General features: G+C 40.1%; 1 protein-coding gene and 1 long non-coding RNA gene across 2 annotated transcripts in view; one reads left to right on the top strand and one right to left on the bottom strand.

Annotated features, from left to right (window-relative positions):
* The window catches only part of hoxb9a (homeobox B9a), an 8,779-nt gene extending 5,278 nt beyond the window's left edge, over positions 1-3,501 (bottom strand). Inside the window, exon 1 of the mRNA XM_041970990.1 lies at positions 2,889-3,501. Within this exon, the coding sequence (XP_041826924.1) occupies positions 2,889-3,501 (613 nt within the window). The remainder of the gene's footprint in view (positions 1-2,888) is intronic.
* A 42,165-nt stretch (positions 3,502-45,666) lies between these two features.
* Positions 45,667-61,682, top strand: LOC121630708. Its single transcript, XR_006008580.1, has 4 exons — positions 45,667-45,740; positions 51,106-51,112; positions 53,478-53,484; positions 61,672-61,682. It is a non-coding gene; the product is annotated as an uncharacterized LOC121630708 (long non-coding RNA).
* The last annotated feature ends 10,407 nt before the right edge of the window (positions 61,683-72,089 follow it).

Below are 72,089 nucleotides of genomic sequence, written 5' to 3'. Positions count from 1 at the left end.
GTGTTGTGTAACCAGCCGATTTGTCCCGATGATCCAACCCGAAATGGGTCGTAGTCGACAATCAGGAACATTGAACATGTTCAATATTTCAGAGCCGATTTCTGAGGAACTTCAACGACTCATGCATTCTGACTGCGTGGATGGTGATGTGGTATGGAATGTAGCCAATCAGAGAGCGAGCTGGCTGGGGAACAAGGAAGTAAATAAAGTCTGTGTTCATGCCGTCTCCAGTCTGTTATTTTTTTCAGTTCTGGCTTTTTCTGTTAACAATAGTCCCAAGACCGCCATCATTCCCTCGTCCTATATATCCTCTTCCATGCTGTGTGTTGTGTTTTCCAATTGTTGATGTTTCTTCTTCATTTTTTGCCAGTTGTTGCTATGCTTCTTCTACGTGTCAACATTTGTCTGGCTCGGAGGACTAGATTGTAGATGAGTTGCTGGACAGCATCGTTATGTGTGTGTTATTCTGTGATTACATTTTCGGAGCACTCCACACACATAATGATCAAAAATGATTTTTTTTTCTTCACGTGTGAGGTCTTCACCAGATAAAAAATCTCATATGATTAAAGAAATTGTTATGTGAGTACCAGGCCTTAGGATGGATGGGTGGATGGATGGATGGATGGATGGATGGATGGATGGATGGATGCTACCGACCTGTGGCCAGTTAGCCATCCCTCCAGCTGTTCATTTATTTTTCCAGCCTTTTGTTACCTCATCACAAATGTTACTGAGATGTTTTGATTTTATCAAACTAAATAAAAGTTAATCTTTTCATAAATTAAAAAAAACTTTCTCACTTTAAATATTATTGATTCATGAGAACCGGCTATTATTTTCATGAATTGGATTGTATGAACACTGTTGTTATAAATGGGACTAATGTGCATTTGTTTTAGGTGGATCACAAAAACTGGCTGGAACTGGTTATATCTGCTAAGTATGTTGAGGTGACTTTGTTGTGATTTGTCTCTGTACAAATGAAGCTGAATTGAATTTGATTTGGAAGTCATTGCATTTTGCTCTTTTTTGGAACTGGGGTTGTGGCAGGGACATATAGGCTGTTTTGGAAGAGATTCTTAGTTTTTTCACGTTTGAGCAGACAAACCACCGCGACCAGCAAGTCTCACTGAGACACGCAGTGTTACAGGGAAGTATAATAATTCAGGGTGGAGCTGCTGGAGGTTCCATCCAAACCTTAACCAGCCCCCCTGCTCTGATGAATAGCTCTCTCAGATGTTGTTATAGTGTGTGTGTGTGTGTGTGTGTGTGTGTGTGTGTGTGTGTGTGTGTGTGTGTGTGTGTGTGTGTGTGTGTGTGTGTGTGAGAGAGAGAGAGAGAGAGAGAGAGAGAGAGAGAGAGAGAGAGAGAGAGAGAAAGACAGAGGTAATTTCTTTGTAGTGAAATTTGTATTCCTTTTACTGTAAATATCACTGTGGAAATAGTATTCTGTCTCCCACAAGCACACAGGAGATGGATGGATTAGAGCCTTCCATCAGATTTATGGTGAGGGATTAGAGGAGGGAAAAAAGAGCCTTCTCACAATAAGATTCATTTTAATAATATATAATAAAACATTTTTTGTTTGTTTTTTTAAAGTCATGCGTAAAAGAAATAAAGAAACCTGTAAAGGATTTTATAAATGAACCTCTGCCATCAGCAGAGGAGTCTGAATGTTGTTTCAGTGGAAGTGATGATGGAAAACCGTAGAAATCGTGTTGTTTTTGGCCAGACTGTGGGCGGTTTTCTATCCAGATTATTACAATTTAGGACAAGTGAAATATTATTGTTATTTTTACATTGGATGAAGAAAACTTTATCTCTTCCATAATAACAGTGGCACATTGGAAGAGCTGTGTCTGGTGTGAAGCATTGTATATTTTATTTAATATTCAGAAGTAAATATTCACTTGCATGTCCTCAGCTCTGTGATGGAGCCTCTGAATTATAGCAAAATAGTTAAGTTTGTTTAGTTTTCAGTGAAAAGACTCAAAGTTGGTGGTTTATGTGAGGAGAAAATCGAAAAATGACAAATAAATAAATAAACAAATAAAGAAAATAAACAAATTTCCTTAAGAGTCCAACATTCATGTCGGGACTCTTCAGTTATGACCATCGGTTGGTCCACGCGGCAGATTGGATTAAAAAGTCTACATTTTAATACACGTACAATACATGAATTATTTTACAGAGACCGAAGGATTTCTCACTGTCGAGACATGAAGCTGCTTCCAGCCGCCAGAGTCGGACCGACTCCAGTCCTCAGTTTAGTGATTTCAAGGAAAAGGCAGAAATAAATTCAGCTGGTAGAAAAAAAGATGCAAAGGAAGCTTCTTAACAACATTCATATTATAGCTTAGCAGAAGAGTTAGATTACACATGATCACTTCATTTATTTATTTATTTTTGGTTGGAGAAACACACACGTGTAAACACTAAAATGACTTAATAAAAAAACATCTCGTTCATATGAAACGTGTTTTAAAAATAGTTATAATTTCCCTCTTCTACTTATAAATAATGCTATGAAGACGCTTCCTCTGTATGTTTCTTTTTTTTCCTTAGAAATATATAAATACACACATGCGCGCGCGCTCCGTGAGGTTGGGCAAATACACATTAGTGTATATATATATATATATATATATATATATATATATATATATATATATATATATATATATATGAACAGCTGAAACACTACGGCTAAAGACATGGTGGGTAACGGGGGTAATGTGAGAGTAGAGGTCGGCAGAGGGTGGGGGGTTTGGGAGTCCTGGCTTTCTCCGCTCTTTGTTCTTGTTTTATGGCAGCATTAAAAGCAGTTACAATCTCCCACTCCATTCTCCCCTTCCCACGCGCTATTTCCTGCTTTAACAACTTACTTTGATCCAGTCCGTCTTTGTCTTCGTTCCCTTCACAAACGTTCTTACTCTCCTCGAACCCTCGTCCCGGGATGGCTGCCGGATGGTGGCTCAGCTCGCGCGCTGCAGAAGAAATTGACTCCAGGATGTAAGTGGTGGTCTCGTCCTGGTGTTGGCCGCTGCTTTTGAGTGGGATCTCCCGGCCTTGATGGCCGAGGTGGGGCTCCAGCTTGATCTGGCCTGTTTGGCTCTGGCCCGGGACAGACTCGGAGTGGCTCGGAGGACAGTCTAGCCATGAGCGTATGTAGCGTGTGTCCGCGGCGGGAACGTGCTGGGCTGGGATGTAAGGGTGGTACACAGTGGCGAGGCCACTGGTTCCGTGGTGCGTACTGAAAGGGCTCCATGATGACGAGAAGACCGGAGGTTTGGGCTGGAAACTGCAGGATGGATACGATTCGGAATTTGAATGCACCGCGTGCGCCGCGCCGACGGGCTGCCTTCCTTCCGCGGCTGCGGCGGAGCTGGAACTGGAGTACTGGATGCTGGAGAAGCGGGCTGGACCTGAAAGTTCATCATTGTCGTGACTTATGATGGAGTCCACGTAGTAGTTGGTTAAAGTTCCAGAAATGGACATCCTCTGACATTATCTGGGATACACGTTACTAACCCGAAAACAACAACTGAGACATTATCAGATGTTCCCCACTCGCTTTTTTTCCTCTTTATTTCTGCCCCTTGCTGCCTCGACCCCCTCCTCTCTCTCTCTCTCTCTCTCTCTCTCTCTCTGTCTCTCTCTCTCTTTCTTCTGTCACCCTTTCTTCCAAACAACTTGCTCTCTACAGAGAGAAAAACTGGTACAGCCTACAGCCTCGCACTGCGCGCGGGGGTTTGACGGGTCTGTGCATGAGGCGCAAACTGATTGGCCGGACTTTTGCTTCGGGCCTGAAAAAGCATAAATCCTTTCTGCAACACCACCTCCCGCCCTCCACCCTCTCCCTCATTTTACATTGTCTCGTTACAGAAAAAATGCAAAATGAGAAGTTCATCTAGTTTAACTGTCGATCCAATAAAATCATCCTATCATGTAAACTCGCGCATTTACGCGCAAACAGAGAATATTTCTGACTAATTGAGACAACATATATTGCTTTTTATTTATTTATTTGAATGAAATCCAAACAAATTCGGATTTTCTTCATGGTGAATCTAATTTAATAACTGGGAGGAAATTCGCTGTTGTTGAATTCTACATGAACAAATTCTTAAAATAAATCCAACTTACTTTAAGTCAACGTTTTTTTAATCGTATTAACAGCTCCAACCTGCCTGGAAAACCTCACATTCTGGTTCATTTGCACGCATTCTGTATTTATCTGGAAGGTTTTCTTTGAGCTGCCTGAAACTATTTTTATTGGCAGATTAACAGTCATTTAGTTAACGAGAGTCATTAAATCAGGTCCTGCGTGGCTCTCCCTCTTGTCTTTACAGCGGAGCTACTTCATCTACTTTTTTGGGGGTCTGTTTAATACCATAATAAAAATCCTAGATCAGGGCGGTTGTTCTGGTTTTACAGGGCTTATATACGGCCTGTGGCAGAGCGAACCGAAAAAGAGACGGAGGTTTTTGCAGCCTCCTCACGTCGGCTTGGGTAAAGGATGCTAGATGGTCCCAGGGCTGGATGGATATCCTGCGGTTTCAGCCCAGCTTTGCAGGGAGGTTACCTGGTTCTGCTGCTTTGCGTGGAAGTCGGTACTTCCCACAACTCAATCAGCAACATCTGCGGAATAAAGAAGTTGCACAACTTTAATGATGAAAGTGAAGAGCATCAGTGGACCAGAAGGGCCGAACACCCGAACGTCTGACTTCACTGCGGCTGTAAGTCTGTATTTATTTGTGATCATAACAGGATTATTGGACTCTTTGGAGATGCTGCAGCTACTCAGGCAGCAATATATCCGACCTGCAGGTTACATATGCAGCCAATGCTGTTATTTATGACAAGTAAATATGAACTATCTCGCTTATGAGGGTTAACATTGTTATTTATGAGTAGGATGCTGCGGCGGAGCTCTCAGATCCACTGAGGAAAGAACAATTACTCCAACCGGAGACTGACTGATCAGCTGTTCTAAATTAAGTCTGAAGCAGTAACAAAAACTGAAACTTCTTTCTGCCTTAAGTGTAAATTCTAACATGAAGCTTCATTTCCATTCTTCTGTCCAGGAACCAGACTGAAAAGTGTAAATGATCCATGTAGGTTCTGCTAGAGTACCATAGATGGGTTTTATCCAGTACAGAAAGAACAAATGATGGTGGAAAGTAGAATATTGATTTTGTTTAGAGAAGTAAAAAATGTCAAGAGCCACTTAACCCGAGTATCTTCAACATGCAGGTCACAGCGTCCAGTCTTTTAAAGTAATATTGTTTTTGTTGCACGTTCATAGTTGGTTTAGATTTGAAACCTCTCTAGTTTGACATTCATACATGCCCGGGATATTTCTCAGTTAAACTTGTCTCTTCTCAGACCGCAGGCTGCGGGAATTTTCATTTCCAGAGGGCCTCCACCCTGTGGGCTGAGCTGCTAAACAGTCTGCATGTTAATTGGGAACACTGGCGTGGGTTGGATAAAAATGGCTGTGACATTCTGGGCCTTATTTCATTATCCCACTTAGAATCAGTCACGCGGTATAACAGCCACATTTTATTATAGCCTATACCATGAAGCTTAAACACTTTTCTGTCACCGGACAATTGAGGCTGAAGAAGCTCTGAATCCAGCAGAAAATTCTGCCCGACGTTTGTTCACTTCGGTTCTTTTTCAGTCATATTAAGTTTTTAATGCTCCTGAAACGGAAAACTAAAGTTGTAATTTAAGGAAAATTAGTTTTCAATCCAAACGACAACAAAAACCAGTTTACAGAGCTATAAACCCACATCCGACCACAGTAAAATCTTTTTACATGATTGTCTTCCTGTTTCTAAAAAACACATTCATGTCATTGAAATGAAAGTAACGGGAGATTTCCAGCTCTGTCACAGGATTCGTCTTTTTTATTTAAAGTACCTTTGAAACTCAAAGTAAAAAAACTAAAACAAAAAACTGAAACATTCACGATCATTTCATTTTATTGTTGAGTTGAAACAGACGCGCGCGTTGAAGTGTGTGTTTCCCTGCAGCTAAACTCTCCAACATCTATCATGGAACTGTAGAAAATCTATATTTAGACGTCATCTACAATTCCACAGCGGCAGTTTTCAACCTCTGAAAATATTAAAGAAAAAATCACAACAAAAATATTTAAATCTATTTAAATAAAATAGAAGTGTTGTGTTGCAGAAGCAGAATTAATGAAATGATCAAGCAAAAAAGTATAATGAACGTTTATAGAGCTTATTTTGTTCTTGTTTATTTATTTATTTTAGGGTTCAGTCAATTCACCTTTAAAGACTGAATAAAAACACGTAGCCTCATCTAACCTCATATGACGACTTGTTTCAGATTTTGTTTTAATTATCTTACAGTCATACCAATACAAATATTTCTGGAAGCATATCAATGCTTCTTCATATTTACCTCAAACTGAACAAAGTGGAAATGGTCTTTTGGCCACGTTGTTTCTATCTGAGTCCAAAATGTGTGTGAATACGTGTTTAACATCAGTTTGGATTTTTGTTTTTGTAATCATCAGTAAATATTAGCATGGCGGATAAAAGTTTAAAAGCATCCATTCCCTCCACCTCCTCCTTCTGGAAGAAAAAAAATTATGTAAACTGTCTTCAGATGTTATGACAACCAAATGCGGCATTAAAAAGCGTGAAGTGTGACATCTTGCAGGAAGAAAGCATCTAACACGCAGCGAAGAGTCCATCCCGGTCCATTCCTCAATTAGGCGAAATGCTTTCTGTCCGTGCGGAGGACACACACACGACCCCATGTAGTAATCTAGCGCATATTTGGATTTAGGATTTTACTGTAATACCACCCTCCCCCCGCCCGAACTTCAGGGTGTTTCCAGAAGTCTCTCCGAGCTTGATTGTGTAATTTATTCGCTGCGTTTCAACACAACTCTGTAAAACGAGCTTTTAGGGAGTGTGTGCAAATTAATAGCAGATAGAGGAATTTGTTTCAGAATGGTATCTATACTTCTACTTCATTGTTCTATTATACTATATCAGCCCTTTACTTAATAATTTTGTGGTGAAATTAAAGTAAATATCAGACGCTTTAATCCACATGATGCTGCAGATGTTATCGATTACAGCAATCTGCTTCTGCCGCTCAGGGACAGAACAACGACTCTGCTTCTCTCATCTGGTTACTATTTAGGTATTTAAATTAATTCACAACTCAGTGCTGCAGATTTCACTCTGCTGTCTTTTTTCCCTTTGTATTAGAATTATTGCAGTTTTAACATTTATCGACACTTCAGTGCGTTTTTAAATAAATTATATACGACAAAACCATTTTAATTTAATGAATAACTGAATAAATGGAACACACTCCTTTTGGTTCAGGGTGAAAGTAAAATGTTTCCCACTAATTCAGTGAATCAAAAGTTATTAAGCTTGCTGACTGGTTTTTATGTAAACTTACCGGCGTGTTTTACACTTTAAAATCACTGATATCTATTCAAGTTAAAGGATTTAAAGTTGAAATTTAACGCTGATTATAATCCTGTCCTTCCTCATTTTTATAATTTAAATGACATATATGCATAAAATATTTTTTTTTCTCTTATTTTACATTAAGGAAATTGGGATTGTTAACTGATGTCTCTTAAGTTTCTACCTCAGTAAATCAGATAAATTTATAAAATAATTACAGGCAGTAATTTCCTCTTGGACCTGGATTTAACCCACAGCTGGAATATTATCTCCTCCTTTCTGTTTTCTGCACACTAGGTAAAAGATCTTTCATATTCACCCCCCCCCCCCCCCCCCCCCCTCTCTCTCTCTCTCACACACACACACACACACACACACGTTGCGTAAAAAATTTTAACGTGATCAATTACATGATCACCCTTTGATATACAGCACACCAAACTCTAAAAACAAAGCTTTGATATTCTGTATGTCAAAGTTTATGTTTTCCCCATACACACACACACACACACATATATATATATATATATATATATATATATATATCATAAACTGGTTTTAATTCAATTTTTTTCCTCATTTATGGCATGCCACAAAAACTTTAAAAATAAAGTCTTAACCTGAAGTTGCCATGAAGCTACATAGCAGTGCTACAGGTGAATCAAAAAAATCTAGAACATCGGATAAAACTTAATTTATTTCAGTAATTCAACTAAAAAAGATAAACTAATATATACACTTATTATATGTAAAGTCAGATATTTCAAGTATTTATATGATATAATTTTGATGATCATGGCTAACGGCTGATGAAAATCCAAAAGTCAATGTGTCAGAAAATTAGAATTTTACATCAATTAAAAAAAAAAAAAAAAAAAAAAAAAAAATGATATTGAATCCAGAATGTTGATGTTCTGATACTCTTCAGATGTTGGCCAGAGTCAGCACTTGGTTCAAGCCCCTTTTGCATGAATTACATTGCATTTATTGCTGGGTCTCATGTCTCATCTTTCTCTTGGCGACCCCATAGATTTTCTACAAGGTTCAGGTCAGGAGAGTTTGCTGGCCAATCAAGCACAGTAATCCTTGATCATTGCAGGTTCTGGTTCTTGTGGCAGTGTGGGCAGGTGCCAAGTCCTGCTGGAAAATAAAGTCAGCTTCTCCACAAAACGTTTCTGCGGGAGGAAATATGAAGAGATCTAAAACCTCCTGGTAGACGCTGCGTTGACTCTGGACTTAATAAAGCCCAGTGGACCAGTCACAGAAGACATGGTTCTCACATCACCACCGACTAGAAACTTCACGCTGCACATTAAGGGTCTTGGATTGTTGCCTCTCCAGTCTTCCTCCAGACTCCGGACCTGGATTTCCATATGAGATGCAGAATTAGCTCATCAGAAAAGAGCCCTTTGGACCTCAGCAGACCGAGCCATGTTTTCTTTAGTCCAGGTAAGACGCTTCTGATGTGTTGTGTTCAGGAGCGGCTTGACAAAAGGAATACAACATGTGAAGTCCAGGTCCAGGATCCATCTGTGTGTGGATTTCCGAACAGCCTTTTCCTGACCATCTTCTCTAGCTGCTTCATCCCTCCTGGTTGTTCCACCGTTTTCTACCCACTTTTCCTTCCACTCAGCTTTTTATTGATGTGCTTTGATGCAGCACTTTGAGAGCATCCAGCTTCTTCTGCAATCACCTTTTGAGGCTTTCCCTCCTTGCAGAGGGAGTCAGTGATGGTTTTCTGCACAACCGTCAGGTCAGCAACCTTCCCCATGATGGTGTATTCCACTGAAACAGACTGAGAGACAAATTAATACCTCAGGAGTCCTTTGCAGGTGTTCTGGATTAGCTGATTAGAGGCTAAAACACCATTTCACACTATTCTAATTTTCTGAGATTTTGACTTTGCGGTTTTCATGAGCTGTAAGCCATAATCATCTAAATTATAACAAATAAATGCTTAAAATATCTCTATTGGCATATAATGAGTCTATAATATATTCGTTTAGCTTTTAAAGTTGAATTACTGAAATAAATTAAGTTTTGTGTGATATTCTAATGTTTTAAATTTCACTTGGTAACATTAGTTTAAAGATAATGTGGGAAAACCATGACCGCGGAGCACTTTGGCTGGGGTTGTCCGCTCGCTCGGGTCTTGCTCCGGCTGGGGCCTTCGGGTGGATGCATGGTCGTTTGTGTGTTGAGCTGGGATTCCAGCTCCGGGTCAGTGGCTAATCTCACTGTACCTGGTGGCTGCCTGGTTAGACAATGCTTGTTTTTTGTGAACATGCTATTTAGATGTATGTATTCCATCAGGAGCCTGCTACAGTACAACGGGTGTCTGCTACCGTGATGGTCACCGCTTCTTGTAGAAAGTTGTGGTCAGAGCTCAGATGATGTCTTGCTTCCTTCTCCAGTATTGTTCAGTCAAAGTCCTGGGTGTGTTTATTCTTCTCTTCTTACCTGCTACTGAGAATACATTCTGGATGGTCCAGTGGAGAACATCTAGTTTATTTCACTGGCTTTGGTTTCTATAATGTACCTTCTCAGGTGTGGAGCCAGAATTGTGAGTCTTTGTGGGATAGTTTGTAATGCCTTTTGCATCGGAAGTTAATTCTTTCATTTATTACAAATTATTTCCATTCAGCCATCACTTTTTTGTATGTATATATATATATATATATATATTTATATGTATACAAAGCATCACCCAAAGTAAACACACACCCACATCATAGGCTGCTTTTTTTACTAGTTTTTCTTTACTTTTTTTTTACATTAGATGATCACTTTAGTTGACTAGTTATAAAATTAAGTTCAATATTTCATCAAATCTAGACCTAATAAAAGGTCTCATTTGTGAACCCTTTTCCTGGTAAGTACTCTTGTCTGGCCCCCCATCAGAACTTTTCTAGACCTGCCCCGCATATCTGAAGTATAAACCTTGTCTACCACCAGCAGCTACTGTGTTAGAGAAGATCCTGCCAACAACATCACTTTGGGGTAAATATGTTTCCCTCTTCTCAGCTGATCCATAAACACACGCAACAAAAGAGAAAAGCCGATCAGCTGATCACCGACAACAGTTGCTGCACAAACAGAGACAAGCAAAGATCACCACTAGAGCAGACACTAGATGCAAAGCACAGCTGGACTGGACAAGTTTGCAAAAGGATGGAGGGAACCGCGAAAAGAGTGTGTGTTAAAACATCCCCATTAACGCTGTGTTTATTCTCAAGTCCCTGCATAGAGATGACTGATCCAGCCTGATCTTTTCTATCGTGTTTCTCTACGTCTTGCCGTCAGAACAGAGAAATGACGGATGTATGGGACTTGTCATGTCGTGTATGAGTTACTTGCGTTTAAATTTTTAACACAATTAATTACATAAAGTAGTTGACGTTGTTTACACAAGTGGCTCTCTGGACCTTCCACGATGGCTCTTAATACTTGGCTAAAAATCCTAAAGAACTAACTAATGTTTTTAAATATAGATATAATAAATGCAGATTTTTAGCAACTTGTTGTGGCCTGTACAGTTAGCAGAATGGTAGCAGCAATAAAATCAAAAAGGCAGACTTTCAACTGAACTTCACTCTCTGCTTTGTTTTTCTACTCTTCTTCTCATACAGCACGACAACACATCAGTGATCAACACCGTCCTCTAGCCTTGTGAAATAGTAACTGAATACACAACACTCTCCAGTGTTGTCCATATTCTACACAGATGTTTCTGTACACTATGCTTGGTTATGGTGTTCCTTTGCCTGCCAGTATCTTGCACCCTGCAGTGAGGTGCTGGATTGTTTCAGGGGCCTCTTTGCACAGCCTGCACCTGGGGTCCTGTGTATTGTGGTAGATCTGAGCCTCGATTGGCCTTCTACTCAAGGCTTGCTCTTGTGCTGCCATGTTTAGCACCTCTGTGCTGTCCTTCAGTCAAGCCCTCTCTAGTCATTGGTAGGACTTGTTCATTTCTTCCATTTCATCTGTCGGTGGTAGATAGTCCCATGCAGGGTCTTGTCCTCCCATGATGGTTCCTCCATTTCGTCTCCTCCAGGTTCCATTGTCTGAGACACTCATTCAGTGCTTCATCCCTTGGGGCCATCTTCCTGATGTATTCATGGAGCTTGGATGTTTCATTTTGGATAGTGGCCCCTGATGCTCACTAGTCCTCGGCCTCCCTCTTTGCTCTTAGTGTAAAGTCCAGACACTGGATTTGGGGTGGAACCCTCCATGCATGGTAAACAGCTTCTGTCTTTTAACATCTGTGGTCTGAACATCCTCCTTTGGCCAGTTTATTATCCCAGCAGGGTATCTGATCACTGGCAGGGCACAGCTGTTAATTGCCCAGATCTCCTCCATCTCTAACTGTGATAGCAGCTGCCATTTGCAAATTTATATACAAATATATATATACAATCAACATTATTACATTTTGTTTTTGTTTGTCATTCAAATAATGTGCATGTATGTCATGATATATATATATATATATATATATATATATATATGGGGGGCTGTAAACAGGAAAAAGGAACAAGGAAAAATACTATAAACATTATCAACTCATAATATGAACAATATGAAGAATGCACTTACTTTTTTTTCAGAAATCCCACTATTTTCTACTCGTCATGGTTTACACGTATGTCTGTGCTCTCTGAGCTAAACAAGGTCTTCTTGACTCTACCTCGTTGAGAAATGGAGCTCTGCCTCTTCATTGGGCACTGTTTTTGAAGTCTCTGTACATTTTGTCGTAAATGGTCAACTGTGGTAAAAGAACAAGAATAATTTAAAACTAATGGGTCATTTATATTAGGTGTTTTTTCAAACAGAAAACAGTACTAGCAGTGGTATAGCACGTTTATGTCAGCATCACACAACATTGGATAAAATTAAACTATCTTCTGACATTGCTCTCATTTCAAGTTAGAAAGGATAGTTGACTTCTTTTCCCATTGGACAGGATTACAACCATGCTGGTGACTGTATTCCCCATAAGTTGGCAACAGAGCTTCTTAGACATCTTGCAGTTCTTTTCCTTTCCTTTGATGAGTAATGCAAAGTATTGGCTGTGCACCATGTCCATCTCTGAATCTGTGTAAACAATTTACTCTGCTGGGTCTGGCATTTTCAGTCTTGTAAGCAGATATAGGATTAGAGTATTGAGGCTGGTATGGTTATCCAACACTAGCTGAGGGATTAACACCACTTCCCCAAGGACTGGGCCTTGCAAAGTGTCCTTACACTAGGAGCTGTCAAACAAACACATCCAGTTTGAAACAAGAGATCTTCAGTCTCCCAACCACATAAACACTTGCTTTCATTTTGGTCTGAGAGGGTAGAAATGTGTAAGAATTTTCAAATAGTTCTACAACTATTAAAAGCTTTTAGCTAAGAACAGAAAAACAAATGTAACTACCATTCAATGTGGTCGTGATCCATCGCCCCTATGTGGATATAGCTAACACAGCAATACTAAAAGATCACATTCAAAAACGTGCGGGGATAAGTTTAGGCTAGCTACTCAACAATCAAATGAAAGACCTACCTAACCTTCCAACACTGACAGTGTGGTGGCACCAAACACGTCGATTGCCAGTTTAAAACTTTAGCTTGTCCTCAAGTCTTAATAGTCTGGTCCTGGCAGACAGTTAAAACACTGAGGTCTTAAAAGCATCTTTTTTATTCTAATATTGGTCATGGTTACAAGGTTTAGTTTTACTTCAGAATTTGTTTTTATCAGAATTAAAGCATTCTCCTTCACGTTTACATGGAAATAGTAATTCTGAATTGAGGTTTACACAGAAAGCATGTTTAATCGCCTTTGTTCAAATCTGCTTTAGATCTGGGGGTTGGGAAGGGTTCTGATTGGACAGGTGACGGACATGACATAGTTATGTCTACCAAAACTTCCGTTCCTGCTTCTTTTGCATTTACAGCATGGAAGACCACACAATAACCATTTTTGCTTTGATTTTGATTCTAGTTTTAAAGCAGCAGCTCAACACCAGCATCCTGCTTTACTTTAATCATCTCATGAGAAGAAAGGAGATAAAGTACCATACTGTCATCGCAACAGGACAAGAGAACGAGCACGTGCAGAATGACCAGAATTAATTTAAAGTGGAATAAACATATACATGGTCAAGGAATTATTCAGTTCAGTTTTAAAATCAGAATAAACCAGGCACTTACTTTAGATTTAAGTTTAATTCTGAATGGCTGTTTTCATTCAGAATTAAGTTTTGTAGGGTCATTTCATAATAACTTCACCACCAGCTTTCAGGAAAAGATCTCCAGGATGGTTGTGTACTTCCGTAGAGTCCTCAACTTTGGCTCTGGATTAACTGGTGTGAATGTGGGCTGGTTCACCAGAAGCACCAAAGTTCTGACACTCCGGAACGGTGTCAGTCTGAAAACAATCACAGATATACAGTCAGCTGAGCCGTCATTCTCTTTAAATTAGAGATGGAACGATGCACTCAAGCCACGTTTTGATTCCGAACCATATAATAACCAAAATATGTTTTTTTAATTTGTTTGAACAATTGCATTTATGTCTTCAAATATCAAATTGAACTTGTCTGAAAGACAGAACTTCAGAACTCGTTATACAATGTTGCTGTAAATAAAACATGTCATATTTGAATACCCAAAAGTAAGCTAGCACTTCTTGAACATGTTTTTTTTTTTTGTTTGTGTGTTTTTGTTTTAAATATCAACATGTCTCTGTTGTAATATTTGCAAAGTCACAACGGCCCCCTGCACTTCACTTGGTTCAGAAGTGACTGGTAAACTAATGCTTCTTTGGCATGTTTTTCTTCAGAAATACCAAAATGTCCACATTCTCAGACAAAAGCTGCAATCTCTGCAAAGTCAAATGTCTCCTGAAGCTGAGAAGACGAGTTCACTTGGTACAGAGGTGGCTGGTGTGGTGAGGTAGGCTTTTGCCAGGGGAGAAAGTATTGGGTATATCTTACTATTCTCCTTCCACCACTTGGGTGGACAACTTGTCGGAGGTATCGGTGCTTCATTTCTGGACCTGGAAATTTCTGTTTCAACCCCATTAATGTGGTTGCCCGGAGCTGCCTGTGCAGGTGTCATAAAAGTCCCCCCTAGAAGATCTTCCAAGGCTGTTTTCTTGGGAGGGGGAGGGCTTGGCTGTTCTCAACATATAAGCTGGTCTATAAACAAAGTAAAAACACGTTCTAGCCTCCATTCCGATACAGTGTCTCTTAGTACTTGTGTGACGTTAGAACCACCGTGCATTTCAAATAGAGGACGCATTTGAAGCACAAAGCCTACCATTTCCCACTCTGCAGTGATAACATGAGCCGTGATTGTAAAGTAGCTTTGTGTTGCCCTTGATGTCCATCCGTTGATAGTGATCACTACATTAGTAGCCTCTCCAAGTACCTCAACATTAGCTTTGACTTGCCTGTAAAGTTCGGGTATCACTATCTGACTGAATTGAGAGCGTGACGAAATAGAGTACTTCAGCTCTAAAGTTCTAATCATTTCTTGAAAGCCTTCATTTATGACAGTTGAAAATTGCCTCATGTCTTTTACTATATGAACAGCGATGGACCTTGTAATAGCCTTGGCCCTTGTGCTGTTGTGGGCGAGAGGACTTTAGTTTGTACCTTTGCTATTCTTCCTCCTGCGGTGGGGTTGGTGGCAAAACTAGCTCGCTGTGGAACATGTTCTAACCTATTGGTCAAACTGTTTGTGTACGTTATCAGTCCCTTACAATGTTTACATGCCATTTTTGTCTTGTTGGTAGTTCTCTCACCATTTTCACTTGTGAACACAGGAAAGCCAAAATGCTGCCACTTGAATTCAAATTGGCAGAAGCATCTTCTATTTCAAGGTTGCCTACTGTCACCATGCTTGCTTCTAGTTTGTTAATTGGCACAGATTACATACTTTGCGTACTGTGCATTTGGGAGTTTATTTACAAGTCTTTGCTAATCAATTAATTTATTTTCTACATCAATTGACGTTTTAACCAGTTTGAACTGATTTTTAACCAATTCACGAGGCATTGTTACATCCCTATTTTAAATGCTTTAAAAATTCACTTAACATGGATTCATATTTAAGACAGTTAGTCATATAAAGAAATCAGGATGACTCTCCAAAATTAATTTGTCCCTGCGCCCTGGACACGTATGTGTAAAGTTGGTGCCTAGTCTGTCATTTCTTCACCTGGCCTACTGAGGACTCCTGCCTCCACATCTGGCTTCCTTCTGGAGAGACCGACTTGAGGATCTTATTGGACAATGGTTTGGCCGAGTCTAGTCGTCATTAACCAGTCAGCATCCGAGTCGGCCTTTAAAGGAGGGACGACGCCAAGAATTAGGGCAGCTGTGTTCCTTCGGCACACAGCTCGCCAACTCTGGGATTGTACATGTTTGTTGTAGTAGCTCGTCTGAGTACCGATTGCGGTTGATAAGAGCTTTAAACTTCCTCCTTTTTTAGGTACACTATTGTGTTTGTTAGTGGTTGGAATTGTGAGCTCTCCTTCTATTTTTGTATCTTGGTTTATACTGTTTGTAAGATTCTGTTTTTGTTTGAAGGATATTAGTAAGTAGCTCTATTTTTTGTTAAAGTTAATGATACGATTGATGATTTGGTTTGTGCAAATAGTAGATTTTTGTACTGGATTTAAATAAGTTTTGGTTTGTAAACATTAAGGATTTGTTATTTGTTTAGTTTTGTTATTACCTCATTGAGGACACCTTGAGTTGATTGAGCTATTTATCTGAATTTGATCACCGTGGTTGTCCTTGTTTAATTTGAACCGAGTTGTATATTTTGGATTTATTATTAAATATTTGTGCTTATTTTAAACTGGATCCAGTCTGCATTTGTTACAGACCCTAATTACCCCTGGTCTCAAAAGGGGTCGCAAGAGTAATCGTAAAAGATCGAAATGTTGCACAATAGGCCAGATTATTGCATGTTTTTGAGAAGTTCTTTTCAGTGTCATTTTGAATTGTTTAATGTGGTTATTGCTCTGGGAAAGAAACTGTCTCTTAGTCTACTAGTCAGAGTTCTGTGTGACCTGTAGCACCGTCTAAAGGGTAACAGCTCAAACAGGTGGTAACTGGGGTGAGAGGAATCTTTGATGATGTGTTGAGCTCTGCTGAGGTAGCGAGAGCTGGCGAGGTCCTCCAGGAAGGGCAGAGAGCCTGAATCAAAGAAAACATCAGTGATGACCTGCCCATCGCTGAAATCCTGGAATGCTGGTTTGCTCTACAAATGGAGTCCAGGGTGAGAATGTTTTTCTACAATGCTCATTTGTGAAGGTGAATTGCATTGTGTTGCCTCGACTTTGCGACAGTGATAGTCAAGTGGACTTAAATTAGAATGATGTAAGTTGGGATAGTTTGTCTTCAGTCTGCCAGACGTAAGGTTGTGTCAGTGAAGCATTTTTTGTTTTTACGGGGCTGAATTCGTTTGTTTACATAATTCTTTGTATTAATACAGATCTTTGCAGAGTTTCACAGTTACACCTCAAGAACCACTTCTATGCAGTGCTGGACCAGCATTCCCCCCTTCTTCAGACCTTATTTTCAAAGAAAGCTGCTCACAAATGGAAAATGTCAGAAGTTTTGGGTCAGCTCTTCTGGATTTATGACCTTCAGGTCAGTCAGCATTTTTTGAAATCATTATCAACTGAGCTTTTATCTGTAAAGATGTGAGGTTTATACATATTGCATGGATATGCTGATAAGCATCCACAGTGAAACAGTTATTATATTATTTCATTACAGAAGCAAGTTGACATACAAGCTGTATGTGCTGCCTCCATGTTCTCCTTGCAGCATGTGGATACGTTAAGCGTTTTAAGGCTTAGAATATAAGTCACCTGAAAACATGTTATAGAAATTTATCCACATTTCTAAAATACAGATTTACAGAGAACTTGGTTAGAAATTGTGAGGTGGAAACTTACAGTCATTGCCTGTTTTTTCCAGGTTGGTGTCCAAACAACAGGTACTGCAGTCTAGACAAATAAAATGTGTAAATCCTAACTATGTATATTAAGCTTACCTTAGACTAAACCATTTATTTTCAACTCATCTTACTCTTATTTGCAAGTGAGATTAAAGTAGAAATTCTGATCCAACATAATGTCACTTGCCAATGAAGTATCATCAAAGAGTTTGTCTCCCTAGCCTATCAGAGCTCATTTAGATATTTACAGCAGGGTTTGAATTTATATTATAGAGATAGAGATACAGATGTTGTTCCATTAGATAGACTAGTTTTTTTTTTTTTTTTTTTTTAGAAACTAAGTTGTAATTGCATTAAAAATGTGTTCAGTTTAATAGTTCCATGCAGGTGAAACTGATGTAATCTAATCCAAGAATCCAGCAATAAAACACATTTTTTGGGTAATGTGCAATGGTTGTTGGAAGTGTTTAGGATAAATGTTGATTTATCTGCATGATATTTAGTTTTAATAATCTAGGGTTTAAATTGCTTATAAAACAGGTTTTTAAGCACTGTAGTAGAAAAATGTGCACAGAGGCTCTACTGGGAATGTGTGGTGGAATCCTCTGTCAGAAATCGCTTCAACTCCCATCTCCGGCAGAGATTCAACCGTGTCCTGGGTAAGGTGGGAGACATTGAGTCCAAGTGGGCTGTGTTGCGTCCATTGTTGAGGCAGCCAACTGGAGCTGTGGCAATAGGGTCATTAGTGCCTGTTGTGGTAATAACTCTCAAACTCATAAGTGGACACCAGTGGTGAGGGATGCCATCAAGCTGAAGGAGTCTTGTCGGGTGTTTTTGGCCTGTGGGACTCTGGAGGCAGCTGGTGGGTATTGGTAGGCTAAGTGGAACGTGGCTTAAGTGGTCTCTTAGACTAAAAACTCGGGCATGGAAGGATTTTGGAGAGGCCATGGAGAGTGACTTCCAGATTGCTTTGAGAAGATTCTGGTCCACCATCTGGTGGCTCAGGTGGGGGAAGTAGAGCAGCTCTACACCTTCTTCAGGGCCTTGGTGGGGACACGGTAGTCTGCCCAACCAGTCTACATGTTATTTGTGGACCTGGCATTCAACCAAGTCCCCTGGGGACTACTGTGGAAGATGTTCTGGGAGTAGGGAGTACTGTACCCCTTATACGAACTGTTTGGTCCCTTTACGGCCAGTGCCAAAGCTTGGTCCATATTGACATGAGTGGCAGTGAGTCGGATTTCTTTTTTAGTCTGATTTTTAGCTGCGACGGAGGTGTCATCACCACCTGATGTAGGCCTTATCTGAAATGATCTCTTGGCCCATATTTGGCCTTGTCAGGACGTATAAGAAATGTGTTCTTCTTGATCACATTTGGTCTAAATTTACAGCATGGGCATGCGGCCAATTTGGCAATCAAAACTCTGTCACACTGTCAAAGGTTTGAAGTGAGCTTTGTGATTCTTATTGGTTGTTTTTATTTCTTAGTATCCGGCAGTACCCGAAAATAAAGGAGGACCTCTGACAGGTAAACAGAGCGCAGATACAACGAAGGGGGGGAAGAGGTTGGATGTAGCGCAAACTGGACACAGGGTGTGGACGAGGGAACAAAACATTTTGTATTGATTTTATTGTTTTAATGACGTTTGTTTTAATGATTTTATTGTCTTGTCTTTTATTTAATGTTTTGTTGTTTTTACTTATTTCATGATCAGCACTTTGTTCAGTGGCTGCTGTCGGAAAGTGCTTTATAAACAAAGTTGGCTTGGCTTGGCTTGGCTTGGCTTGGCTTGGCTTGGCGCAGATTTGGCCCAAAAGTGTCAGTTTTTCTGGGAAGCAGCTGGGTGAAAATCAGCACCTATAAATCCAAGACCATGGTCCTCATCCGGAAAAGGGTGGGGTTTCCTCTCCAGGTTGTGATTGAGTTCTTGCCTCAAGTAGAGGAGTTTAAGTATCTGGGGGGTCTTGTTTATGAGTAAGGGAAGGATGGAGTAAGAGATCGACATGTGGATCGGTGCAGCGTGAAAAAGGAGCTGAGACGAAAGGTGGAACTCCTGATTTACCGGTTAATATACGTTCCGACCCTCACCTATGGTCATGAGCTGTGGGTAATGATCGAGAGAACAAGATCGTGAATACAAGTGGCCGGAATGAGATTCCTCCACAGGGTGTCCGGGCTCTCCCTTAGAAAGAGGGTGAGAAGCTGGGAAGGGCCTAAAGTAGAGTCACTGCTCCTCTGCACTGATAGGAGCCAGATGAGGTGGCTCAGGCATCTGGTTAGGATGCCTCGTTGATGCCTCTTTGGTGTGGTGTTCCAGGCACCTCCCTCTGGGAGGAGCCCCCGGGGATCCCTCGGCATTAGCTGGAAGAAGTGTAGTTCTGTCAGACTTGTCTTTTATATAGAACAAAAATCCACCAACTGGCAGAAAGACAGCCATGGAAACAAGAGCAGAGGCTGTAAGAGAGAGGCAAACCAGGAAATAGACAACAGCTCGGAACATGTTAAAAAGTGATTCATGATTACATTTAAATTTAAAGGTAATTATTTAATATTGAATATTACTGAATATGTTGAAAAACAGGAACTGAATATCTGTGTTCTGAGATTCACAAAAATTTTGTTTAAGTAAAAGTTCACTGTTAAAAAAATGTTCAAAAAGAACATTGCATTGTTTTCTGTTTCTTGATTTTTTTTTTTTTTTTTTTAAGTTCAACTAAGTAAATTGTGAATTAGTGTTTCCCATCATTGTTAAATGTTGATCTTGTTGTACTGTGATTTGTGTGAGCTTCTCTGAATGCTTCCAGGTACATCTTGCGACGTGATTGGGTCGATGACGATAATGGCGCAACCTTTAAACGGACTCCTCCTCCTTCCGATCTTCCAAACAGAGCAAGCCAAACCGATCTGGGTGATGAGTGTACTGATTGAGATTGCATTAAAAGATTTATGATGGATTAAATGCATTCCAGGTAGCTGTGTGGGTGAGAAGCCATTTCCTTTGGAAAACTGTTTTCTTTCCTTTCCAAAAGAAACAGCTCACAGAAGTGAGTACACCCTTCACATTTTTGCTAATATTTCATTATATCTTTTTATAGGACAACATTAAACTTTGACATACAGAATATAAAAAGCTTAGATTTTATAGGTTGATGTCCTGTATATAAAAGTTTCATTTCTAGAGTGTTTTCCCATTAAAAGATATAATGAAATATTTGCAAAAATGCGAGGGGTGTACTCACTTCTCTCACATACTGTGGATATATATATATATATAAATATACACACACACACACACACACACACACACACACACACACACACACACACATACACACACACACACACACACACACACACACACACACACACACACACACACACACACACACACACACACAGGTGCGCATCGATATATTTCAAATTTCTTTTAATTTTAATGATTATAACCGTGGAGCCACTATCGGAAGAGAGGAGAGGCACAGAATCCACGATGCTTGAGGTGGAGTGTAAAGTTTCCAGTCAGTGATGGTTTGGGTGCCATGTCATCTGCTTGTGTTGGTCCACTGTGTTTTCTTAGGTCCACGGTCAATGCAGCCATCTACCAGGACGTTTTAGAGCACTCCATGCTTCCTCTACCAGAGTCCTGGGAGCTTGAGGGTCTTGAGTAAATTTTACACAACACAATATAAACACTTAGATGTTTTCATCACACTCAGGCCACTCAACAAACTTCCACATCCAGTCACAGACGAACCATGGTGGAACACTCTGTAACTGACCTGCACAATTTTACATATGTTCGTCTTAGAGGAACGACACTAGAGCTCAACCAAACTGATCCTGGTTCATTTTGTGCAACCTCAACTCTGTAAAACATCAGTAACATCTGCAGCAGACAAAAACCCAGACATACTTAAGATGTAATTGTGACTTACTAAGCTTAGTAAGGACGAGTCGATCTGCCTTTTCTCAAGCTGTAGACGATGCTCCAGAGGAAGAGAAGACGGTACACATGTACCTGTGGTTGCTATGGTTACTATTTTGCAAAGTCTCGTCACAGTGCTGGAATCATCCAAACTACTGAAAGTGGTTCCTTTCTTTACATGATCATTGGATCGTTTTCTGATGTCCATTGTCCAAAGGTATCAGTCTGCAACTACTTTGTTGAAGGTAGTTAATGAAGTAATGTAAATAAAGTAATGAAATATTGCAATAACTTACAGAACACATTATGTTCTCTACGTTATCGCAGAATTTGGTGATTACATGCACACATAAATTAAATATTCAAACACATTCAACTTGCAAATATCTCGAGAGATAAGTTTTCTCAACGCAAAAAAGCGCAAATAGGAACTGATTCTACTTTTGATCATTTAGTACTGCTGTACAAATAACTGTTAAACAATTATAAATGAAAATAATAATGAAAAGTAAAGTGAAAAGGCTGGATGAGACGGCCAGAACCTTTATTCTGAAATGTGAAGCACTAGAAAAGGAAGTGCTTGTATATGTGGAAGTGCTGACGAAAGTGTTGTAGCCCGACACAACATTGTCATGAAGAAAGTAACAAAGAACCGGCAAATGCCGACAATTTCCACACAGCTTGTGTGTTTGGATTCTTTAAAGAGAACCAGCCATAACACTGCCCATGTGGTGCAGCATCACTGCTATAAACAGGAAGAAAGGCACAGCTGCTGGCCAAAAGGTATTCATTTAGCTAGCAATGGAGTAACTCACCATAGTAAAGGTAACTGAGTTACTTTATTTATGCTTTAGTTACTGACAAAAGTAACAGCGTTACAGTAACGCGTTACTAGCACCGCGTAACACATTACTACCCAACACTGATCATACTGGGACAGTGTAACCTCTTACACAGCTAAATATTTGGGCTACTTCATGAACTTCAAGGCCTCCAGACATGCCGAATATAAGAGTTTGTGGAAAAGGTCAAGCCTTCTCAGTGAGACTCTCTTTTTGACAGACCAACATTGACATCACAGGAGGACTAAAAGCTGTCAGGGGAGTTATTCGAATGAGCTGGTCCTAGTGCTGGTTTGGAACCAGAGCCTGTCTAAGCACTGGTTCTTTGACTTTCCACCTCCCAAGCACTGGCTCCTGCCTCTCAAAACCGGTTCTAAGCTGGCACCAACTCTTTGCTGGGCCAGATCTAAGAACCGCTTTACGTAGGTTGCGTCAGCGGTTGGGGGCGGGATAGGGCTCAGACAAAGGCCGCTTTCGGACATCTACAGAGGAGGGTGCTGCAGCAGGCTACAAAAAAAGTTAATTATTTTTTTCTAATAAAACCTTTTTAATTCAAAGAGTGGTCCCACCCCAACAGATACATATTATAACTGATATGTCATAGAACGGTAATGTTTATATGTGTGTGTGTGTGTGTGTGTGTGTGTGTGTGTGTGTGAGAGAGAGAGAGAGAGAGAGAGAGAGAATGTCATTGCACTGCATTCAGTTCTTATTTAAAACCAAACTTAATTACTTATTTGACCATAACTCAAACTTCAATAAAACCAAAAGCCAGAGTAAACTTTTCAACTTAGGGTTATCTTTAATGATCAAATAACACAATTGTTGGTCTGCAAAGTTGTGTAAACAAGAAATGAAATGCCAGAAAGTTATTGCTTCTCATGGTTAAAATACTCCATAGAAGCTGACCTGGCGTCAGTCCCTTCAGCATTGGCTGTATCCACCACTGGTAGCTCCTAGATGCCAATGTTGGACCAGGATACACATTAGATAATATATATCAGGGATGTACAGGGAGGAATCCGGGGACACATGGACGTTTTACACAATACCACCTGAATCTTGACTGTCCTGACAACAGGCTTGTACAGACACCAGGCAGCGTCTGCATTAGAATCCACCCAAACACCATCTAATAATTCAAAAATACATTATTATTAATATTTTCATGGCAGAATGGGGAACTGCAGCTTTGTAAAGATGTATTAAAAGACCTCTTTATGTTTCTGTTTCCTGGATCTGGGGCATGAGGCCACAGTCTGAGCAGGATTTTGAGGTGTTTTTGAGGACTCTTAATGACAACAATACTTCCATCAAACTCAAATCCAGTAATGATAAAAAACAAGTCAGATTATTTCCTAGGACATCATCCCATTGTAAACTCTTCATATTCAGCATCCTCTGGGGTACTTTGTGGCCAAAAACGTCAGTGCACAAAAAGTGCTATAAAACTGCCCCCACCCCCTTACCCGTCCCCACACTATAAATCATTAGACCTGCTCAAAACCACCAATGTCATTTAGGATTTTAACCCTTTAATTGCCAGTTTATGTATATTTAAATTTTTGTTTTATTAATTACACAAAATAAAAACACCAAAAAAACAACTGAATTATTTGCCAAATTATAGATATCAGGGGATGGGTCTTTGATGGTCAGTAAAGTCTTGGATATGTTAAGGAAAACTGATTTAACTGCCTTCATATCTTTTCATGCAGTGTCACGTACTCACTCTGGGTACCTTCATGGCTAAAAATTGTACACAGCGCTTTTCTTCCAAATGAAATATGTATATACATTTATATATATATATATATATATATATATATATATATAGTAGTTTTATTGGATGTTAATGGGGCATTTTTGGTCACAAAGGTCACCAGAGGGTGCAAAATGCATCAACAGGGTATAAAAGATGTGAAAGAAAAGAAAATGGTTTTAAATAAAATTGACTAAAAGGAAACTTTTGCAACAATTAATGCTGCAAGTCATAATGAAGCTGAAATGATTACCATATAAAAATAAATAGTTGAGAATAATGTACACAAATGCCTGAGTTTACATGTGGCCATGTTCAGATGACAGACTGGACATGAAAATATTCTCAAACTCACAGGTACAAGTGCCCTTCTGCATAAGTTTAGCTGTCACCCACAGCAGACATTTTCTGGCTTAATCAAGCCAAAACTACTGAGGTTCCACAGGCACTCAGCAAGCTGATTTCAAAAGCAACCAAGATGCTGTTTTCATCTTTCTCCACTAGGATGTACTCTTGCTCCAAAATAGAACATGTGTTGCTCTCTGCCTGTGGTCACCACGTTCAGAATGACCAAAGTGCTCAAGACACACTTCCTGAAACTTATTCAAAATATGCCTGAACTGTTGCAAGAGCACCAGGCCAATGCTGCTTTCTGGAGAGATATGAATCTGAGAGATTAGCTGGTAAGGACTAAGATCTCCCTAAGATCTCCGCTAATACAGCGTAGTGCTCAGGGTCAGGGCAATTTTCTCCAACACCTGAAGTAGTTGTGTAGCCTTTTAAATGTTTTTCTTTACATGTGTAAGGGCAGTTTGAGCTCCAAAACCTTTCTACCTCATGGCTTGGAGCAAATGTTGAAAACAACATGTGGGTGAAACAGGAAGATCATTGTTGTTCAGGATCACTCAACACAGATAATATTATGGCTTGGTAAAGTACTTGATATTGCATGGCTGGGAATCAGTCAGGGTTACAGTCATATAACGAACCCCAGGTGGACTACTCCCCAGAGAAGAAGCTGAGAAGGTTTGGATGGCCAACCTGTAACATAAATAAATAAATAAATAAATAAATAAATAAATAAATAAATAAATAAATAAAATTAAAACATACTATTTCACAGGAGCATTACATTTATGTGCATGACCAGATTCTGATTCTCTGACAACCATTAGTCAGTGCAAGTTCAACATCATGTAGTTAGATTATAACTAACTTCACAGTTCATAATTCAGTAAATCATGACTGAGGACAGGTCTGATCTCTAATGTGTTCCAGGAACACAGACTGACCAAAAACACTTTGAAGTGGAATATGACCAGTGTTGGGGTAGTTACTCTAAAAAAGTAATCAATTACTAGTTACTCATTACTTCTGTAAATTGTTATGAAATTACTTTACTCGATACTGCATTTGAAAGGTAACGTCACTACTTATTACTTTACTTTACCATTTCTTAATTCAGGGTGTAGACATGGACAAACATCATAGCCGAATCAACACTGCCTGTCTGCATAGTGTTTACTGTATATTGTAAACAAAATGGCCCCTGTCTCTGTCTCCAGCTCCATTTTTCTTTGTCCTTAGTTGGTGCACAATCAGCTACGCCACGCTTATCGATCTCTATGGCAACATGCCCAGGCAAGCACACACAGGCAGGAGCATGCGCATACCACCTAAGACAGATCAGAACTTTACACAGAGGCAAACACAGCTCGAGTAACGCAGAAAAACGTGTTACTGTAATCCAGTAAAGTCATTTCGTTACCAATATTTTAAGTGTAATGCATTACTTTACTTTGTTACCCAAAAAAGTAATATTGTTACTGTAACGCGTTACTCCCAAAACTGAATATGATCATCACTTCTGCAGCTGGCTCTAGTCAACTTGTTCCGGGTTTCTTTTTTCAGCATGTATTTTTGTATTGAGGGAGCAGATGAATAACGGAGGATCCTGGGCAGGAAACGGAGGGGTTGAGGGGGAAAGGGGGAAAGGGAGGGGTAAGCCAAGAAGAGAGGGGGAGAGAGAGGGGTGAGGAGAGGGAGGGGATGGTAATGCAGGTGGGAACTCTGAAAAAATTTGAAAAACAATGATAGATAGTTGATGAAGATAGATGAAGATAGTTTTTAAAACCATAACCAATGAATGGCGAGGAGTGGAGTTTTACGTTAACCTTAAAAAGGCAGACGGATGCATCCGTGAGCGGGTGAAAAAAAATCTCTGATTTAGAGTCATGGCTGTAATAATAATAATAATAATAATAATAATAATAATAATAATAATAATAATACATTTTATTTAAAAGCGCCTTTCAAAACACCCCAGGACACTGTATAAACCATTAAAATAGTTAAAAAACAATAAGTACAAAATAAACATTAAAATGGTTAAAAACAATAAGTAGAAAATAAAACAAAATGGAACGGAGGACAGCATAAAGATAGTGAGTGACTAGATGGCATAGGACTGTCTGAACAAATGTGTTTTGAGTTGTGATTTGAAGAGAGGAAGAGAGTCTATGGTACGGATGTCAAGGGGAAGAGAGTTCCAGAGATGGGGAGCAGAGCGGCTGAATGCTCGGCTCCCCAAAGTGACGAGACGGGCAGGGGGGACAAGAAGCTGGAGAGAGGAGGAGGAGCAATGTGCAGGAGATCAGATATATATGGTGGGGCCAGATTGTGGAGTGCTTTGAATATAAAGAGGAGAATTTAATTCTTTGTTTTACGGGGAGCCAGTGAAGTTGTTGTAAGATGGGGGTGATGTGGTGAGTAGTAGGGGTCCGTGTAATGATGCCGCAGAGTTTTGGAGGAGCTGCAGTTTCTGGAGGGATTTATTGGGGAGTCCAAAGAGGAGAGAGTTGCAATTATTAATCCGGGAGGTAACAAGATGTGGACGACGATGGCAGTGGTGTGGGGTTGAGAGAGGGACAGAGATGAGAAATGTTTCTCAAGTGAAAATCTACAGACCAGGTGATACTGTTAATGTGGGAGTGAAAAGAGAGTGTGCTGTCAAGGACGACACCCAGACTCTTTACCTGAGGGGAGGAAAGGACAGTTGAATTGTTTATGGAAATGGGAAAACTGTTAGATTTGGAGAGAGTGTGGGGCGTGCCTACCAGGAGGACTTCTGTTTTAAAACTGTTGAGTTTGAGGAAGTTGGATGAAAACATAGAATGAATTTCTTCTAGACAGGTGGTGGTGAGGGAGGTTGGTGGAAGTGAAGAGGATGGTTTGGTAGAGAGGTAGAGCTGGGTGTCGTCCGTGTAGCAATGAAAATTAATTTTGTGTCGGAGAAAGATGAAACCAAGTGGAAGAATATAGATAATGAAAAGGACGGGCCGGACTGAGCCCTGGGGCACACCAGGAGAGACAGGAAAGAGTTTGATTCATGGGATTTCAGTCGAATGAACTGTGTGCGGTCAGAAAGGAAAGAAGTGAACCAGGTGAGGGGGATGTGAGTGATGCCGATGGATGACAGTCTGTCAAGGAGAATGCTGTGAGAGATGGGTTAGGGTGTCGAATGCTGTGATGAGGTCAAGAAGGATGAGAATGGATAGTAAACCTGAATATGAAGCTATGAGAAGGTCGTTGGAGATTTTGAGGAGTGCTGTTTCAGTACTGTGAAGGGGACGGAAACCGGATTGAAACTTTCATAAATATTGTCGGTGATAAGATGGTTATGAAGTTGAGAGCAACAGACTTTTTGAGGATTTTGGAAATGAAGGGTAAATAGGAAATTGGACGAAGGTTATTGAAATTTGTGGGGTCCAAGCCAGGTTTTTTCAAGATAGGTGTGACTGTAGCGGTTTTGAGTGCAAGAGGGATGGTTCCAGAGTGAATGATGTTGGTGATGAGGGGAGCAAGTGAGGAGAGGAAGGTTTTAACAAGAGCTGTAGGGATTGGATGGAGCTGACAGATAGAGGGTTTGGATTTGAGGATAGATTCAGAGATGGCTTGGACGGAGGGGAGAATAAAACTGGAGAATGTGGTTATGGGGGATGAGTAGGGGGCAGTGAAGTCCACTAGAGACTGCAGCTCTCCATGATGTCAGGCGTTGGTGAATGTCAGAGATTTTGGAGACAAAGAAAGACATGAGTGAGTTACAGAAGTCAGTGGATTGCATGTGGTGGGAAGAGAGTCAGGTGGCTTTGTAATACAGGTGAGGAGAGAAGAGAGTTCTGGAGTTGTGTTGATTGGACTGAATGACACCAGAGTAGTAAGCAGATTTAGTTAAGGAGAGACTGTCCTTGTATAGCATTACATGGTTATTGTACATTTCTTTCTGTATAGTGAGTCCAGTTTTGTTGTAGAGTCGTTCCAGTTGTCGTCCTTGGGATTTGAGCTGACGGAGGGCAGGAGTGAACCAGGGTGAAGAGCAGGTGAAAGAGACGGATCTGGTTTTCAGTGGAGCATGAGTATTCAGAAGAGTATGGAGATTGTTGTTATAGTGGGAAACCAGGTCATCAGGTGAGCAGTTGGCATGTGGACTGGGAAAAATGATGATTTCAGAAGAAAAAGTCTCAATGTTGATGTTCCTGTGGTAGAGGGTGCAGAGTCTGATGATCAGCGCTCTCGTTTCCAGGAGGCTGCAGGGCCTGTGGAGGCGCATGATTTTGACTCTTCTTCAGACCACTGAATGGGAATGAACTAGATGGTTTGATGACCTAAGCTAACATCAGCACTATAAAAACTGTGGTCCATCTGCTCAATAAAGCGATCGATAAATTTAGTCAAAGCAGATGTTACGGATGCCATATCATCCACCCTAGCCAAAGACAACATGAATGTTTGGAGGATGTAAGGGGACTTTTTGCAGCAAAACTTTGACAGTGTGATGAAAATGCTCTACACCCCCAGGTTCTATTTGGTTGTTCTACATTATTTGATTCAGCGCCATATGTTACCGTTTCATCAGGATGAGTACGTCAAGGCTCTGACGGGGAGAATTCTAAATGAGTTAAAAGCAGAAAGAGATGCCTTCTCTATGACAGCATTATCGGAGAAGATGAAAATGCAACAGCTCCAAATTGTCGCAAATTCAGCAGGAGAAATAATGCCTGTATTCTTTTCCTCATCCCTAAAGAAAAGTTGTAGAAACTAGTGGTTGTTTTTCTACTTCATGAAATTCTGAAATTTTTAAAAAGCTTGCTACACTCCCACTCATCCGGGCATCTTGTGGGGACTAGAGCAGTTGCAGAGAGGTGCACAGGATGAAACAGGGAAAAAAACTGAGGACTGAAAAGGTAAAAGACTATCTGGGCAAGACACGTATACTGTGCATAAACAAGTAAGAATACGCTTTCCTAGAAACAGAGTTATTGTACCTAGACCTTAAAAACAATTTCAAACGAACCTCTGTGACATGCAAGCTTTATGAGAACACAACGATGGGTGTAATCATCTATTAACAGTCACTTTATTTTTTATTATTTTTTCTATAAAACGCTGATGGTTTTTCAAAAGGCTTATCTGAGAGTTTTGAAAAGAAAAATCGCTGCTGATGTGGTAAAGGCTTTTGAATCAGTTTTTAAAGCGAGCCAGATTCTGAAGAAGCAAACAGATGCCGGACCAGATTTTTTTTTACCAAGAGTTTCCAGAATTTAATGAAGAAACACAACATTAAACATTCTGCTACGGCCAGCGAGGTCAAAGCCTCTGTAGTCGAGAGTCTTAACCCTACATTAAAAACCAGGATGTGGAGACACTTTATGGCTAATAAGACACACTGTTACCTCAATGTACTACAAGACCTGGTGTAAGAATATCAACAGTGTTACAAACGAACTTTTCACATTGTCAGAGTGCATTCTTCACATTCCACCCATTTACAAACTCAAAGATTATGATGGAGAATCCAAGACAGACTGTCTTTTTATTAGGAGGAATTACAAAATGTTGTTGTGTCACAAGATCATGCATATCACGTGGAGAAGATTTTAAAACGACGTACGGTCAGAGGTGTAGAACAGGTCTTTCTGTGGTGAAAAGACTGACCCGAGAATCTCAACAGCTGGGTCTGATCTGCTTAAAAGCGTGTGCCGAGGCTCGTCAGTCTAAGACATCAATGATCTATTGAATAAGGAGGGGTTTTACGTGACACTGCCCTCCAACGCCAGTAAGAATGTGTTTAGAGATAACACCAGTTCTATTTACTCCATGGATCTGGCAAACCCACCAAATTGAACAGAGAATGGTTGGTGTGCCTGTGCGAAACTGTCTACACTTGTACCTGATATACCTTACCGTCAGATTCAACTTTTTTCTAGCTGATCAAAGCGACAGAGGAATTTCCGCAAGAGAAACGCAAGAAATGAAAGGTCGAAAGTGTTGGCGAGTGTGAAATTCAGTCGAGATGGATATTACAACTGCCTGAAAGAGCTTCTGGATGAAGTAGTCCCGGCACTCAGAAAGTACAACCCCACTGCAGACACATTTTACATTGAAACAACAAGGTGTATCAACTTCAAAGGCGGTACAAAATACGATGTTTCCCCCATTGGCCTACATGCTGGGTTTGAGAGTCAACGAATGGTGGACCCTCTACAACCGCTCATCCCCCCACCCCAGTGATCTTAAAACTGCTCATCCACTATTATAGAGTGCTGAGTTCAGAGTTAACTCGTGCAATTCATAATTGGTTTCAGACAACAGTTGTAATGATTGATTGTGAGGACCCAGAAATTCAACCACACACAGCAGTAGGAATATAAAGAAACCAGATTTATTGAGCAAAGGGGCAAGAGTCCGGCAAGGCTTAAAGAAGCTGTCTAGTCCTGGAGGGGGAAGGAGGGGAGCTGAAAAAGTCCAAAATCCAGATTCAGGGTCAGAAGGCAGGCAATGGTCAGAACACAGAGGCAGATGGGGTACTTGTCCAAGACGATAGGCGAGGCTCAGGGTCCAGAAGCAAAGCATGGGTCAAAATCCAGAAATCCAAGAAACCAGGCAAGAGGAATCCAACAAGGACAAGGCAAGAGGGGTAATCCAAGGACAAAAACGGTAGGCAATCTGAAGACAACTGAATGCTGGATTTCAACTTGGCGAGGTGCTGTTGCTGATAATCTGGCAGAGAAGGATACTAAAGAGAGATTAAGTAGTGCAGAGAAACCAAGCAGCAATTTGGGAAACCCAGGTGGGCTGAATTAGACTGGTTAGCCTGTCAGAACAGGAACTATGGCAGAGGCATAGTAGCAATTAAACCCAGGTGACCTAAATCTACTGATGAACCCAGGCAGGGCGAGAACATGACACCAGTTGGTTGTTTCCAACTGCCCAACACTCCCCAAACACATGCATAGCCTTACTTTGAAAAATTTCTACAGGTGTAGAAGTTGTCCTCGTCTTCATTCTTCTTGTGCTTTTTTCCCCTCCTGATCCTCTTCTTCTTCTCTTGTTTGTGTCTTTTGCTGTTCACATGTCAGCTATTCTGCTCAGCACTGCCCCCACGATTTCCAGTGGTGTTGCTCTACGTCAAGTGACAGATAGCTAAGCTCTGTGAAAACTGAACAAAGTATGTACTTAACCGACGCAGAAGTTGGACAAAACTGTCTGTCCCTCTGTGTATCCATCAAAATGGGCCTTTAGAAGACATGCACAGACCTTCCTCTTCTTCTTTTGCTGCTTCTTTATTGTCGGTGGTTTGCATCTGAGCATCTCCATGTCTTCTTTCCAGGTCTTTGTGTATTTCTGTGGTAGTGTTACAGAGCCACTTATGGGCCTTGTGTTGATACTGCAGGGGTTTACCTGGGTGAACACACATCTTTCTGGAAAAGCTTCCATTTGTCAAAAAAACTTGCTTTATAAACAGCTCTCTGTGTGAATGTGGCTGATGCTAGTTACCATTGTGAAGATGTTAATGTTTTATTTTGACTTACTGCCACATTCAAACAGAAGGAAGTCTGACCCCAGTGAGCCATGGATGACCTGGATACTGCATGAACATGAGTCAGAGCTGCCTGAGGTTTGTCAAATGACACTGTCCTGCAAAATGACAATTAAATATATGTAAAATATGTATACATGGTATAAACAGGGTGTGAAAACTTTTTGTGATGTGATATGTTGGCATGTAGAAGATTATTATCGTCCCACAGAAAGACTCACTGAACCAAAGCAAAGAGTTAACCATCCACTTAACTCCTCATCACTGGGTCCAAAAGATGCACTCTAAAATTCTGAAGTGATCCAGGTTTCTTTCCACAGCATTTCAGTAAATTATACACTAAGATTGTAGTTGTCTCCAAATGTGCGAGATAGAGAAAGCTAATCTAAAAAGAGATGGAAGGAGAAAGATACAGATAGATAGAGACAGGGTTCCTTTCTGGTTACCATGACTTGGCCTTTTATTGATGAAACCCTAACCCTGCAGAGGGCGCACACTTAATTCAAAGCACATTCAGGCCACCAGACCCACGAGTTTTCAGGAGGAGGACCACCAGTAGCAGTGGTCTCTGACGTTGTCTTGGCATTTTCAGTACGACATATTTACAAACACGCATTTAGAACAAACACATTTCTTCAAAGGCTACCTCCCACTCTGAGATATTGTCCCCCACAGCGGCGTGTTGAGGATATCCAGCCAACAGGGTGATGACCACAAACTCAGGCGGGCTGGTCGAACTGAATTGTCTCTAGAGAAATATTGAGAAATATTAGGAGCACGCTGGGACATTTTCTGGATGCTCGCCAGTTCCAGATCAAGGATGGAGGGATGGATTTTTTTTTATTTTAGTCCCCTTCCTCCACTTCTTTGGAATTAAGAAGAGAAACAATTTTATTGTCAATGAAATTGTAAACCCTGCTCTGTGTACTCTCCTTCTTTGACAGTGGAAATCCTTTTTTGCTGGTATTTAGAAGAACCCTCACACTATTGTGTGACATCGTTCCCTTTTTGACGTTGTCGGCAGGATACCAGCTCCACTGTTGAAGATGGAAACTGCTCAGAGTGGGGGAAACCCACCAGTAACTCAGTTTGTTTTACCATGGTTTATGGGGGCTGCTTGGATCCCTAAATTTGATGGTGTTAAAACCAAATTAACAGAATGGAGGGCTCAGGTGGAGGCCATGTTGGGGGCCCAAGGACTGAGCCAACAGCAGCAGACTTTGTTATAGGGGCCCTAGAAGGAGAGCCCAAGCGGGAACTGCAGCTGGTCAGTCAAGGTGACAAAAATACTGGACAGAAGGGCACTGGATATTTTACAAAAGTTGTATACTAAGCCTGCAACTAGAGCACAACTGCGGTCTAGCTTTTTCAATTGGAACTTTTTATATTAAGCCCCACGAATGAGACAACAAGACAACCCAGCAATGCCAGTCTACCAGTGGGACACACAGGGTGTAACGATCGTCTCAGCAAGACCAGGAAATTCAGCCCACACACGGTGATGAGTTTGAACATTTTATTTGGCGCTGAAGAGTAGAGGCAGGAAGGGAGCAGGTTGACAGCAGGCACAGCAACCAGGTTCAGGAAGTGGGGCTAGGCAGAAGGAGATGGTCGGTTCAGAAAGAGGCCAATTCCAGGTAGGCAGAGATCAGGTAAGTCCGGCAGGGGATCAGGCAACAGGGAGTCCAGGTGTGGTAGCAAGGTCGGCAACAGAGATCTAGAACAAGACAAGGATTTACTGCAGGATATCTCACACAGAAGGTAAATGACCATCTGGCAGGGAAGCATGAACAAGAGAGGGTTTAAGTAGGGCAGAGCAAAGGTGCAGGTAGTGTGTAATCAAGGGTGCCACAGGTGGAGCAGATGAGCTTGATGAGGGACTGGAGGCCCAGCAGAGCAGCAAACATGACACAGGGTAGACCAATCTGCAGAGGATGTGGTGTTGCCGGGCACATGCAGCATCACTGCCTGCAGAGGCCTAAGCCCCAAGATTTTTGATCTCCCCCGCAGTTGAGGGCCAAGCTGCAGAGGAGTCCACAACAGCTGTACAGTCAAAATCGGCCTTGGTCTGTGATTGCCCTGAGGTTTTGGTTGGGTTGAATGGTCACTACATACCCTTTGTGCTTGATACAGGCTCCCAAGTGACAATGGCAAACAAGGGCATACTGGGCATGAACATTATCCAGGAATTGTGGTCTACTCTTACTAAAGGGAATCACCCAGGGTTTTCTGCTTTCAGAACCACTGTAGCACCTGCGGAGTGACGGGCTTGGGCACTAGCATTTGTGAAATGTCAACGTGTTGCCGCCAGCTGCCCTCCTCCCCCCTTTCAGGGTATAGCAAAGTTGCCATCACAACCACCAGTTATTATCCCAGCCCACTCTAAGATGATAATATGGACACAAGTATCAGAAGGTCCGTCTAATACCTCATGTGACGTGATTGTGGAGCCTCTCCCTGACGGTGACACAGAGTGGTGCGTGGGAAGGACTCTGGCAACCCTATATGGTGGACAAGTACCTTGCAATGTCTGCAACCCCAACCCTTATCCAGTAGAGGTTCCACAGTAGTAGCCATTGGCTCAAGTGCACAAGGTGACCAAAGATGACATACAAAGTGAGCAAGAGCTAGTTCTCAGTAGTGTGGAACCCGATGTCATAGAGGTGTCGGTGAGATGGGTTGGCACATCAGAGGGAGTAGATGAACCCACAACGCATCGTGTAATGTCTCTGCAAGGAGATGAACTGACCCCCCACCAACAGGCTGAAATGACCCATCTGTTAGAAATGGACACGGGTGTTTTCAAGCCATGAGGACAATTTTGGTTGCACGGGGGTAGTAAAGCAACAAATCCCAACTGGATCGGCACCACAGAGCTGTGAACGTTATCGGCCAGTTCCTCCAAGCCTCTATACGGAGTTGCGAACCCTGCTACAGAATATGCTCAATAATGGTGTAGTGAGGGAGAGTGCAAGCCCCTGGGCAGCTCCCATCATACTGGTACTTAAGAAGGATGGAAGCTGGAGGTTCTGTGTAGATTACAGGAGGCTGACCCACAGCCTGCAGTCTGCATTACAGACTGTAGACCCAGCACCGGCTGAGACACCTGACCCTCCACAGGTTCCAGCAGCCCCCAGGCGAGGACAATAATCCCCCGAGATATGATGCTCACAGCGAGCTAATATTTGGGCGTCCACCAGTCAGGTATTGTGATGAGTAACTGGTCGGGACGACCTGCGTTAAAGGATGGGGGGAAATGTCAAAGTGGGACCTTATTTTTCTTTAGCTAATTCCTGATCAGTTTTATGGTTTTGTGTTTGGCTATTGACATTTGTGTGGATTTTTATATTGGGTTTTAAATTCACTTGCTGTGTTTCTAATTGCATGAAGGTAGACACCTGGACATGATTGAGAGCAGTTGATTTAAGTTAGGTCCCCACACCCCCTAGCTCTGGATTGGACAATGAGTAATAAGGAGCCTTTCTTAAGGACTGAGGGAGGATGTGCAGGGGGAAGGCAAGCAGCAGACCAAGTGGAGCAGAAGTGAAGGAGGACTGAACAGAGAAAAAGGTGCAGTACAGGTGAACCTGAAGGAGTCAGAGGAAGCTGCACGGACTGCAGGCAGAGAACCAGAGAAGCTGCAGGATTGGCCCAGACCTTAAGGAGAGAACTGCATCACCTGTTACCAGCTAAGTAAATGAAAGTGGAAGAGTTTGTGGATGCCATAGGCGTGCAACCTCTTTCTTCCTCCTAGAAAACTGCACCAATTGAGTTAATTGTCTCCACTGCGAAATAAGGAGCATGCTGCGACATTTTCTGGATGCTCGCCAGTTCCAGATCAAGGACGGAGTTTTTTTTTTTATTTTAGTCCCCTGACTCCACTTCTTTGGAATTGGGTTTTTTTCCCTCTTAACCATTTTAGTAGTATGTCTTTTAGGATTATGATTTTTTTAATTTCCTTATATATTTTATTTTTCTAAGAAGAGAAACAATTTTATTGTCAATAAAATTGTTAACCCTGCTCTGTGTACTTTCCTTTTTTGACAGTGGAAATCCTTTTTTGCTGATATTTAGAAGAACCCTCACACTATTGTGTGACAATATGTTCTAGTTCTTTATTTCCACCTGCTGCAGGTACGCTTTGCTCGTAAGATGCAAATGATGAGACCATAAATTAACCAGGACAGTGAAACTAACAATTGACAGCAGTGACGTGTAGACAGGAGACGCATCAGAATAAAAGAAAAAAGTACATAAAATAAATATTTATATTTTACACTGATCTGTTAAAATGCATTTTCAGCAGGAATCTACACAAAAATTGCATAATTTGAGAATTTCGCGATCAAATCCATGGCAGAAATCTCGGGTGAGGCAGTGGTGAGCTGGGCCTCCTCTAACTGGTGATCCAAAACAAACTGGGTGGCATGACACATTTCTGTTCCTCAGCATATCCAACATGAACTTTACAGAAATATTTGTGATACATCATGACTCTCCACAGTGTAATGTCTTTAGTGTGTGTGAGAGAATTATTCCTGCTGATCTACAATAAAGTGCAGAGAAAAGTCAGCAGGTGAGGCAGGCAGTACTCTACCTCACCTCAAGGGGGCATAGTTGCATGCTGTTGGATGAATAGTGAAATAAGAAGCTCTTTTCGGTTCTTACAATGTAAATCTCACTCCAGAGGATCTCCATCAGCATTCTTTGTTCAGCTGCTGAGAAAATAAAGCTCTCGGTTTGCTCTCTTTTTCTGCAGCTCCTCTTTTCCACCATTCACTCGTCAGGGCTCCCTACATTCCTCAGGACCTCCCACATAGCCAGGCTAAGTAAGCCTTTCTTGAATTAGCCTCAAGTAGATGCAGCTGAAATGTGTTAGTGGAACGGCTTGAGCCTTAAGTCAGAGATGGTGTTAGTGCAAGCGAGGCTTTCCCCATACAGTCTGGCTTTCTTTAGCTTTGTTCGTGGAATACCCCCCTGGTCTAAGGTAAGCTGTCAATGCTTCTAAGGATCGCTTGGACAACTTCCTACGGGATAAACAATGGAAAAATAGTCAACAGATTATGCAGTACTGTCTCAAGCCACAGGGTGATGCCACTGATACACATATACACTGGTTTTCAGGACAGTAAGAGTGCTGTTGTATGTTGTCCTTTGTTTGTTTTCCTTTGGTTAGATTGATCAGCTTACAAGGAAATAGGAAAATACAACTAAGCGAGAACATATAGCCTACAGTAACTCAGGAGGAATAATCAATACATGAACACAGGTATGTTTATCTGTGAGATTCAAGCTTCTCAGTTTCTGCTGTATGCAAGTACACAGATGAATCAAAAAGTACATTTCTCTCCAGCCCACAGTGCAAACATACAAAGAATAATTTAAATTTAAAATAATTTTAAAGAAAAGAGAGACAGAATACAAAAGACAGAGAAGAGTATAAAAAATACAATATAAAAGAGTATGTCTATGAATATATACATTTCTATATGCATGCACTCTATACATACACATGCAAACCTTCAGTACAGAACACAGAACCAGGTGATTCTCTAGCAACAGGATTTATATATTTATTTGTTTGTTTGTTTTCCAATAATAGTGCAATTACTGTGTCCAATAAGGGTTGAGGGAGGGTTCAGAGCTCAATGTTTCTGGGGGCAGATGCAGGAGGTGGCAGGGTGGGGAGAGTGTTAAGCTTTCTGATAGCCTGATGGGTGAAGCCATTCACAACTCTGGTAGAGCGGGCCCAGAGCCTCTGGTACCTTCTTCCAGAAGCCACTGAGGCTGTGCAAGGAGTGGCTGGAGTCCCTCACACTGCTGACTGCTGTGTGGGTGTTATAAATGTTGAGGAGAGGGGGAAGTGAGACACCAATGCTCTTCCCTGCTGTGTTCACTATGTGCTGCAGTGTTTTTCTGTTCTGTGAAGCTCCTGAACCACACAGTGACACAGCTGGTCAGGGTGATCTCAATGCTGCCTCTGTAAAAGGTGCACATGATGGGTGGAGGGGGGCTTTCCCTCGCTTCAGCCTGTGGAGGAAGAAGAGGCGCTGCTGGGCTTTATTTACCAGTGATGTGCTGTTAGCTGTCCAGGACACCCCCAGGAACTTGGTGCTGCTCAGTCTCTCCACAGCAGCACCATTGATAGTCAGTGGGGGGTATTCGGTGTGGCCCCTTCTGATTTCCAGAATAATCTCCTATGTCGGAAATTGTTATTTTTGCACCACATGGACAGATGGCTGACCTTCTTCATGTTTGTTTCATTGTTGTTGGACATGAGACCCGGATGGATGGATGGATGGATGGATGGATGGATGGATGGATGGATGGATGGATGGATGGATAGATAGATGGATAGATAGATAGATAGATAGATAGATAGATAGATAGATAGATAGATAGATAGATAGATAGATAGACAGATAGATAGATAGATACTGGGTTAAGGACATTTGGGCATAGGTTGGGTAAGTTTGACCAAATGTTGGTTCAAACACTTTGACCCAGTGTGATGAGTTGGAAACTGAAAAAAGCACCATGTCAACTGTTAGCTTTAGCTAGCTAATAGCATCTATGTTTTTTTTTTTTTCCTTGAATGTTCTCCTGAATTCAGCTCAGATAAGTGTAGTTGGGCTGCTTCCAACCAGCAGATGTCAGTGGAAGCCTGGTCGCTGACTGGTGATAATAAAAGAGCTTAGTCAGAACAAAGGGTAAACGGTGGCCACAGGCTTCTAAACACTCACAGTAAACGGTTCTCTGAATCATTACAAGTGAGATAGGTAAACATGTTCCCATAAATGCTTGTTATTTTTTGTTGTTTTCAGCTAGATTTACACTGGTTATTGTAGTGGAATTTTATTTATCAAAGATCACACACTAAGTGAGAATCAAACAAAGTATTTTATTTTAAGAGCCGATCAGCATGAGAGTCCCACAGTCAAAGAGGTTTGACTGCGCAAGTCTGGGTTTGGTTTACATGAGCTGATCACATCAAGACAAATCATTAGTCCTCTGTTTCAAAGGAATGTTATCAGAAGATTGGAAGGGGAGGTAGATGGAGCTCACTCAGTTCTTATCTGGGTACAAGTCATCCTCCTTCCTTAGTAACTCACAAGACAAGGTTTTGTCTGTTCATTGTTGTCATGGTACAGGTCCTGTAATTCATACTTAAAGAATTACAGCACCAGCACTCAGCCAGACTGAAGACTACAAACAGACTACATGGAACACTGTGTACTGTTCTCTATGTAATTACAGTGGATGGAAACCAGTGAAATCTTGGTGTACCTGAGTCACCATCTTCATCTAGAGTGGAAAAGCATCTTTCCCTTATTCAACCACAGGAAGATTCAAGCATGTGCTGTGTATAGCTGAGGACACTCCAGGGTCAGAAACAGAGACAGTTACAGTCCAACACAAAGCCAGACTGAACCTAACAAACGTGTTATCCTGTGATACAGCTCGAGATGTTCTCTGACTATGCCCTGACCAGTAGGAAGGTAAGCTGGCCAATACGCTGTGGAAGGTCCAAAGTGTCTCTGTTGGTGATGAAGCCACTGAGGGGAAAGGTGAGTAAAGCAAGTTTATTAAATGTTTTCATCCCTGCAGATGAAACAAGCTGAAATAGATGCTGCAGATACACAAAAGGCCCTGCATGATGGAGTACCTGATGCAACAGAAGAAGATCCATGTTATGCTGGCAGAGGAGTGCTGGGCTACCTTAGCTGGCTATATCTCGTAATAAATGGGACAGCCATTGAACATCCATCTCTCTCGAGTGCAGTTGAAAAGTTTTTCTGAACATTTTTGTCTTGTATATCAGCTATACAAAACCAGAAATAGTTAACTTGAATAATACTGTACTTTTATAATTTTTCATTTTAGTTTCACACAAATTAAGATGGTTTGCATTTTTTTCAATAAAATAATGAAACATAATGGGTTTTATGATTATTTGCCATTTATAAATGCTGATTTGGGATAAAATTTATTGGGTCATTTTCTCCCTTGTGGTAGTTTAATAGTTCAATAACCCAAATTTGGGGTTTCATTTTTAATCCACTATTAAGTAGCTTTAACCATACAACTGGATCATTTTAACCCATTGTTTGGATAGAAAACATAACCCAACATGGTGGGTCAAACCCCTTGCTGGGTTAGAAGAACCCATGGCTGCGTCGGTCCATATTTCACCCAGCAGCTGGGTTGCAGAACAACCCAAATTGTGTGATTTTTAACCCAGCTTTTGGCCGAACGTTCTCTAAGGATAACTAGAAGGTTTGCTGTGCAACGCTTTGCAAACATTGCCTGAAATGAAAACGTCCCCCACAACGTTTGCTGAAGGTTGCAGCTAACCTTCAAGGGAAGTTCCTGCAATGTTTGCTGAGGGTTACAGTTGCATCCTTTGAACAACCATCCCTGAACGCTTGTTTCCTTTACCCTGTCTTCCTCTACTTCACAGACCACTGCAGCTCCTGCTGCCAGCAAAAAAACAAGTTCCCCTTGCTTGTAAGCAGAAATATACAGGAACATGGATATTATCAACCACTTGTTCATATTTATATTCTTTTACAGAGTTTCTGATGAAATATTCCTGCCATATTTTTAAAACACAGGAGAAATGTTACGTCTGCTAATAATTCTCATCAGAACCCTTGCTGCAGCATTTTGGATCAGATGGAGACTTTTCAGAACATTTCTATGACAGAACAATAATAATTAGGAATTACTGTGCTCTCATTATCTGTCATGTAAAAGTTTTTTTTTTTTTTTTTCCAAATACTAGGCACTATAATTGAAATCTCTGTGGGTTCCGGAAGGGCTTGCACTTGTGTGCTTTCATCATACGTGTCCAGCCTGGTGAGTTGCATGGGCAAAGCTAGTTGCATCCAAGGTCAAAGATGGCTAATGGTCGTAACAATTCCATTGTGTCTCTGAAAAGATTTCCCTTTAGTCATCGGACTAATGAAGACAAATTGGCAACAAAAAACTTAGGACCACCAAGACCAAATCTGAACATTAAGCAAGTTTCCATAAAACGTGGGAAATCTTATAATCGAGGATTTTCACGGCGGTGGTATGAACAGAAAAACTGGCTAGGGGGCTGTGATGTAACCGGTGTGTTCTATTCCACCCTGAAGGCATTATGGCGGCCTGCATCTCGTGGACAGCTACAGGTGTTACTGACATGCACCATCTGCCTGAAAAGGTAAAGAAACACAAGTTGTCCAAGATTTATGTGGACAGTTGTTTAAAGTTGTCAGCGTTTGGCCATTTGAATATCTCTACTAAATTAGATGAGAGCTACTGGTGAGGTGAGCAGAAACTGATGCATCCTGGCTCAACTCACTGACTGTGTGACGTTTTGTGGAGAGTTTCAGTTAGCCATGTGGGGTAAAGAGGAAAGTGAGGTCTCAAATAACCCTGGCATGTTTCATGGATTCTTCAACTAGGTGGAATAGTTGGATGAGGTATTTGAGGACCACCTGAAAACTGCTACTGTTTTCAAGGTATCGTTAAAGACCTTGCAGAATGAGCTTCTGGAGTGCATGCTAACGGTCTCCAGGAGTTGCATTACAGAGGAGGTCAAGTCTGCTAAGTTAGTAGCCATCCAGGCTGATGAAACTAACAATGTTTCAACAAAGCTGGTGCTCGTGGTGAGGTACGTCAATGTGCAGTATACGGTGCAAGAACGTTTCTTCCTGTTGTGGATGCCACTTTGAATACGATTGCCAGTGTACTGTTGGACAGACTGAACACTGTTTTCCAGTGGTGACAAGGTGGTGAACTCATAGCTCAAGCATATGTTGGAGCCATGTGAAGGGAGGAGAGCAGGCTGGTATGCAGCAGGAGGTCCGTGAGCATTTAAAAAATGCCCATTATGTGCACTGTTATGCACATCAGCTGAATTAGATTATGCAGCAAGTCACTTCTCTCATCCCAGCAGTCAGAGGTTTTATTTCCTGATCTGGGTGGGATTGCCAGTGTTTTTTACACGCTCACCCAAACACACAAGCATTCTTAACCAGATTGTTGCAAGAAGGTTACTGAGAGCTTCTGCCACAAGATGGAACTTCAACAGCAGATCTGTTAACACTGTATGAGAGCCTATAGATAAACTCATAGAGAGGTCTGAGACCATCAGGGCATCTGGTTCTTTCAACAGCAACACACTGAGGGAGGCGTCTGGCTTCCCTCAACAGATGTGTTTCTCAACGTTAAAAAGAATGAAGACATTCCTAAAAAATGCAATGAGCCAGGAACATCTAAATGTGCAGAGCAGAGGGGGAGCTATTTAGGAGCATGCCCAGGAGAAATAAGCAGAACCTATCCAACAACGCCACCTGGTACAACCGGGACAACAATTTCTTACAATTTTTTAATAGTCTTCAGTATGCTCAAGTCCCCAAGTCCACAAACAGTCTGTTCTGCATACGTGATGGCCCTGTACAATCGCTGCGGGTCAAAAAAAAAAAAAAAAAAGAAAAAAAAGAAGCCGGCATTATCTTCATAAATAAAAGTAATCCAAACACCAAGGTTAGAAAGTCAGCTAAAATACAATCACACTACGAACAGCTTAACCAATTATAATTTATGTGCAACAGTCCAATCTGTGTAGTCTTCCCTGGTGTGGGTACAGTATGCTTTTTCTTGCACTGAGGAGGCGGGACTCACCATCAAACTGGGAATAGACGGATCTAGCACCCAGTAACTTCAAGCCACTTCACAGGACGACTGCTTTAGGAAAGAAAAAATAGTTAAAGCATCACATCAGCATTAGCTCATATTGGATCACATTTAGCTTTTAGAGATTTTGAGAAACAAACAATTGTGTACGACACCGTTGCCATGGGTAACTGCTGAATGAGCTTGAAGTATAAGAGTGTGAGAACGGAGTGGGCGCTGCCTTCACCATCACAGGTACAGGGGTGATGGAATTCCAGCACTGTGACGGGATTCCGGCATGGGGCCATCTGTGATGGAAGAATGGGATGGGATGCTTCCAGTTTGCGCACAACGATGCATGTGACTTAACTGTAATGTAGCCTTCCAAGGAGGTTGCAAGTGAAACTGGCATAGGGTTAAGCGTTGTGGGAATTGTAGGAATCATAATGGTTTGTTGCGTTATTACGAATTTTGTTTTTCTTTGATTGCCTCAAATTCCTATTATGCTGTGCGCATCAAGCGACATGCTACATAACACCAGCAAGCTCTATAGGTCAATTAGTCAAAAGTTGGGCCAATCAGAAGTAGAACTGGAGCAACATATTACCAAACTGGGTTCAGATCCCAGCGAAAGATAGCCATGGAGCTAAGTTTATGAAGCCTGGAGAAAACATCCTTCTTATCGATAAAGGGCTGAAAAATAAATGCCGATGGGCATGGGTAAAGGAAATTGGTATGGATGGCAAGCCCTACGGGAGCTGTTGTAAAGAGCTGAAAGAACCAGATCCACATTTCTGCACATATGTGCTAGAAATTAAAATACAACACATGCGGGAAAAAAAGGTTTTGTCAAGGCATGAGTCGGACCCTGGTCACAAAGCAGCTGTGCAAGCTATACAACATGTGACTCGTTTGCCAGGAGCTACAGTCACATCAAACATGGATCATGTGGTAGAGCAAAAAGTTCGAGCCTGCTCCTTCAAAGCGGATCATGATCTTTCATTTACTTTGTTGCAGCTCCTTGTGAGTCTCTGCCAAAAATTAGCTGAAGATAAAAATGTCGAAACTTCCCCTTTTTAGACACACATCTAGTTATGTCATCACACACGGCATAGCACCCCAATTTAAAAAAAAAATCTAACTGATAAGCTAAAGCTTGCCACTTTTCTTTATTTTGTCCTGAGATAGCCCAAATAACAGCCCTATGCCTTTATAACATATACGTTAAAGATAAAAAAAAAAAAAATAGTATAGTGGATAGTTATAGTTGTATAGTATGAGTAATAGTATATTTACTTTGGCAATGAAAACTTGGACATTAAAGTTTTACATCTGTACTAAGGACCATACTGCAGTCACATTGAGTATTACTATTGCCATATTTTTTTATATTTCTGTATACATATATATATATATACAGATATATATGTATATATATATATATATGTATAGTATATATATTTTTTATATATATCTTTTGCATGTTTTAAAGTGTGCCAGTATTAACAAATAAGCAAATAAAGAAAAATATTTTTAACATAGAAATTTTCATTGATTCAACATGACGTTATTGTGGAAAGGGAGTAATCTGTTCTGTGCCAATAATATTGTGCCAAAATTTCTAATGATCATAGTGGTGTCCACTGAGGAACACGTTAAAAAATGGTCAAGCTCAGGATTTCTTTTTTTTCTTTTTTTTGCCATCACCTCTGCAGTTAGCTTTATTTCCCTTTCATTTCTTTTCTTTATATAGTTGTTTTTTAAATAACCTTGCAAAAAGCAGGCTTTAAAGTTAAACATAAAGTTCATCCAGAAACATCAGAGAAAATGTCTCGGTCTGCAGCTGCACAGGAGCACCACAACCTGCAGGACCTTAGACAGCTGAGCTGGTTTCTAATTACCATCAGCAGAGATTTTTAATGATTTTAAACTTGGTTATTTATTTATTTACAATTTTTTCTTGAGTTTCTTTCACGTGCAATCTCTCCAAAGCTGGAGAGGTAGGGTCCCAGAAGAGCAATAAATAAAATAAGTGAAAATGTATGATACATCACAAAGTTGCCAAAGTATTGTTCTAATAATACATTAACACAATCAATGTCTCCCTTGCACAAGCACTTCTTCCCTCATCCATTGCTGTCCTGCTAGCTGCAAGCAGACTACTACTGTCATTACAGATTAGTAGGCCTATACTTTAAATTACACCACAATTCTGTTACCCCAGACCAATGTTCCCTAACACCGCCCTTTTTGAGTTTATATGAACGACAAAAAGATATTCACTCATGATAGAAACCATATCCTTTATTGTACACTTTGTCAAAAATTAGACAGCGATGACAGACATGCACTGAGGAAGCTATGTCAACGTTGTCCTTCTGATGCATCAGATGCTCACAGCCAGCAGATGGAGCTCTTTAACCATGTCAAATGTTTCAATACAGCTAGCCAGTTTCATGAATTTGTGTCAAAGTTGACTCAATGCTTCATGAGGCCTTGGTTTCGCCATCCCTACCAAATCCAGAGGTCTATTAGTCCACAGATTCTGTGCAACTCAACACAGGAAACAAGATACAATCACAAGAATATTTACAACGGTACCAACAAATAGAAGCATGGGCAGGACACAACCAGGGGCTACTCGCTGCTTCTCACCAGTCTGCTTTTGGCCTCTTTGTTCCTCCAGTGTCCGTTGACCAGCAATCATCTGCACCTGCTACAACTAATCAGCAGAGTTCAATACAGGTGGGGGAAAATGGGTGTTGTCAGCAGGTTTAAAACCAACTCCACCCTCCTAAAGGCATAAACTCATAGGAAAATATGTACATACATATGTGACCAAGTGCTATTTTTCCAGGAAAACACCAGAAAGAACTGGAACGAGAGACTACTATATGTAAAAGAACAATTTATTTATAAACAAAATAAGATCCTTTAAAAATCTTTAATGTTCTAGATGTTGGACATATAAAAAGGGTGGACCGTATTTCTGTACTGATATACTTCAGACCAAAGAAATGGACCAAACAAAAGAAACAAAATGAGACCATATTATATTTGGGGAGGCAGTGTTACCACTTTACCATGCATGGAATTTAAAAAAAAAACAGACAAATGATAACGCTTGAAATACAACAAAACACATAAAGAGACCGCTCTCCCTTTGGAACCCCTCCCTTTAATATAGTTCAATGTCAAAACAAAGACAAAAGTGGTCCATCCAATGGATCAGTTGAACAAATACAGAAAATAACTACGAGTGGGAAAAACCGTGGTTAGCACATTGATGTTGATCCTAATAAAAGCTCTGCAAGGAAAAAACAATTAACACAAAGTAAAACTTAAACTGTCAAGGCCTGTTTAATGAAAGAAAAATATACCTGGTCACAGCACAGTAGCCCACTTCTTTCTCTCACGACCGCAGGGGCATGGAAGTGACTCAAAACTGAAATAATGCATGCACGAACTCAATAAATGCTTACCTTCTAATTAATAAAGGAGATCATATGCTGCTGCTGAGGCATATCTTGTGTCCTGACTGTTATGTTAAAGTCACTACACAAGATTTTATCTTGAGCATTAAATGCTACCACACAAAGACCTCTGCTGCTAGCTGCTGTCAGGTGTGGTGCATCAGGCAGAAAGGCCTAACTTTCCGTCCACCATCATAGACTGTGCCCCCTTGGCTCAATTCTGCCATTTAGGCTTACAACTCATCATCCCACACATACAAAAGGGAAAAAAAGAAAATTACCATTCTGAACACAACATGTAAAAAAAAATAAAAAAGAAATGTAATCCCAACGCCCATTTAGTCTCTCCATGACAATCACATTTCATTTTAATATTTTCCACTGATCTGTGTTACAAATGTATTTTCTGTATGTATTTCTCATTTTTAACATTATTTTAAGTAAACTGGCTGAGTTCGAGCAGTTTTGGATCAAATCCAGGGCAAAAACCCAAGATGAGGCATCGGCTCTGAATGATGGATCCCAGACACACTGGGCTGTATGGTGCGTGCCCGTTTATGTTTCTCAACATGTCGCCAACATAAAGTTTACAGAATTTATTATACACCATGATTTTCTACAATCTGTGTAATGTCTTTAGTGTAAGTCTGTGACAATTATTTTCGCTGATCGGACAATAAACTGCGTAGAAAAGTAAAAGAGTGAGGCAGACAGTACTCTGCTGCACCTTGAGTGGGTGCACGTGACCTGGCGGGTGCTTGTTGCTACCGTGCTAAAGTGTTAGCTAAAGTCAGCTGGTCATGGGGTGCAGCGGTTTGTTTATTTTATGCTCTGCCTCGTCTGACTCCCCAGATTACAGGGGATTATATGTAAATTAAAATGAAAAGACTGAAAATAAACATACAAGTAGAATAAGACAGATCAATAAAGGCTTTCTTCTTCAGCCGTTATCTCTTTTCTTGGAGCAGGATAGCTGCATTGACTTCGTAAACAAATAAAGGTATTAACACAAAAGTTTTTTTTTTGTTTGTTTGTTTGTTTGTTTGTTTTTATAGACAAGACTAAAAATAAATAAACAAATGAATAAATATTTGAAAACAAAAATTTGACCTTAAGTGAATTATTCTATTTTTTCTTGTTATCCTGTTGATGGCTAAACTGTATTAAAGCGGATTAAATCACCAAAATTTCAAGTTTAAAAAACAACTAAGAATTTAACTGAGAGTCAAAACTGAATTTTGTTCACATCTCCATACTTTACTTTGTTGAATATGAAATGTTTAGAACACATGAAGGGAGTTTGTTTGCTTGATTCATCGTCTCTTGCTGCTATAAAAGTTCTTTCTAGGCCAGATATGCTCCTGTGTGTGTGGATGCGTGTGAACGAGGAATGCTGATGAGATATGAAACATTTCCAGTTGAGTTCTTACTATTGTAAATCTGACTAGAGGAGTCAGTGTCTCACCATCTGTAGGAGCCATTATTTCTCTTTATTGTTTGGTCCAGGTTTATTGTGGTGGTGGTGTTTGTTTATGTTTGGGATGGCACATGTGACCTATATTCCCCTCTACCATTGGTGGTGGTGTTGAGGGGAAGTGCATATAGGCATGGAGGTGACAGTGCACAGTGTGCTTGGGTAACAGGAGGTTGCACGGTTTTTACCGCTTCTCAATGCTTTAATGTCTTGATGTTTCCACCACCTTCTGATATACCTCCATCCCTGTCATAACCTCTGGGCCATCTATCCATCTTGTTGCTGTATACTGCCATCCTGGACTTCAAGTCGTTTTTCATTCATTCAATAAATGGGAACACACCCAAACTTACCTTTCAGTCTGGACATTGGTTTAATGAAGCGCGTTATCACCAGGATCTCCTGCACCCAGAGCGACTAAAAAGGATAGGACCAGATAGTCGCTACACCATCTGTGAACCTTACTGCACATCACTGATCCACTCACACATGAAAACATGTTAATGTCAGGAAGCAGTTTGGCTACTGACAACCATCGTACATTCACATCTTGCTATGTCAATCTTTTCCACTAGATGTCAGTAATTCTTACACACCGGACCTTTAGTAAATCACTACTGAACTTTTCTCAGTGTGTTCCCGCTAACGATGGCTAATCCAGAATCCATCTTCATCCTTTCTCTTCTCTGAGATCTCTCCAGCCAGTAAGTCAGTCTGTTGACTCGTGTCTTATGTCTTGCTCTGTCTCTTTCTTTTCTTATCTTCCTTCATATTGTCCTCTTGAGTTTCTTTCCTAAATCAGCCAGTGTGGGTTTAAAACAGCCAGTGTGCTGGTGCTTAACGTGGTGCCATAAAGAGGAATGTTGCAGTAAAGTGATGTGGCATCGAGGAAAAAAAGTGGTGAGTGGACACAGTCAGAAGGTCAGAAAGTTACATTGTGATATTTTAAATTGAACTGTAGTGTAATCTGGAAGCTTTTTGAAGGTTCTTGGATGAGCAGTGAAGTGCTCTGGTTATTTGGTGTTTACCAGGATTCAAGCTGTAGCAATTCAAATGAGTTGAACTGATAGAAAACTTTGGTCATATAGAAATGGTAAATGGTCCGTATTTATAAAGTGCTTTACTGTACCTGGAATGATACCCAAAGCACTTTACATTACATCACATTCACCCATTCACGCACTGGTGGCAGAAGCTGCCATGCAAGGTGCTAACCACTACCCATCAGGAGCAATTAGGGGTTCAATATCTTGCCCAAGGACACCTCAACATTAACTCAACTTGGCTGAGGATTGAACCAAAAAACCTCAGGCTACAAGATGACCGTTCTACCTTGCTGAGCCACGCCACCCTCATTTATGCTAAATGTTCTTTTGTTTTACCTTTAATTACATAAAAAAATGTGACCTGTAATGTTTGTAGGACAATGTGAAGCATTCAGTTAGTGACAGTGTGCTGCATCATTGGCTCTGTGTAGAAGGCTCCTACATGCCATTCAGGGAGAGTCTCAGACTAGAACATTTACACAATAACATTATCCTGTGAATTTCAGCAATAAAAAAAATATCCAACCACATGTTTACTGCTTCAAACAGACAGTTAGGTTAATTATACTTCAGAAGACAGAATACTTCTTCTAACCAAAACATTTCTTTACAGAAAGCACAAAATAATTCAAATCTAGCTGAGGCCGGCCAATCAGAACGCAGTTTGAAGTAGGGAGAAGGGCATTTCAAAAACCACTCTAAATCACGTGCTACAACTCACCTCACATGCACACACAGCAGTGCCAACCAAGCCCATCGTTGCAAGAAGAAGACAGAAGAAATTTAATAAAACTACAGTTAAACAGAACGCGGAAAGCAAATTGAAAGACTGGTGAAGCAGTGGGAAGAAAACGAATAGAGGACAAAGTATCACCAGCAAACCAGTTAAACTTTAAACCAGCAAACCAGTTAGTCTGTAAACCAGCGAACCAGTTAGCCTTTAAACCAACAAACCAGTTAGCCTTTAAACCAGCAAACCAGTTAGCCTGTAAACCAACAAACCAGTTAGCCTGTAAACCAGCGAACCAGTTAGCCTTTAAACCAACGAACCAGTTAGCCTTTAAACCAGCAAACCAGTTAGCCTGTAAACCAGCGAACCAGTTAGCCTTTAAACCAACAAACCAGTTAGCCTGTAAACCAGTGAGGTATCCAAGCATAGCATTTTTATGATACACACTCAAGATTTACCATATAAGGTTCTCTGTCCTACAGACTGGATTCACACACGAACATGTCTTCTATGCACACGAACATCCTATATGCAAACTCTATGATTGGAGGATACAGGACTGAGGAATTTTCTTTGTTTAAACCATATATAAGACAGAACTATACATCACCAGCGAACCAGTTAGCCTTTAAACCAACAAACCAGTTAGCCTTTAAACCAGCAAACCAGTTAGTCTGTAAACCAGCAATCCAGTTAACCTGTAAACCAGCAAACCAGAAAATCTACAAACCATTAAACCAGTATTCTAGGAAAAAGCAGGTGTGTTCTGGCAGATGCAGCAGAGGTTGTATTCTGCTACACCAGCAGACTTCAAGCCCAGCCTGCAGTCCCTGTGATGGATGACTCATCAAAGCCACCAGGACATAAAAACATCAGGAGGACGCTGGACACGTATCCATTCCAGATTAGTGTCCCGCTTCAGTCAGCAACAACAAAACAAACAATCAATCCGGAAATCTTGATGTAATTTGAGATTCTGAGTTAAATATTAACAGTCATATTAAATCAAGAACCAGATCAGCATTTTACCACCGGAAGAATCGAGAAAAAGATGACTGATGACTCAGCATGAGTTAGAAAAACATTTTCATCATCTGATTTCAGTAGTCTTGACTACTGTACTGTAATGGACTTTTTACAGTTCTCTCTAAAAATTACTAAGACATCTGCAACTAACTCAGAATGCTGCTGCTCGTGTCCTTACAAAGACCAGAAAAAGTTCTCACATTTTTACACTGGTTCTGGTCCACGATACAGATCTGAGGCCTGTACTGAAAAGCTGGATTTTCCCTTATGGGGGTAACTTCAGGGTTAACTATGGGTTTTCTGTACTACAAAGCTGGTTAACTTCTTACTGGGGTAAATCACCATGGAAACTTACACTGAATGGCTAGCCTGCTCCGGAGCAGGCTATGTTCTGAATCAGAGATTATCGAGTATGAAAGCACCACCTCCTGACCGTTCAGTTCTCTTGGAAAATGGCCGCCCATTCTGTAGACCTTGGTGCGCAGATCATGAGAAGAGGCTTAAGATATATAGATATGTGTGTGTGTGTGTGTATATATATACATATATATAAACATCCAAAATCCTTGAATACATCAGGAAGATGGCCTCAACAGACGAAGTGCTGGGTGAATGTCTCAGGCAGTGGAAAACAGATCATGTGGTGATGGAGGAACCATCATGGGAGGAAAAGCCCCTCCATGGGATGTACCACCGACAGATAACTGAAGTGGCTGATATCAAGAAATCCTACCAATGGCTAGAAAGGGCTGGACTGAAAGACAGCACAGAGGCACTGATCATAGCTGCACAGGGCAGGCCTTGAGCACCAGAGCAATAGAGGCCTAGATCTACCATACAAGACAAGACCCCAGGTGCAGACTGTGCAAAGAGGCCCCTGAGACAATCCAGCACATCACTGCAGGGTATAAGATGCTGGCAGGGAACGCTTACAAGGAGCGTCATAACCAAGTGGCTGGTATAGTGTACAGGAACATCTGTGTGGAGTACAGACTGGAAGCCCCGAGGTCAAGGTGGGAAACACCTCCGAAAGTGGTAGAGAATAACCGAGCTAATATCCTGTGGGATTTCCAGATCCAGACCGACAAAATGGTAACGGCAAACCAGCCGGACATTGTGGTGATGGACAAACAGCAGAGGAAAGCCGTTGTGGTTGACATCGCAATACCAAGCGATTGCAACATCAGGAAAAATGAACATAAGAAACTGGAGAAATACCAAGGCCAAGGAAAGTGAAGGCAACATTGGTGCCCGTGGTCATCGGAGCACTCGGGGCAGTAACCCCCAAACTGGAAGAGTGGCTACAGCAGATCCCAGGACAAACCTCAGACATCTCGGTCCAGAAGAGTGCAGTCCTAGGAACAGCCAAGATACTGCACAGAACCCTCAAGCTCCCAGGCCTCTGGTAGAGGACCCGAGCTTGGATGGATGAGAGACCGCCCACGAGGGGACAATTTTATTATATATATATATACATATATATATATATATATATATATATATATATATATATATATATATATATATATATATAATAATAATGGATTAGATTTATATAGCGCTTTTCAAGGCACCCAAAGCACTTTACATTGTGTGAATCCACTATTCATCCACTCCTCACTCATACCTGGTGATGGTAAGCTACATGTGTAGCCACAGCTGCCCTGGGGCAAGCTGACGGAAACGTGGCTGCCATTCTGCGCCTACGGCCTCACCGACCATCACCGAACATTCATCCACACATTCATACACCAGCGATGCCAACACTGGAGGCAAGGAGGGTTAAGTGTCTTGCCCAAGGACACAACGACAGATGACTGAGGGAGCGGGAATCGAACCACCGACCTTCCGATCATTGGACGACCTGCTCTACCGCCTGAGCCACTGCCGCCCCAAATATATATATATATGTTTACCTCTGCAGGTATGAAGACAGAAAACGAAACACGCATAGCTGACACAGCTTCCTGTCAGATATTAATACTTATTAATGAAGAGTGTGGACAAAAACCTTTTAAGATTTAAGAGCACTGTAACATGTTCTAGACTCATAATCAGAGAGTTTAAGTAAGAAGGCACTTTAACGTTTTGTCGGTTCAGTTTTGGCCTGGGATATTTTCTATTTCTTTTCTATTCTTTTAATTTGAACAAATGCATTTGTCAGACATTAGTAGAGCTTGAGTTTAAAATATAAACTTTTTGTGTCTGTTATTTGATTCAGTCGTCCACTAAAATCCATTTAAATTAAAAAATGTTGCTTTTTGATGCAATTATTGTTTTGCAAAAAAAATGCAATTAATCAAGATTAATTAATTACAAAGCCTCTAATTAATTAGATTGTTTTTTTCATTTTTGTCCAGGCCTGTTTCATGAGTTTATTTTTTTAAATAATTCTGTTGAAGCATGGTTGAAAAGCAATGTCTGACTTTCATTGGTTAAATTTCATAAAATTTTTATTTATTATTACTTTTGTCAGATTCAAGTTATTTCTGTGACCATTGTGAGTTTTTTTTTTCATTAACCGAAGGGTAACAACAATTTTGTCCACATCTGTACAAACACACACACACACACACACACACACACACACACACACACACACACACACACACACACACACACACACACACACACACACACACACACACAGAGAGAGAGAGACAGAGAGAGAGAGAAAAAGAAAGAAAAGAAGTTCTTTTTAATAAATTGTGTATTTTTTCCACTCTGAAATAATTTTGACAAATTCTGTTATTAGATTTCAGAAACACCATTTCAGAGGACCATTAAACATCAGGCTGTCACAAGTGTTTATTATTAATATTTTATATGAGTTCTCCAAAATTCCAAACATTATTTATTTTTGACCAGTAGTAAATAATAAACAAACAACAGTTCAGGGTCCTAATTCCTTTAAAGCAACAGCTGTGTTTGAACGAGCAGGTTGAGTCTAAACTGTGAGAACAAACCAGTGTTGGGTAAAATACAAAACAGCCTTTTACTCAGTACGAAAAAAAAAACAAAAAAACCCAGTTGTTTCCCAGAAGTGGTAAAATGGCACAGTAATGTGTCAGAAACGAGACAGAAGATTCCCGGGAGCTGCAGAAACTCACCATTTGGAAGCTGCATGGGGCCATGATGCGCTTTCCCAGCTTAAGCCGACTCCCCCTCCCCACCTCGTCTCCTGGTCCTTAAACTCAGGTTTTAAATTTGTTAAATGAGTTTGTGTGTGATCTTAAATAAGAATCTATGAAGAGAAGCGCCTTTGCTTTCTACCATGAATGAATTAATTCTCAGTAATTATAAACAGTCAGACATGGGGGATAGTCCCCACACACACAGTTCTGCAGAGGGTGGATCCCACCCTCCCATCCACGTCCTCTGTCAAGCTCGTATAACCAGTTACCATGACAACCGGGCTCCAGATTGTCATAAAGTTTTACAATGGAGAAGGAGAGCGGAGCTGCTCTCAGCCTCTTTTTTTCTGTGTCACAGGGAGAAACCGTAAAGAAGAAACTGAAACCATGTTAAAACAGACTGTAATCTCTCTCTTTCTTCCTCTCATGCCTTCACAAGTTGTTTTCCATTAAATGAGTCACAGGGGAATTAAGGCATTTTTCATTAAACCTGGCCAGTAAGCACATTAGGAGAATTAAAGCATATTTATGGAGCTAGATTTGCATTTGTTACAGGGCAGTGTTTCCTCTGTGGCCTTGTACATCTCAGCATTGAGTCAGCTTCACTCAGCAGATCAATACTGTGACCTGCAGGCTACTGAGAGGGGTACAATCATATGACCTCAATCTGAAAAATGAATGAAGAGCAGATCAACTAACCTATAAAACTTTTCTCTCATTCAGTAACAAAACAATAAAAAATTGTTCATACATTTACGCTAATGCACAATTTGTACTTACCTGCCCAGCATCACCTGTCAGTGTCCATGGTTACATGGAGGTAAAGTATTCTAACAGCAGAATGGAGGAAATGGTTATGGACGGTGAGGGGTCTGAACCTGCCGATCATGTCTGAAGTTTCCTACATAATTTTCTCAGTGCTGCAGGTTCCAGGTTTATCTCTTTATTGTTTTCTGTGTATTAGTCCTTAAACAGAGCAGCAGCCGGTTTAATGGTTCAGTGTCAGCAGTCTTTAATGTGTAAGGTAATGCTTACAAATGCAATATTCATTTTTTATTTGTACCTTTTTAAAAATCAAGACTTTATATAACATCTGTCCACCTGTCACAGACAAAATTATTATCAGTCATATATACAGTATATATATATATATATATAGGGGTGAGACTTTAATTTGTTAATTATGATTGATTAATTAATTAATTTAAAAAAATATAATGCATTAAAAAAGCCTTTAATCACAGTTTGCATTGCAAAGAAGTGAGAACGTTTAATCAGTGCATAATTTCCAGTATAAGTACAACGACGCACACGTCAGACCCCACTAGAGATTCTCTTTTTTAAAAAGCTAGTTTAGAGAGTCTAGAGACCTTTTCTGGTGATACTGGAGACTTTTGCAGACTGACGTGAAAGCACATAGCGTAACTCTTCTCAATGAGCAGCGGTGCTGACACAGGCCCCTCCCCCGTCCACAACCATTCCACAGCCTCTGTGCTTCACAGCATCAGTCCCAGCTTAATTTAATTTATCTCGATTAATGTGATTAATGGAGGTTATTAGTTACAAAGCCACTAATAGATTAATATCCCACCCCAATATATATATATACATACATGTATATATATGGCCACTAGATGGCCCTGTGGCACAAAATAGAGAATAGAGATGCTAAAAATTGGATAACTTTTTATCTACGCATTGATGAGCTGTGATTTCAGGATACTGAAGTCAGTACTTTCTTATAATTAAAAAATCTGATACACAAGCATCAGATTTAATTTAAAAACGTGTTATTGATGAAGCTGCTGCTTTTTCTAAATGGAGACTGTCATTCTATGTAGAGTCACCTTCTAACTGAAAAATCTAATGGATGGTTTTCATATAAAGTCAATTAAAATGTTGGAGTGAAAGGCTTTTTGTTTGATCTCTTCACCACCGTGTTTACTTCATTCAGTCTCCCAGGATGCACTGCTCTGTGGCCTGCAGCTCTTTTATGGTTGTATATATCACCATCCCTTTTATTGGCACCATCAGACATTAAAGTCTGCTGAACACACGCTCGCTGCCTGTCAGCATGCTACGACTCCATAAAAGGCGTCTCTCTGTGAAAAATGAGCAGCCATGCAGTCACAGGGAGGGAGAATAGAGGCAGATAGAAAAGCCATAGTAATCACGGTTTTACTTTGAGCTCTATAAAATTGGGGACACTACAGCATCCCACCCCGTCTCATTTGACCTTGAAACTGAGCTAAAGTGCAGCTCCTTTTGTTTGTCATTTTCTTCTGTGTCACAGCTAAAACATGACAGACAAAGGTTGGATTAACACCTAAATATGTCCTCCTGAAATTTGATACCACTTGGAAATACACCCATCAGTGGAATCTGTAATTATAAGATACTCAGTTATACTTCTCTATGAAGCCTGATGAATCCAGTCAGTTAGTTAGATTACAAAGATGTCTTAATGACAGAAAGACTTGGATGAATGAATTTCCTCCTTCTAAACTTCAGGAAGACTCTAACTATGTAATTGCTCTGGATGTTATTACCTCGGCCTCCTGTACCAAAAAGAGGACCCTTGGAGTTATTCTGGACCAGGATCCTCTGACTCACATATAAAACAGGGTTCTTGGACCACCTTCTTTCACCTATGTAATATTCCCATAATAAGGAGGATCCTGTCTCAGAGTGATGCAGAAAACTGGTCCATTTATTTATTACTTCCAGATTGGACTGTAAGTCCTGATTATTATTGTTCTGTCCCAGAAATGTTCTAAAAAGTCTCCATCTGATCCAAAATGCTGCATTGAGGGTTCTGATGAGAATTATCAGCAGAGATAATTTCTCCAGATTTATCTTGTCTTTATCGGCTACCTTTTAAATCTAGAATAGAATTTAAAAATGATTCTCCCTACATATAAAACTCTTAGTGACCAAGATCCATTGGATCTCAGAGTTCCAAATTTTCCCATCAGACCACTTCACTCTAAGACTGCAGGTTTACTGGTCGTTTCTAGAGGTTTTTAAAACTAGGACAGAAGGAAGAACCTTCAAATATCAGACCCTCTCTGTGCAACCATCTCCCAGCATGGCTTCAGAAAGCAGACATCATCGCTACCTTCCTTATAAATCTTATAGCAGGTCTGGCTTGGTGACCCTTCATCCCTTTAGTCCTGCTGCTATAGGCCAAGGCTGCTGTGAGACGTCCCATGATGCCCTGGGCTCCTCTCTTCTATCTTTACTGTCCAGCTGTGTCCCATTCAGGGTCTACAAACTTCGCAGTGTGGTAAAAATGTAAAATGGGACAGCCTACCTAGTCGACAGGTATTAACCATAGCAGCAAAGTGTTGAATCACTTAACTTCTGAAATTAGTGTTTGCATATCATCGGACATTTTAGAGAACATTAACACTGACTGAGTAATGTAAAAAAAAGAAACTATCTGAGGCTCTGTTGTTTTCCAGATGGCAGACACTTCATTAACCTCTTAAACATTGACAAATATCTTATTACAGAATTTTAATGCCATAGTTTAACAAACATATTTTTAATGTACTTGGATTTATCACATTTCTACTAAAGTGTGGTAAAAAAAAAAAAAAAAAAAAAAAAAACTCATTCACTGCATTCTTGTGTGAGAAAAAGAGGCTGCGATAGATGCATCACCAGCAGCCTTCGTTACAGGCCGAAGTGCGGGTCTGTACGGTGGATTCAGAGGCACCTTCGAAATGGGATGGTGCTTAGCGCACCACTGTGGCATATGTAGCCGATGAATGGGCACTTCAAAGTGCGAAGACCCTGAAGTGGGACACAGCTTACATGCAGAAATATCTGACATTGTTGTTGTCATTCATTTGTGTTTCTCTTCTTATTTTTAGCAGGAATCCCTGCTTAGAGTTATGCTGTTTGTTTTCCCTTCTTTCCCATCCTTTCCACTCCCAACTGGTCCAGAAAGATGGCCATCCTACCTGGTCCTGGTTTTGATGGGAGGTTTTTCTTCCTGGTTCTGGTCCTAATGGATGTTTGCCTCTCCACTGTCTTCTTGTGCAGCTCAGAATAGAGGATTGAATCAAAGAAATGATTTGATCCAATATGTTGGCTATATGTTTGGTTTTAATTGGACTTTGAGAAATGCTCCTCAATCATGTAACCAATCCTCAGCTGATACTCGTCACAACAAATAATTAACAAATAACAAATAAACAGATACTAATCTCAGTAGAAAATATAAAAGAGGACATTATAAAATGAAAACAACAAAAAAAGAAAAAAAAATCAGAAGAGTTAACCCCTAAAATGATGTAAAAACTGCAGATTTAGTACATGTGTGAATTAATGTAGACAGTGGTTTATAATAGTAGTCTACATTAGATTACTATTGTTGAAGGAGTGACTAGTTCTGGTTCACACTTTGCTTTGTCTTGACAGTCTGGAGAGTTGCAGTCTAATTTGATCAGCGTTCAGTCTCTCTCCAGTCTCTGCAAGTCCAGCGGTGACATTCATGCAGTTCATTAAAACCAACACAAGATGGAGAAGGAGAGCTTAACACAAAACTCTGGTAATGGGTTTATAACACACTCTAACTGGACTTGTTTTATTCTGTAGCCTGTTTCTGTCAAACTGGTGGCAGCATGATTGTTTAATGAAGCACTGACAGAAACAATGACTGCTTCTTGTTCTTTTTATGTCTGTTTTTATTCAAACTACTGACCCCTTACCTCCTATTTCTTCAGTATAACAGCCACTTACATTGTTCCACAATCTTAACAGCATATCTGCTAATGCTGGGGTGTTGTTTGATTTCTGGAAAGCATCTCCTCAAGAAGAAACTATTCCTACCTAACTCATCTAATTCACTTCAATCTATTCAATCTATGGGACATCCCCCAGCACTCTTGACCTCTAGCAGCAGGACTAGAGGATGGATCAGGGTCACCAAGCCAGACCTACTATAACATTTATTAGGAAGGTCGAGATGGTGTCTGCTCCCTAAAGCCCAACTGGGAGCTGGTTCCACAGACAGGGTCTGATAACTGAAGGGTCTTCCTCCCATTCTACATTTTCAAACCTCCAGTAAACCTGCAGTCTGAGAGTGGTCGGCTGAGAACTCTGAGATCTTTAAGATGCAATGGATCTTGGTCATTAAGAGCTCTATATGGCAGTTTCTCAATATCAAGTGTGCTTAGAACGTACTTGTGTACTTGCTAGTATGGACTTGTCAAAAGTACAAACTTTTGAGGACGGAAAGACACAAGTATGCTCATTGTGCATTTGGAACGGAAGTGTATTTGATGACATCAAAGATGTTGCTGGAAAAATTTAAATAAAAGAACCACAAAATATTTGCTGAAAATGGTAAAAATGGACCAAGCAAAGCTCTAGCTGCTGTTGGCATGCTCTACTTTGAAGCTGAAGAGGAAGCAGCGAAGCTGAGGAGGGAGATACAGGAGCAACGAGCCAGGATGTGGCGAGGAGAAGGCTTCTCTGATGGCATACCTGTCAACTTTGGTATTTCTTAGCATATATTTATAATATCAAATATTTATGAGAAAGAAGGATGAAATGTTCAGGATTTACTAACTAAAAGGTAAAAAGTCAAGGATGAATTTAAAGCTGTGAAGCTGCTTCCTTCTAAACACAGAAGGAACAATATGTGATGAATATCAGCATCAGGTGAACAGACAGAAAGCAGGATGAGAATCTCACAGCTTCTAGATGGTGAGGAGAGAGAAATATTCACAATATGCACAATAACTTCCATCCATGCACCTTCACTGCTTCATTATCCATTGTACAATCTAGTCCTAAGAGCCGGACATCTCACATGACCAAACGTGATCTAACAGAAACGTAGAAGAAGAACCAGCAAAAAAACAAAAAAAACAAAGAAGAAACATAGTAACAACCGGAAAACACAACACACAGCATGGAAGGGGATATATAGGGCGAGGGAATGATGGTAGTCGTTGGACTTTTGTTAACAGAAAAAGCCAGAACTGAAAAAAATAACAGACTGGAGACGGCGTGAACACGGACTATTTACTTCCTTGTTGCCCAGCCAGCTCGCTCTCTGATTGGCTACATTCTTTACCACGTCACCATCCACGCAGTCACAATGCACGAGATGTCGCCGTTCCTCAGAAATCGGCTATGAACATGTTCAATATTTCCGATTGTCGGCTACGATCCATTTCGGAGCGGATTGTCGGGACAAACCTGCTTGTAACCACAGACCAAATGATGACTGGACAGGGATTCTCATGATGATCGGGCGTTTGCCGTCCGAGGTCGGGAAGAAGCAAAATCGGGACAAAAACAGCCACAAAATCTTTATGTGAGTACCAGGCTTAAGTTTGAAAATAGTGACTGGCTCTCTTACAAACTGATCAGGACCACAGGTCTGGTGTTAATACTGATACAAGGTACAAAGAGTGCCTGAAATTTGGTCTTGATCTGACAAGTGAATAATAATCATAATATAAAATTTTATTCAGGGGCTCCACCCAGGTGCACCTGCCAGTTAACAGAAGATGATGCACCTGAGCAGATTGAAGATGTAAAAGCAAAAAGGCGGATGATTACATTTTCTCAGCAAGGTAGTGATTAGACCTGGCAACGTTACAGTGGGTGGGGATGAGGAGCAGGCGAAGATCGAACAAAACAAGGTCAGTTGCTTTTATTTTATATTCATCCTAATTCAACTCAGTTTGTTAAAAAGAAATGGATTTCTTTCTCTGTAACATTGTTAAACAGGACATTGAAAAAACAACTTGCTGATTCCAAATAAAGTTAGTGGAGGTGAACCTAGATAAACAGTGCTCCAGTGTACTTTCAGAGCATTTTTAAGAGAAGATGCAGGCAACTAGCTAGAGATTTATAACATTCACTTCCTTAGAAGCACATTTGAGGCGTTTGGTCAGAGTTTGGCAAGGAACATTGCGGTTTCCAGGTGAGTTAGTGGTCTCGGGAGAGGCTCTGTGCCATAGTGTCAGTAATTAGCCATTTCCCGCGTCTGGCTTTAGATCCACTGGGATTTTTCTTTACAACAGAGATGTCTTCTCTAATGCAGAGTTTGAGCCATCTATGATGCCAGACAGGCCTGACCTGGAGCAGCAGCCAAGGTGCAAGTGCACCCATGGTGTCAATCTCCCTTTCTGCTGAGCTAGCTTTACCAGGCCCTGCACATGTGCTTGCTTCACCAAGTAAAACAGATTCACACCCCCAAAAACAGTTGTGCCCCAAACATCACTTTATTAAGCACTATCCATATCGTATTCCAAAGTTTGGACCTCCAATGGACTGTTGGACCATCTGGTTTGAAGCAAAACATTGTTTCTTTAAAAAGGTTGTGTGTGATGCCAACAACTTTGAAAACATTCTGCTTACTCTGGCCTCAAGACACCAACTTATGTTGCGACATTATGTTGCAATGCCAAGCATTTTCAAGTCTGAGACTGAGACTGCACAGATGTCTGATACGTGCCTTGAAGTCTCAGATGCTGCTGTCAGACAAGCCATCTTGAATAGATTCAGCAATGTTGACGCAGCAGGACTGACCCCCATATCTCTCTAAACGGAACTGTATCTGCCCTGGTTGCAAAGGATCCACACTCCATACCGATGTCCACAATCTGTTTATTTCTTGTCTGAAGACTCATGGAACACTGAAAACTAGAAACAATAAAATGTTTCAGTAAAAACACATCACATGTCTGCCTTCACAGAATAAACAAAGAAAATAGTCCTTACCATGTAAGCCACGTAAACCAGTGGTAGATAAGTTTGATAATTATAAACGTTCTCTGTCTTGCTCGTGCGATGTCTCTTTTCTCTGCCGGTCTCCCACTCGCCGCTTCTGGGTCATGTGAATTTTGGACATATGAATTGCATTGGCCAGTCATATTAGCTTTATTATTGAACCTTTGACAGCATACTACAAAGACCATATGCAGAGTTACCATCTTGTGAAGAAAAACCCTGCTCAGTGTCTATTGATGAAACCAGAAGATCTCGACTACATGCCACTGGTGTCACACTTCATTCAGGGCTGCCTCCTGGTCACTCCCAACACCTTCTTACTGAAATAAACCTGTAACCTGTAAGTAATAAGACACTCATATCACAATGATATTAAGTCTATAGAACATAAAATTTAGGCTGGCGTCTATGGAACATGACAATATCAAATATAGCAGGGTGTTTTGACACATTTGCCTTAATCAAACATTGCACCACCTATGATTATGAAATTGGACTAAATCCTATTGCAATTTTGATAGAAATGTGTAAATCACACACATGCATATCATCATACTTACCCATATACACTCAGTCTCTGTTCCCCTCTCGGGGCATTATATTTTAAAATTTATTTTGTTCAGCCCTTTAAGCCACATGTTTACATTTACAGCCAATATGACAGAAAAATGACCCAAACTCAGGTTTAATAATTTAAATAATTAAAAGATTTAACAAAATTGACAGGTTTTTATTAGTCTGTCACTTTTGCTAAATCTTTGAATTGTTTTAGTTATTTTCTTTGCCCCGCACTGCAGCCGCTGATCGAATTAAATGTTTAAATAAGGAGTTTTTTCCCTGATTTATTTGGTAAGTTCATTGTAATATTGAGTAATAGAAATTATCAACTAATAAAAATAACCGTTAGATTGAATATAATAAATACAAAAAATGTATATGTGCAGCACGCATATATTTTATTGCTGTTGATTCTTTAAAAAATAGTGTTAAAATCTCATCTCGTACTCTCCAACCCAGGATCTGGTCTCACCGTGGGAGCGTAGTGTCTTGCCACACCTCCACTATAAATGCCTCAATATAATGCAGCTCAGTACAACACTACCACTCACTTACTCTCTAAAATATGCAAACAAATGGGTCAGCATATGGTGAAGGACTGTATATGAATGTTGCAGAAATCATAACAGAAGATCAGATTTCATGTGCTATTAATGGTTATGAACATTAAGCACATACTCATAAAAAAGGTCAACTCACCGAAATCAAGACCAGGAGATATGTGATAAAAAGATATGAGACAGCGATCCAAATAGTTAAGACTAAATATTTATACTCATTGCAAATTTTTCTCCATTCTCAGGTCAGAGTGGTCTGCAATGCTTCTGCTTGTTAGTGTCAGAAAATGAAATCAGACATCTTTCAGTTAAAGACATCCCATCAAGCTCTGAGGAACTGTATCGGGTGTTACAAACCAACCCTGGTCTAAGAGGAAGATTCATTTTGCAGTTTGAAGATCCCGATTTTAACAATCAGTTGTCCAACCTAACAGACATCAAAGACCTTCCTGTGGACCAGGCAACTTTGAAAGTATTGTTCACAGCTGATGACACCTCAGATTCTACACTGGATACAGGCAGTCCCCCCTTCCCTCAGCAGTGGTGCTTCTGGGGCCCTGGGCCCCTGGCTCCGGCAGCCCTGGATGGCCGGTGCCTGGGGGGTCAGCGGCTACTGATCTTGGCCTGCTGGGGCCTGTGCACCATGACCATAGGGAATACCAAACAAATAAGATAAAACAATATATTTCAACAAATAAAGAAATAAAAAAATGAGATTATCAAGAGGAGCCTCAGACCCATAAAGCTCTTCTTGGCAAAACAAATTTGTTCCCCATAACACAGCAGCCAGACCATCATTCTGTTTGCTACAATGCTGGACAGGACACATTAAAAATAAACAAACAAACAAACAAACAAACAAATAAATAAATAAATAATTTTGAATGTATTTATTTATACACGTCATCATTTTCCCATCTGTTTGTCTTGTGTGTGTGTGTGTGTGTGTGTGTGTGTGTGTGTGTGTGTGTGTGTGTGTGTGTGTGTGTGTGTGTGTGTGTGTGTGTGTGTGTGTGTGTTTAAATCTTTTAAATGAACTCTTGTAGCAGCCTGATTTTACTTCATAAATTGTCAGTGTTTTGGCTGCAGGGGTGCTGTTAAGGTGGGAAGTTAGGAAGATTCCAAGGACCCACGACTTGAAAGGGCCTCCAACAATATGCAAAATACATAAGAAAATTATTAAACCTTTATTAGAAATAAATACATTTTTCAAAGACAACAAGCAGTAAAAAAAAAAAGACTTCTATGTTTTTGTCTCAGTGTCTCTCTAATCTCTACGCTCGTTTTGCGGCAGTCAACTGCTAAAAAAAAAGTGATAATGATATTGACCAACCACCCCCGTGAAAGTGCATGAAATGGTTTGGTCCTGTCTTAGTGCATCAGTTCCTTCATCAGCAGTGGTTTACATAAAAGAACAGAGAGAAAGGAGAGAGATGAGAGACAAAAAAAAAAGATGCCATTGTGCCCCAGTTTTTCTCGAAGAAACTGCTTCTCTTCATCTGACCTGTGTGAGGTTGAAAGCATCGCATCACTGATAATGCTGGGTGCTCCTGTGCATCTACTTCTAAAAGGAAAATTATAGCAGCGTATTTCTTTTTTATTTTATTTATTTATTTTATTTTTTAACGAAGCGAGGACTCTTCGGCCTTTGTAATGAGCCCACCGTGTGTCAGTAGCTAACCCAGAGCAGTTAAAGGTACAGTGTGTAGCTTATTTGTTTTGTTGTTTGCAAAAACCAAGTACCGCTTTCACAAATATGTATTTTACCAAAGCCTAGTCACAATTGCATCCAAATGAAAGTGTTCTAGTAGCTTAGAGTTGTTTCTTAATACATAGGTGGCGGCACACCCAACTGGAGGCTGCCATGTTGCATCACCATCTTTGAATATGGTGGGCAAAAACCTGACGTGTTTTACCTGAGATTCCACACGTGTTTCGGGGGGGATAAACAAGCAAAGACAAACGTAGATCCTTCAGCTTGTCACTTCACATTGAAATGGAAGACCATCCATACGCTTTGCCCCATGAGACGGAAAAAATAGCCAAGAAAAGAAAAATAAATAATAACTGGGAGAAAGCGAGCGTGTACATCAAGCATTTACCAGATGGAGGCAATTATGAAGGAGAAGGACTTTAAAACTGATCGGAGGTTGCTTTCTGCTGGATGGGTGAGTTCATTCAATCTAGCAGTGAAGTTTATTTTTATTTTATGTTAGAAACAGGGCAGGTGGTCCAGCAACTATCCTCCCGTTTAAGTCGGATCATTTGCTATTTAAAAGGGCTGAAGTTGGTAGCTAGCCTACAGTAGAAAAGCTCCGCTGCAACAGGTGTCAGTTGTTACTTTTCACAGAAGTCATACCAGTAGGTGACCGTGCGCTTCTTTCAGACATATTTTCTGAGAGCTTTCCCTTGTGTTTTATCATTTATTTCAGCTTATTTGTCAATGGGGGTGGGGGTAGTTGTCTTCCTTGTAGCTTGACAGAGTAGACCAAAGTAATGCCAGTTTCTCATCATTATTTTAATCACTAGAACCGCCTGCATTCTAACGCAAAAATATCTCTCAGATAATAATTATTTCCAATCAATACATCGCCCACCTCCCTTGATAAATCAGCTGAAATACATGTTATTAAACACAGAGTAATGTTACAGCACGGGATCTTCATCTTGCAGCGGCGACAGGTCCACTACCCCTGCTTCCTCTTCCTCTCCCTTCATCAGATGATCTGAGTCTGCAAGTCACGAAACGCGTTTTCACACGATAACATTAGCCATTAGCAGTAGCTTGGTTTCAAATACCTGGAGGGCGTGCTTGTAAATTATCAGCATAAAAAAACAGAATTATGTGTCGTTCCGTATCACCTGACAGACACTTGAACGTCTGAGAGATGTTGATATTTTCAAATTTATGACTCTCCGCCGCTTTCGTTGTTGTAATAATGCACTTAAATGGTGAGGTTCCAATAGAGCGCTACTCGGGTGTTTGCATTATTTTAGCGCACCACTAGATGGGAGTAATTTTTACACACTGAGGCTTTAGGCCAGAAAGCTCACAGGACTGAGAATTAACAAACATTCATACACAACCAGACCGTCAAGAGGAAAATGCCATAGACTTCAGAGGGTTAATAAGCATTTAATAAGTGCTAGTAAATGTTTAGTAAAATGTTTTTTATTAAATTATCTGTCCCCATGATTGCCCCCTTATCATATGAAGACAGAAGAGCCAGCAGCAGCTGTGTCTCCTCCACGCCTTTCCCCGCCCTGCAGTGAAGAAGGTGAGCAGCATTGTGTTCAGAGACATACCAGTTAGCACCATTACAGAATCTGTGGGAATTTCTCTCTTTTCACCATTAAAAAAATAAAATGAAACTTTCTTTGACAAATTTAAAGACGTTAATATATTCTACATAATGATCACTATGAAAAAACAGCAGACGGTGATCGTTTGTACTGGATACTGGACAGCTGATTGGAAACAATATAGCCTGCAGCTGCCTGTATTAAAGTGATTTACGTAGTCAATTTATTTTCTTGTATACATAGATGCAGCAAAGTTCTTTAAAATCAGCAATGTCATTCTCCTTCATGAGGCCCTAAATTCCTGGCGGCGCCCCTGTTTGGTCGTCTTCTTGTCTGTGCAGGTTCACATGCACAAGAAAAATAAATATCTTTGTGATGAGCTCATTGTGTTAAATATCATACCTCTTATCATAACTATTTACTGAAAAGCATTCAAGGGTTATTAAAAAAAATATTTTCTTTTCTCACAGCGTGACCATTAAAGGAATAATCTGGGCTGGTTGTGTTGCATTGACTTTGTCCTGACAATGGGAACATTTATTTACATTTCAATTTTCTTTGTCTCAAAAAGCATCCCTGGGCTCATGAACACGTCAGCACTGAAACGCCATTAATGTGGAAACGGTTTAAACATTTTGAGGGTCTTTCAAATGTTTTACTTTTTTATGTTCAGATTAAAGGTAAAAATTGTAGAAATACTGTATTTACACTTCAGATATTTTTAAAAATGCAGATGATTTTTTTCTTGCATTGTAGGGAATATAAAGGATACTAATGTTTGTCATCACCGATTAGCCAGGACGTCATATTTAAAATATCCATGTCAGCCGAGAATGACACAGTCAGTGCACCGCTGAACAAAGACCGTCAAATTTTATTTACTTTTGAGTAACATGGAAGAAAATGTGGGGAGAGGACCTTTTTCTTAATATTAGTTATGACAGCAACTGTGATCCATTTGTTGACCAGAAAACACATTTAATCATATCTAGGAACAAAATCTTGGAGAGTTGACATGAAATTTACATGTATATGTGAACAGTTTGCTAAAAGTCACACTTGTAAATCCTGAACAAAATATGTTGTATTTTTCCAGAAATTAATGTCATGTTACGTATTGTAATATAGACTTAATGATAAGAACCGCACTTTAAATTTATCTATGGCTCAGTGTAATTTAATTACAGAGTCTTGGATGTCTGCAGTCTTCTAACAAATCCAGCTACATGTCTGTGATTTAAGGCCTATTCAGGACTTTTGTAAGCCTGCATTTCTCCTTTTGTTCCGACTCTTTTCCTGTGAGCTGCCCTCCTTGCAGGGTCGGCCTCTCACCGTAACCTGCTGCCAGCTCCACCTCACCTACCACAACAAAATAATGTTACATTATTTTATCAGGAAAACCATAAATCTAACCTTTACAGTAAAATACCCAGAATTCACAGTGATTGTATAGATGAAAGCAAAATGCTTTGGATTGGGAACATTGAACTCTAATCCAGAAGAAGCAGCCACATTTGTTTCTAATAAAGCTGTTTTCTGTTTGATTTAATTTATTTTACATGATGTAACATGTCCCCTGCTTCTGCTGTCTGTGAGTTTATTTTCCGTTTTGCTTCACTGTGACAGTTTCAGGTTTCCCTGCACTCTGTGCAGGTGAAGAGACGACAGTTTAAGTTTGTGACTGTGTGGAGGTACAGTTCATCTTACATTTCTAATTCTTGATCCAACACAATGAATAAAGTAGAACGTCATTTGTTCATTTTTTTCTAAAATAAATGGCTGTAAATAAAAAAAAGAAATCACAACAGCATTGCATTTGCATTCATTTCTTTTTCTGTCTTAGCTGATAAATCCACACTGAGTTATGTATCAGTGACTTCAGTCCATTTCCACAAAGCTGAATCTTAGCGTGATTGTAGCCACACATGACTACACTTTAAATTTATCCCTAAAAAAATGCCCTCACTTTAAACTTTAAGCTCTTTAAAAACAAAACCATAAAAAAGACATATTCCTTTTCATATTTTTATGATTAATTACCCACCAAAATGTACACATGTACACAGCTAAACACAATATCAGCTTCACACTGTAAAACTCAACACATTTATCTTCTGTTATCATTATGTCATTTCCTGTTTTTTCCAGTGACTCCACCTGTGAACCAGCTGGTTAAACACATGAACCAGCTGGTTAAACATCCACCAGGTCTGCTGTCATGTATGAGTTTAACTGAAACTAAAGCAGCCAGATCTCAGCAGTGGTGAATGTCATTCAGTTTGTCAGGAACTCAGATAAAAATAGTTTTTATTTCCAGGTCAATAAACCCGCTGCTTACTGCATCAGCACATTGAGTTTCTACCTTTGACATTTTACAGGCTACATGGATTCATTCTGGGTCTACGTAGGATTTATGTATTTAAAACATGGTTTTGGTCAATAAAGCAGAATCTCAGGTCAGTGAGTTCTTACGTCCATCCGGTCTCTCTGGCTACGCTAACCTGAATCTTTAAAAGAGATCAGGTTGAATTCAGAGACAGTATCGGCCCACAAAGAGGACCTTCCATCGCTGCAGATGAGGATATAACCTGTGATGTTGATGAAACAGATGCAGCTGGGAGAAGAGATGATACCTCCTACAGATATCTAAGTCTGTTGGATACAGTCATTTTTCTTTTGTTTGTTTTTGTCTACATAAATGTTTACTGAGTTTACTGTAGAAGGAACACTAAAATATTCTGTTCTGACTTCCATGTTGTCTGACTTGTGTTCATGGTAATAACTAAATATTGCCCTCAGGTTGCAGCGCTGAACTGTGCAGTTGTTACTGAATTTATTTATGTTCTTTCTATGTAAACCTCACTGACACGAACCATGTGGAAAGTCAAAGCATTAAAAGTGTTTTGATTTTGCACATCAAAAAAAAAATTCATTTTAAGAACGTGTGTTTAATATGGTGACAAAATAAGTTTTTACAAATTAGTGCACAATTTTCACAAGGTGTTTAATTTAGCAAGAGGTATAGCGTTCTGATATTTTCATGAAGTGTTTGAAAAAGAGTGTTGTTTTCAAAATTATGCATAAAAAACGTACCATAACCAAGGATATTTGGCTTAAATTAAACATGGAGCTCTACAGAAACAGAGAATTACACAGATTATTGATCCAGTAAAGTTGTATTTATGAAGTCAGTTTAACAAAATATCAACATAAGTAACTTCACAGCTTTTTATTTGTTTCATTGGTTCCTCAGATCAGCTGATTTTTCCATGTATTTAAAGAATTGACCTAAAACAGCTGAATTTAATGGATTTAACATACTATAAGATGCAGAGAAGCTCTACATGGTTTTAGAAACAGATTGTCAAGTCCAGTGTCCGTTTCTCAGCCCTTTTGCACCCCCAGGCCAATCTAAAGCAGACAGAGGCCAGACTACTAACAGTTTACAAGCTGTCTGTCTGTCTCAAGTTCAATTGCAAAGTCCAACCTCTGAAACAAAGACGGTCCACAATACAGACAGAAGAGGAATAGGACGGGCAGAGAGGGGAGGTAAAACGCTAAGGGAAATGTGTGTGTGTGTGTGTGTGTGTGTGTGCGTGTGTGTGTGTGTGTGTGTGTGTGTGTGTGTGTGTGTGTGTGTGTGTGTGTGTGTGTGTGTGTGTGTGTGTGTGTGTGTGTGTGTGTGTGCGTGTGTGTGTGAAAGGGAAACAGGGAGGGAGGTCTGTTGGACATGAACTTGAGACAGAAAAATGAGCCTCTGTCCTGCATTCCTGCTCTTAAACATAAACGGTCCTCTGGGGAGCTGTGCATGTGTGTGTGCTTGTGTGTGTGTGTGTGTGTGTGGGTGGGTGTGTGTTTGTAGGTCCTCACATCCACTTCTGTTGCCCCATAAATTTGAATAGAATAGAATAGAATAGAATAGAATAGAACAGAACAGAATAGAATAGATCAAACATCTCGTCATAAAGTGATTGAAAAAAAATTTCCTCATCTCATGGAGTTTCAAACAGTATCAGAAAGATCTGTTTTAATCTAGGAAAATCTGGAACATTAGAGACATGAAACAACATGTTTAATCTGGAAAATCCGAGACTTTAAATAACATGTTTAATCCAGAACAAAAGAGACATTAAACAACATATTTAATCCAGAAAATCAGAGACATTAAACAGCATATTTAATCCGGAAAATCAGAGACATTACACAACCTCTTTAATCTGGAAAATCAGAGACATTAAACAACATGTTTAATATGGAATATCAGAGACATTAAACAACATATTTAATCCAGAAAATCAGAGACATTAAACAATGTGTTTAATCCAGAAAATCAGAGACATTAAACAATGTGTTTAATCCAGAACAAAAGAAACATTAAACAACATATTTAATCCAGAAAATCAGAGACAATAAACAACATGTTAAATCTGGAACATCAGGGACATTAAACAACTTTTTTTATCCGGAAAAAAAGACACATTAAACAGCATATTTAATCCAGAACATCAGACACATTACACAACATGTTTAATCTGGAAAATCAGAGACATAAAACAACACTTTTAATCCGGAAAAAAAAAAAAACATTAAACAGCATATTTAATCCAGAAAATGAGAGACATTAAAGAACATATTTATTCTGGAAAATTAGAGACATTAAACAACCAGTTAATCCGAAACATCAGAGACATTATACAACATGTTTAATCAGGAACATCAAAGACATTAAACAACATTTTTAATCTGGAACTTCAGAAACATTAAACAACATGTTTAATATGGAACTTCAGAAACATTAAACAACATGTTTCATCTGGAAAATCAGAGACATTAAAAAACTAGTTAATCCGAAACATCAGAGACATTATACAACATGATTAATCAGTAACATCAAAGACATTAAACAACATTTTTAATCTGGAACTTCAGAAACATTAAACAACATGTTTAATATGGAACTTCAGAAACATTAAACAACATGTTTCATCTGGAAAATCAGAGACATTAAAAAACTAGTTCATCCAAAAATCAGAAACGTTATACAACATGTTTAATCTGGAACATCAAAGACATTAAACAACATGGTGAATATGGAACATCAAAGACAAAAAACAACATGTTTAATACAGAACTTCAGAAACATTGAACAACATGTTTAATACGGAACAAAAGAAACATTAAACAACATATTTGATCCGGAACAAAAGAGACATTTCACAACATATTTAATCCGGAAAATCAGAGGCATTAAACAACTCGTTAATCTGGAACATGAGACACATTAAACAACATGTTTAATCCGAAACATCAGACATTAAACAACATGTTTAATCTGGAACTTCAGAAACATTCAACAACATGTTTAATATGGAACACCAGCAACATTAAACAACATGTTTCATCCAGAAATTCAGACACATTAAAACAACATGTTTAATATGGAACATCAGAGACATTAAACAACATATTTAACCTGGAAAATCAGAGACTTTAAATAACATGTTTAATCCAGAACAAAAGAGACATTAAACAACATATTTAATCCAGAAAATCAGAGACATTAAACAACATATTTAATCCGGAAAATCAGAGACATTACACAACCTCTTTAATCTAGAAAATCAGACACATTAAACAACATGTTTAAGATGGAACACCAGCGAAATTAAACATGTTTATTCTTAAACATCAGAAACATTAAACTACATGTTTTATCCAGAAAATCAGACAAATTAAAACAACATGTTTAATATGGAACATCAGAGACATTAAACAACTTTTTAAAACCAGAAAATCAGACACAATAAACAACATGTTTAATCAGGAACATCAGAGAGATTAAACAACATGTTTAATCCAGAACATCAGACAAATCAAACAATATTTTTATTCTGGAAAATCAGAGACATGAAACAACGTGTTTAATCCGAAACATTAGAGACATTAAACAGCATATTTAACCTGGAAAATAAGAGACTGTAAAGATGTTTAATCAGGAACATCACAGACATTAAACAACATTTTTAGTCTGGGACATCAGGGGCATTAAACACCATGTTTAATCTGGGACATCAGAGACATTAAACATGTTCATTCATAAACATCAGAAACATTAGAAACATGTTTAATCCGGAACATCAGAGACATTAAATAACATGTTTAATCCGGAACATTGGCGAAATTAAACAACATTTTTAATCTGGAACATCAGAGACATGAAACAACATGTTTAATCCGGAACATCAGAGACATTAAACAACATATTTAACCTAAAAATCAGAGACAGTAAAGATGTTTAATCAGGAACATCACAGACATTAAACAACATGTTTAATCCAGAAAAAAGAGACATTAAACAACATAATTAATCCCGAAAATCAGAGACATTTAACAACATATTTAATCTGGAAAATCAGAGCCATTAAATAACTAGTTAATCTCGAACATGAGACACATTAAACAACATGTTTAATCCGAAACATCAGACATTAAACACCATGTTTAATATGGAACATCAGAGA

This window comes from Melanotaenia boesemani, chromosome 2 (assembly GCF_017639745.1).
Source record: "Melanotaenia boesemani isolate fMelBoe1 chromosome 2, fMelBoe1.pri, whole genome shotgun sequence".
In the NCBI taxonomy this organism is placed as follows: domain Eukaryota; kingdom Metazoa; phylum Chordata; class Actinopteri; order Atheriniformes; family Melanotaeniidae; genus Melanotaenia; species Melanotaenia boesemani.
This window is presented reverse-complemented; position numbering and strand designations above follow the sequence as displayed.